Genomic DNA, 72089 nt, shown 5'->3' with positions numbered 1-72089 from the left:
GAAGTCAGAGCATGATTTATTTTTTGATTGTCTTCCTTATGAGTGGCGGTTGGGGACGAGCGATGGTCTTTTCCTACCAATCTATCCCCCTAGGAGCATGTGCGTAATACTTTTCTTTGATAACTTGTAGATTTTTCCAATAAGTATATGAGTTCTTTATGACTAATGTTGAGTCCATGGATTATACACACTTTTCTCACCCTTCCACCTTTGCTAGCCTCTCTAATACCGCGCACCTTTCGCCGGTATCATACACCCACCATATACCTTCCTCAAAACATCCACCATACCTACCTATTATGGCATTTCCATAGCCATTCCGAGATATATTGCCATGCAACTTTCCATCGTTCTGTTTATTATGACACACTCCATCATTGTCATATTGCTTAGCATGATTATGTAGTTGACATCGTATTGGTGGCAAAACCACCATTCATAATTCTTTCATACGTGTCACTCTTGATTCATTGCATATCCCAGTACACCGCCGGAGGCATTCATATAGAGTCATATTTTGTTCTAAGTATCAAGTTGTAATTGTTGAGTTGTAAGAAAAATAAAAGTGTGATGATCATCATTATTAGAGCATTGTCCCAGTGAGGAAAGGATGATGGAGACTATGATTCCCCCACAAGTCGGGATGAGACTCCGGACGAAAAAAAGAGGCCAAAAAAGCCCAAATAAAAAAATGAGAGAAAAAGAGAGAAGGAACAATTTACTATCATTTTACCACACTTGTGCTTCAAAGTAGCACCATGATATTCATGATAGAGAGTCTCCTATGTTATCACTTTCATATACTAGTGGGAATTTTTCATTATACAACTTGGCTTGTATATTCCAATGATGGGCTTCCTCAAATTTCCCTAGGTCTTCATGAGCAAGCAAGTTGGATGCACACCCACTTAGTTTCTTTTGTTGAGCTTTCATATACTTATAGCTCTAGTGCATCCGTTGCATGGCAATCCCTACTCACTCACATTGATATCTATTGATGGGCATCTCCATGGCCCGTTGATATGCCTAGTTGATGTGAGACTATCTTCTCCCTTTTTTTCTTCTCCACAACCACCATTCTATTCCACTTATAGTGCTATATTCATGGCTCACGCTCATGTATTGCGTGAAGATTGAAAAAGTTTGAGAGCACCAAAAGTATGAAACAATTGCTTGGCTTGTCATCGGGGTTGTGCATGATTTAAATATTTTGTGTGGTGAAGATGGAGCATAGCCAGACTATATGATTTTGTAGGGATAACTTCCTTTGGCCATGTTATTTTGAGAATACATAATTGCTTAGTTAGTATGCTTGAAGTATTATTATTTTTATGTCAATATTAAACTTTTGTCTTGAATCTTTTGGATCTGAATATTCATACCACAATTAAGAAGAATTACATTAAAATTATGCCAAGTAGCACTCCACATCAAAAATTCTATTTTTATCATTTACCTACTCGAGGACAAGCAGGAATTAAGCTTGGGGATGCTTGATACGTCTCCAACGTATCTATAATTTTTGATTGCTCCATGCTATATTATCTACTATTTTGGACATTATTGGGCTTTATTATCCACTTTTATATTATTTTTGGGACTAACCTATTAACCGGAGGCCCAGCCCAGAATTGCTGTTTTTTGCCTGTTTTAGGGTTTCGAAGAAAAGGAATATCAAACGGAGTCCAAAAGGAATGAAACCTTCAGGAACGTGATTTTCTCAACGAACAAGACCCAGGAGACTTGGACCCTACGTCAAGACACAAAATAGGAGGCCACGAGGTAGGGGGCGTGCCTACCCTCCCTAGGCGCGCCCTCCACCCTCGTGGGCCCCCTGTTGCTCCACCGACGTACTCCTTCCTCCTATATATACCTACATACCCCCAAACAATCAGATACGGAGCCAAAACCCTAATTCCACCGCCGTAACTTTCTGTATCCACGAGATCCCATCTTGGGGCCTGTTCCGGAGCTCCGCTGGAGGGGGCATCGATCACGGAGGGCTTCTACATCAACACCATAGCCCCTCCGATGAAGTGTGAGTAGTTCACCTCAGACCTACGGGTCCATAGTTAGTAGCTAGATGGCTTCTTCTCTCTTTTTGGATCTCAATACAATGTTCTCCCCCTCTCTTGTGGAGAACTATTCGATGTAATCTTGTTTTTGCGGTGTGTTTGTTGAGACCGATGAATTGTGGGTTTATGATCAAGTCTATATAGGAACAATATTTGAATCTTCTCTGAATTCTTTTATGTATGATTGGTTATCTTTGCAAGTCTCTTCGAATTATTAGTTTGGTTTGGCCTACTAGATTGATCTTTCTTGCAATGGAAGAAGTGCTTAGCTTTGGGTTCAATCTTGCGATGTCCTTTCCCAGTGACAGTAGGGGCAGCAAGGCACGTATTGTATTGTTGCCATCGAGGATAACAAGATGGGGTTTTCATCATATTGCATGAGTTTATCCCTCTACATCATGTCATCTTGCTTAAGGCGTTACTCTGTTTTCATTAACTTAATACTCTAGATGCATGCTGGATGGCGGGCGATGAGTGGAGTAATAGTAGTAGATGCATGCAGGAGTCGGTCTACTTGTCTCGGACGTGATGCCTATATACATGATCATACCTAGATATTCTCATAACTATGCTCAATTCTGTCAATTGCTCAACAGTAATTTGTTCACCCACCGTAGAATACTTATGCTCTCGAGAGAAGCCACTAGTGAAACCTATGGCCCCCGGGTCTATCTTCATCATATTAATCTCCCAATAATTTTTTACTTCCTTTGCTTTTATTTTACTTTGCATCTTTATCATAAAAATACCAAAAATATTATCTTATCATATCTATCAGATCTCACTCTTGTAAGTGGCCGTGTAGGGATTGACAACCCCTTGTCGCGTTGGTTGTGAGGATTTATTTGTTTTGTGCAGGTACGAGGGACTGGCGCGTAGCCTCCTACTGGATTGATACCTTGGTTCTCAAAAACTGAGGGAAATACTTACGCTACTTTGCTGCATCATCCCTTCCTCTTCGGGGAAAACCAACCCAGTGATCAAGAGGTAGCAGGGCCTGGTATGAGCCGTATAAGGGGCCGTAAACGGGCTAGAGTTGAAATCGTTCGTTCATGGGCCGACCATAACAGGTCATCATTAATCGGACGTATTTGATGACGCTATGAAAATGGCCCAATGTATTAATGAGCCACAAACGGGCCGACTGTAACCATGGGCTGAATTTGGCCCACAAGCAGAAAATGACAGTAACGGGCCAAAAGTAAACGAATGCTGGAAGTGAGCCCAAGAACAAATGGGCCCTGAGAAGGCTGAAAGATAACATGGGCTGGAAACGGCCCAACCGAATAACGGACCATTAATGGGTATAAAGCGACACGTTGTTCATTACGGGCCAGTTTTACCACGGGCCGTTGATGGGCCGAGGGTTACTAAGGGCCTCATATGGGCCGAAAGACGTCATGGGCCATACATGGGCCAGAAGTTAAAACGGGCTGGAATTATATTGGACGACCCAGATGACGCTACTGGGCCTAATTCGGATAGGCTGTAAATGGGCCCTGGGTTAGCGGGCTGTAAATGGGCTATATGCGAACATGCCGTTAACAGGCTTTCTATGGGCCGGGCCACCACCTTTTGACCAAGTCAAACGGGCCGGCCTTTTCACAGGAATGCGCCTTTGTTGGGCTGTGCCACGTGTCGACGTATCATAGGCGTTTTGGGTCCAATGAGTGGATGACATCTGTCCCAACGGTGAGCCGACACGTGTTCCCTCCAGCTAATGATGATTTTACACGTGGAAAATCCCCATTGGTCGGGGCTGTTAACGGGTTATCGGATCCAAAACCGGACCCGATAGCTTAACGGCGTTTCGTTACGGTGGATGCCACGTGTTGGTCACCCTTGACGAAAGCACCTCTGTGACGCGCGATTTATCGTCATGGAAGTGGACACTTCCGTGATGATAATTTTGGTAATGTCATGGAACACATCTATGACAGCACATGTATGACTATCTTGATTCTGTCATAAAATTGTCATGGATGTACATGCATGACAGAAAACGTGAACTACTATGACAAACACGTATCATCACGGAAGTGTATTTTTTTGTAGTGGGAGGGGAAAATGCGACGCAGGACTCGCCGACCGTGAGGGTTTTTATAGCAGGCCGGTAAGCATTGTGATTTTGGGGGATTTCACCGAGACGGGCGGGAAGCTTGCACGGAAACCTGCGAGGTTGCGTGGGAACAGGCTCACCGACGATTCATTGGCGCCACCGTTTGGCCAAAAGAACGCCCCCGCGTGCTGCGCAAGCTTGCGCTGTAAGCCGTCTACGGCAGCGGGGTGACAAGACGTGCGAGAGGAGGACGAGAGGACACGTACACATACAGTTAATAAAAAAACATTTGCGATTTAATTACCTACTACACCCCCGTCCTGGTTTATAAGTAGGATTTATTAACTAACAAAATACGAATGCATGTCGTCGTAGATTATATCGTTGGAGTCGTATTTGAACATAGTTTGTAGCTATACACCAGCAAGAGTTTGACCGCAATACACACGGCTTATTCCATCACAAACAGCTCTGATGGATCAACTGTCTGCCACGTATCGCACACGTAACTCTAATCTGATTCGTGCTTGATGTCTCCGACATCGCTCGATAGTTCATCTTACTTGCCATGTATCACTGTGACGTCCTATGCTCGCGTCCCTCGGCAAGCTTTGCTCGCTGTTAGGCGCCGCAGCGCGCGGTGCTCGCCGTTAGGCGGCGCGGCGTGCTCGGCCATGTCCGTCGGCACGCTCTGCTCGTGTCCATCGGCGCGCTCGGCTCGTGGACAACTTTTCCTTGAGGCGATCGTGGAGCGTTCTGCTCGCGTCCCTCCGCGCGCGCTCTGCCAGCGGTTGGGCGTGCGCACGATCACGTCGGGGGGCCCATATGCATGCGGTTGCGCCGCGCGCGTTGCCACACGATGTAGTTACGTGTGGCATGATGGAGTTACACGCTGCAAATTAGAACTGCCATCAGGGCCTGCCGATATTCCTCGCCGTCCGACTTCCCCTTTAATTCCCGCGGCCATTATAACCTTAGTCTCTTCAACCTTTTGATCGCGCCCACAACACAACAAGCACACCCACGGCGACACATAGAGAGGGGATGTCCGGCGGTGCTCCAATGGAGTTCGACGAGCATAGAGTGGAGACCCACGCGAGGGAGACGGATATCTCGGTGGTGTACACCATCGATCTGGCCATGGTGGACGACTACATCAACAGCATTGAACAGTTGCTTGCTGGAGACAAGTACAAGGTGGTCGACATCGACCTCCAGTATACCGCCGGTCATCCTGGCATAGATCAGAAGGTTGCCGTCGCCCAGTTGTGCGTGCGCCATCATGTCCTCATCTACCACTACTGCATGGCCACAGAGCCTCGCGACCGTTTCAACAGGTTTGTCAACAACATCGACTACAAGTTCGCCACGGTAGATACCAAAGACGATGTAAAAGTGCTCAGTGTTACGGGCTTGGCCTGCAAGAACCTTGTCGAAATCCGTGACCACTATAGGGTCTGGGGCAGCACGAAGCAGGACTCCCTGGTCGAAGTCGCTTCGGCCATCATCGACCCCTACTACGAAAAGATGAAGCAAGATGCCCAGAGAACAAGTCTCGTATCCTGGCACAAGGCCTGGATGCGGCAACTGGATGAACCTCACCTTAGGTTCACGGCCAAGAGCGTGTACACATGCTACGAGATGCATAGGCGGATCGTTGACATGAGGAAGTGCCTCGTTACCCAAATCGACGAGTCCGGATCGAGCCACAAGAAGAGCAAGCGTCACAAGAAGTAGATGATGATCAGATGATCGTTTATGCTAGTTAATCATGCATGTAATATATAGTTTGCTTTATTGGTGTGTGTGAAAATGTCATGTGTGTAGTAGCCACCTATATAATTATGCATGTAATAGTTTACTTTGGTGTGTGCAAATGCCATGGTTGTAGTAGCCACCTATGTAAGTGGATGTTTAATTTGGTTATGCAAGCATGTCCTTATAAGTGTGTGTGTGTGTGTGTGTATGTATGTATATAAAAGTGCATTATTAGCTATATATATGTTGTGTGTGTGTGTTGTTCTGTATGCAATCCCATCCCACAACACACATGTCTTATTAGCAACAACCGTCTGTGTTCTTATCGGTCTTCAGACACATTTTTGATTACGGACATGTTTACCGCGTATCACACACATCTTGTTAAGTTGAACCGTTTCTGTTCTCATGTCTCAATGCAAACAGTTTATCCGAGTGAACCGCATGCCGTATATCGCACACACCTTTGATCTGGCTCACCGTTTCTTTTGTGTTGCCTAATCACAAACAGTTCATCCAAGTGAACCGTATGTTGTGTATCGCACACGCCTCCATCTGGCTGCCCCTTTTTTGTTCCTCCTCATCGCAAACAGTTCATTGAACTGAACCATATGCCCTTCATCACACACGCAACTAAAATCTGAACCGTGTTTGATGCATCCGTCATCGCAGATGTTTTACACATTTTTGAAGGTTTTCATATAGCACCGTTTGCGATTATGGCATCACACACAGTTTCTCGAAGGGTCTCTAATCGTAGTGTCGCGTTAGCAGCATCCTGCAGTAGTGTTGGTTCCTACATATTCTACGAAGATCTTTATCGGTCAAACCGCATAACAACATACGTTGTTCCCTTTATCATCGGTATGTTACTTGCCCGAGATTCGATCGTCGGTATCTCAATACCTAGTTCAATCTCGTTACCGGCAAGTCTCTTTACTCGTTCCCGTAATGCTACATCCCGTAACTAACTCATTAGTTACATTGCTTGCAAGGCTTATAGTGATGTGCATTACCGAGAGGGCCTAAAGATTCCTCTCTGATACACGGAGTGACAAATCCTATTCTCGATCTATGCCAACTCAACAAACACCATCAGAGACACCTGTAGAGCATCTTTATAGTCACCCAGTTACGTTGTGATGTTTGACAACACACTAAGTGTTCCTCCGGTATTCGGGAGTTTCATAATCTCAGTGTCATAGGAACATGTATAAGTTATGGAGAAAGCAATAGCAACAAACTAAACGATCATCATGCTAAGCTAATGGATGGGTCAAGTCAATCACATCATTCTCTAATGGTGTGATCCCGTTTATCAAATGACAACTCTTTGTCCATGGCTAGGAAACTTAACCATCTTTGATGAACGAGCTAGTCAAGTAGAGGCATACTAGTGACACTTTGTTTGTCTATGTATTCACACATGTACCAAGTTTCCGGTTAATACAATTCTAGCATGAATAGTAAACATTTATCATGATATGAGGAAATATAAATAACAACTTTATTATTGCCTCTAGGGCATATTTCCTTCGGTTACCATTGTTGCTGTCACTACTATCAAAACTATCAAACTACTTTGCTACTTATCACTTTGCTGCAGATAATTAATCTCCAGGCATGGTTGAATTGACAACTCAGCTGCTAATACCTTCAAATATTCTTTGGCTCCCCTTGTGCCGAATCTATATATTTGGGTTGAATACTCTACCCTCGAAAACTGTTGCGATCCCCTGTACTTGTGGGTTATCACTTTGATACCAATTGAAAGTGCTAGTTATCGACAATAGTGGGGGTGAATAGGCGATTTTTATGGAAGTCTTCAAAACACGAGGTCTTTGAAGACAAACAGTAGAAATGAACCTATTGATATGCAGCGGAAGGTAGACTACACTAGACAAGCCATAGTCAAGTAATCAATGAAGTGAAAGCACGAAGACTATCAGCAGCTAGGTAGTATGGATCGGGATGAAAGACAGTATGAAGCCAACAGTAAATAGTATTCACTCAGTGAAGTCAATCAAATCAGACAAGCAGGCAATGACTTCACAAAGACAAACTGTAAAGTAAAGGGAAGTGAAAGATAGAACCAGTTGCTTGGTGAAGACAAGGATTTGATAGACCAGTTCCAGTTGCTGTGACAACTGTACGTCTGGTTAGGGAGGCTGAGATTTAACTCAGAAATCCACGTCTTCACCTTATTCCCCTTGAGCTAAGGACACACAGTCCTCACCCAATCACTCTGGTAAGTATTCAAGGTAGATTTCCAAACCTTCACAGACTTTGTTCATTGGCGATCCACAATAGCTCTTGGATGCTCAGAACGCGAAGCCTAACCGGCTGGAGGATTCACAGTCCTCAAGTGTAACACGTCTTCAGGTCATGTGGACAGAAAGACTTCAGTGACGCCTAACACTCTTTGGCTCTGGGTGTTTTGGGCTTTGTCCTCACAAGGATTTCTCTCTCAAATGCTTTGGAGGTGGGTTGCTCTCAAATGACAAAAGTCATGCACTAACTCTGAGTAGCCACCAATTTATGGTGTAGGGGGTGGGCTATTTATAGCCAGGAGGCAACCCGACCTAATTTGTCTGAAATGACCCTAGGTCACTGAGGAACCGACACGTGTCCAATGGTCGGATTTCAAACACACGCGACAACTTGACTTGGGCTACAAGTAAAGCTGACTCATCCAGCTCTGGATAAGATTTGCTCTTATTGTCTTCATTCGAAGACATAGGATTTTGGTTGAGCATCACATCAGTCACTCTGACTTTGTTCATTTGGACCCCACTTAATAGTACGGTGGTTCCTATGACTCAACAAAGAAGAAAAGGAAACTACGAAACAACTATGTCTTCGCACTCCATAGTCTTCACATGAATGTCTTCTCATGGCATAATCTTCACCGTGAATGTCTTCACGAACCACCATTGTCTTCAATGTCTTCACACATTTGTAGGGATCATCTCTGGTAGGTAAACCGAATCAATAAGGGACTACTACTTGTGTTATCCTGCAATTCTCACAAACACATTAGTCCCTCAACCAAGTTTGCCGTCAATACTCCAAAACCAACTAGGGGTGGCACTAGATGCACTTACAACCACTTTTGAATACACTTGACCAAATTTGAGAAGAAGCTCTCTTCATTCCCCCACACCAAATTGAACATTTCTTGATGAATTCCTGAGAGTGTTGAGAGAGGTTTCGACCAAGCATACATCCACTCATCTGATCTATATTGACCAAAGTAATTAGTGATTTGAGAAAATTCTAAGCTTTCCTCTTTGTTGTTGTTGCTCCTGGGGGTTGCAGACTCCTTGGTGGTAGGAGTTCTCGATGAGGAATCAAGTTTGTGATTTAACCTGTGAGTTTGTGAAGGTTTGGAGGCTGCCTCAAGGCCTATCACTAGTTGTTATCGTCTTCGTGGTGTTGGTGGAGCCTTTGTGGCTCCTCTCACCTCTCTAAGTTAGTTATCAGTTCAACTATAGACCGACACGTCATACCACTGAAAGAATAGCATTGGGGAGGCTAAAATAAATACTGGAATATGCGAGCACCTGCGTCAAGTATAGGATTTGAACATCGGTAGGCTGGTTCCACCACAAAAATCTAACCATCCAAACTATGCTTAGTTCAAAAATTAAAATTAGAATAATACCCCCTCCGCCCTATAATTTAAGAAGTTTTTTGACACTTCACTATGGGAAGGAGGGAGTATCTTCTTTTTTTGAGGAATAATGATAGTTGTTCTTTAAAAGAAATTTCAGAGACAATTCAAATCTAGCCACTACTAACTTTTTTTGATGTGTAATCCAGCCTACCAACTTTTTAAGGGGTATCCAGCCTACTAACCATAGAGCAGGAACAAAATCTTTATAAAGTGTATGTGGATGCATGCTTCATGGAAGATGGAAGCGGAGCCACAATGGCCGTTCTTGAAAATCACTGGGGTGAGGCTCTTACTCTGTCAACAACTATTTTTACGCATGCGGCTGATGCCGCTGCAGCAGAAGCTTTTGGCGTCGAAGAGTGGTACGGAGCTAGCGGACCAGTGGGGATGCTCACATGTGATCTTTGAATCTGATTGTCTTGAGATTATCCACGCATCCAAGGGGTAAGTTGATATTCTGCTACTCTGAACGAGTGTTTTCATTTAGTTCAAAGTATTGGTTAAGTCTTGCATTCTCATTGTCCAAGGAAAGGGAACAAGGTGGCACACAAGCTGCTAGAAGTTCCTATGATTTATTTTTACGCATGAGTTCGTATGATTCTAATTCTATAATTTTTTGGAATGGCGATCCTCCGCAGATTATCCTAGAACTTGGTAGTGATGTAAGATTATTTGATTTGATTTGATTGAATAAAGTGTGCCATAAGTTAAAAAAAACTATAGAGCAGGAAATGCCCTCATTTTTTAGGGGTAAAGCAAATTTTATTGCTCAAAAGCCACAGAGAGTGGGATACAAGACCGGTCATGGGGATCGCCAAGCCACACATGGCGCCCTGGACCCCTTCTAATGGAGTATTTTGCTAGACTGTGTGCTTCATAATTTACAGCACGACTCTCAAAGGAAAAAGAACAATGAAAAAAAGTAGACCTAAGATTGATTTCAGCCACAATGGCTCCATACTTTCCCCTGCTGCCTGAATTGATGTCAGCAACAACTTGCTTGCAATCGGAGGCAACTATGAAGTTGTTTATGAGTAAATCCTCTGCAAGACATATTGCTTCTCTACAGGCCACCGCTTCCAAAGACGTTGGGTCATCTACACCTTCCAGAACCAGAGCTGAGCTCCCGAGATAATTTCCACTCGAGTCACGACACACCGCAGCGGCTGAACCGCCCCTTCCAGGCCTGACTGCTCCATCAACATGTATTTTAGCAAAACCCACCGGCGGAGCCTTGGGTCGGCGGGGAACTGTCATGCTACTACGTGCTACCGGCTGTGCACTAGTGGGCCGAAGCAATTTCAGCTCCTCGCAGTACCTGGTGATAAAGTTCTGAACTGCTTGGGGACTCTGAAAGATTCCCTCATGTATCGCCTTACGCTCGCGTACCATATCGACCATAAAGTGATAGAGATTAGTGCAAACTGGTCACGAGTTAGTGTCTCAATCAGCGAGAATAGCCATTGCTTCGCTCGCGGTTCGGTCACCATCAGCAAATTCTGTGCAAGATCTTCGTCTACCAACACCCATATGCATCTGGACATTGTGCATTGCATCAAAGAGTGTCTCCATGAATCCGGCATTCCGCATAGCCCGCATCTGGAAGAGACCGACATGTGGCGATGGGCGCGCACATCCTCTGTGGGTAATGAGTGTTTTGACAGACGCCAAAGGAACATCCGAACCTTTGCTGGTACGTCAGTTTTCCAAAGCTTCTTCCACATCCCCTCCTCTGATTGTAGTGTTGAAGTTCCTGGAGCCCCCTCAAGCCAGGCCTCACGGCATTGCTTTGTTTCAGGCAACATTCTGTACGCGGACTTTACTGTAAAGACACCCTTGCTCTCAAATTCCAACACCAGAAATCATCTATATTGCGTGTGCACAGAGGGATACCCAGAATGACCACTGCGTCCATTGGCATAAAGACCTCATTCACCCTTTGCTTGTTCCAGCTAGCCGAAGATGGGTCTAATAATTCTGAAACAAATTGCGGTGGGTTACTAGATATGCATCCATAAGGTCGCAACATCTCGTTTCTCGGAAGCCAGTTGTCTCTCCATATATTGGTCGTTGCACCATTACCGATCTAGCGAATCAGGCCCTGTTTCAGCACATCGCGACCCTCAATTAAAGATCTCCATATCTGGCTCGGGTGTCCCCCTAGCGAAGCTTGGAGGATGTCACTTGTTGGATAGTAAATGCTCTTAAGCAAGCGGGCACTAAGAGAATTTGGCTCTTGAAGCAGACGCCAAGCTTGCTTTGCCAGCATGGCCAAATTAAACAGTTCGAAATCCTTAAAACCAAGACCACCCATTCCCTTTGGCTTTGTCATAGTCTCCCAGGAGACCCAGTGAGGTTTGCGTTTTCCTTCCTTAGAGCCCCACCAAAACTTCCGGATCATCCTGTTTAGGTGTTCACACAAACCCCTAGGAAGCTTAAAGCAAGCCATGGAGAAGACGGGAACAGACTGCGCAACTGCTTTAACTAGGACCTCCTTGCCTGCCGTGGACATGCAATTTTCTATCCAACCCTGCACCTTACTCCATAACCTATCTTTTAGGTACTTGAAAGCTCCCTTTCTTGAAGAGCCAATATCAGACGGCATGCCAAGGTATTTTTCATTAAGGGTCTCATTTGGCACATTAAGCACAATTTTTATTTCCAAATGTGTGCTATCTGGAACACCTTTGCTGAAAAAAATTGAAGACTTGTCATAGTTAATTCGCTGTCCTGAAGCCTGACAGTAACTTTCCAGAGCATGGTTCACCTCGGTAGCCCCCACACCATTTGCCTTAAAAAAACAGCAGGCTGTCATCTGCAAAAAGTAAATGGTTTACCGGTGGCACCGTGGGTGCTACCTGTAGACCATGCATGTTTGATGACTCATCTTTTGATTTTAAGAGGCACGAAAGGCCCTCTACTGCTATCAAGAACAAGTATGGAGATATCGGGTCCCCCTGTCTGATTCCTCGTGATGGCTTGAATCCCTCCAACCTTTTGCCATTGAACATAACCGAAAAAGAGACTGTGCTAACCAGGCCCATGACAATATCTACCCATCTTTCAGAGAAACCCAGCTTTAGCATTATGGCCCTCAGATAGGCCCATTCAACCCTGTCATATGCTTTCATCATATCCAACTTGAGCGTACAAGACTGATGTTTCTTTGCCTTATTTCTCTTCATGAAATGCAAACACTCATATGCAGCTATAATATTATCTGTGATCAATCTTCCAGGAACAAAAGCCGACTGCTCCTCAGAGATGATGTCAGGTAAAACTAACTTCAAACGGTTTGAGATCACCTTCGATGCTATTTTATACAAAACATTGCACAAACTTATAGGGCGGAATTGTGTTAGCAATGTTGGATTCTTTACCTTTGGGATTAAGACCAGGACAGTTTCATTTATGCTCTCCGCAGATTCTGTTCCCTCCACAATTTTGATGACCACATTTGTCACCTCACTTTCCGCATAGCTCCCAGTGACGTTGGAAAAAGTGTGCAGGGTAGCCGTCAGGGCCAGGGGCCTTGATAGGAAACATCTGAAAAAGAGCTCTTTTGACCTCTTCGGGACTGCACGGAGCATTGAGGGATTCATTCATGCTTTGCGTCACTTTTATCGGGACAGTATCAAGGACTCGGTCCATGTCATGTACACCTTCTGAGGTATAAAAGGTTCTTGTAAAAAGAAGTGGTCATGGCCTCCATTTCCCCAGTGTTAGCTATGATCTGGCCATCGGGGCGTTGTAGCTGTTTAATTTGATTCTTCCTTCTCCTCCTACTTGCTCGCAAGTGAAAAAAGTAAGTATTTTTGTCGCCGTGCATGAGCCAATCTAGTCTCGCCCTTTGTCACCATAGAATCTCCTCTCTGTGGTATAATTCAACCAGCCTATCACACATTTTTATTTCAGCATGCGTGGGGCCCGCTCTGCCTGGGGTCTGGCGAAGCTCCTGTAGCTGCATCTTTAGGCGGGAAATCTCCTGACGGATATTGCCAAAGTTCACGCGCTCCCAGGTGCTCAGGTCTACAGCCACTTGCTCGAGTTTGTCGTGCAATGATTGAGCAGAATCAGCTGGCCCTCTTTCCCAACCAGCACGCACTGCCGTCGCCAGGGATTCCTCCCGCTCCCAAGTCAACTCATATTTAAACGCGCGAGGGCCCCAGCTGCATGCATGCACGTCGCGTAGCTTCAGAAGTATGGGTACGTGATTAGACGCCGCCGCCAGCTTGTGCTCTAAAACAACAGATGGGAAGGCAATGCTCCAGGCCGGGTTCGCCACTGCCCGATCCAGCCGAACTCTCGTAAAAGTCCCTCCTGTCACCTTCTTCTCAAAGGTCCAGTTGGTGCCCGTGTAGCCAATATCTGATAAACCGCAGGTGTCTAGTGCATCCCGGAATCCATCCATCTGAGCCTGGCTCCGCATCCCCACTCCATCATGCTCGTGTCCGTGAAGCACTTCGTTGAAATCACCAAGTACCACCCACGGCAAATTTGAAGATCCCACAATACCTTTTAGTGTGTTCCAAGTATTGTGCCTTTCACTCACTTGAGCCTCTCCATAAACAAAAGTCACTCGGGTTTGAAAGTCAAAAATCTCGCTCACCACTGCATCAATGTGGTATTTCGAGTACCCCAAAACTTCAAGCTTTATTTCATCGTTCCAAAAGATTCCAAGGCCACCGCTTCTACCAGAACTACTAACCGCAAAACTTTTATTATAACCCAAGTTTACAGCCATATTCTCCACCGTGGAGCCCTCGATTTGAGTTTCAACAATACATAATATCGAGGGGGCAAGTTGCCTCGCTAGATCGCGAAGCTCACGAACTGTCGCGGGTTTGCCAGCCCCACGACAGTTCCAGCAGAGATAACTCATTGCGCTCGGCGCGACTCCTCAAGGGAGCCCGCCAAACGCGCATTAGGTGGGTTTTTGCTGCCTGTCAAACTCAGGTGTTCCTTCTCAAACATCATCACTGTTGCCTTTGTTCTCTTTGGTTCTTGCTTTGAATCAGGGCTAGGTGGAACTGTCGGTGCTGGTAGAACTAGAAGTTGTTTTCCGGTGTTATCAAGGATCGTTGCATTGTCTGGCAACACAGGGTCCCCCGCATGAGCTTGCCCCGATCCACGCTTGCGATTATTTTCAGCATCCCTCATCATCTCATCATCTGGTTGTGGGTTCAGCTCCTCTCGATCCATCCTTTCCGAGCCGTTTCGCTGGCCCCTCCCACGTCCTGCAACTCGTCCTCCACGGCCTCGACCTCTGCCTCCTCCTGATGAGTTTTCTGCACCCGGACCACGGCCCGGTCCCTTGAACCAGCTAGCCTGAAGATTTCTGAACACTAATGCCGACGGGGGGTGAATCCCATCGCCGCATTCTTTATACAAGTGCCCTAGCATACCACACACCGCACACCAATCAGGTAGCCTTTCATATTTCACCCTGAAGATCTCCCTCTTCCTTTTCACCACCAACGAGACCGCGTTCTTTAGTGGTTTAGTGACATCCACTCTGACTCTAACTCTGAAGAAATTACCTTCGAAATCCTGTGACTTGGGTTCGGCATATGTGAAATCTCCCACGGTGGCCGCCAGGGACTTTATCAACCCAAAGAAAAGCTCTGGAAGATCATGGATTTGAATCCACATCTCGATCTTGTTGAGTTCTATTGCTGATGGCCTAGTGGTTCCATCGTACGGCTCAATGATAACTGCCTTTCCCTTGAAAGTCCACAGTCCGTCCCCCATGACTCTTTCCCAGTCACCGAGGCAGGAGAATTGCAGGGTGTATAGATTTTCCTCGAGCGGCCGAAACTTTACCTCTTTTGCTAGATCCCAGGCAACACGCATATTGCGATAAAACCAGTATTGGCTGTACTGTTTATCCGTGTTTACTCGGGCTATCGCCATCCATCGAGCCGCCTCTTTTGGGATGTCACCATCTTGAACCACCACATCAATTAGATCATCCTCCTTCAAACCAAGCTCCTTCATCATCGCTTCCATCTCGCTCATCGCCGCATCAGACGCGGACGTCGAGCCCATCTTTTCAGATCTCTTACCCGGAGAAAAACGCAGGTTCCACGGGCGGGGAGGTTCCCTAAGCCAAACCCTTCCCGGCCACACTCGCCCGACGCAGGGCGCCGGCGATTGGTGGGGGAGAGGCGGAGGGGATCGCGATCTCCACGTCGGTGTCACAACGCCGCCGGGAGGAGAACAAAACCCTAACGAGAGGGGAGTTTTTTTTTCACGCTGACAACTGGGGCACCCTCACAACCGGGTTATAATATAGAGCAGGAAAAGGTACCAGGCCTGCCAAAGACTCAGGGCACCGCGAGCCCGTGACCCCTCGGCCCCAGTAGTCAGACCCAACGGGAAGGGTGCGCACCGCATAGGGAAGCGCGCGACCAGAAAACCCTCCCGACCATTACTCCTGGCTGCTGCTCGCGCGCCCCGACATCTCCCAAAACCCCACACCACTTCCTCCCCTGCCTCTCGGCCTCTGTCTCTCCGACTCGCGGGCCGGCGAGGCCGCAAAACCCTAGCTCCGCTCCGGCGCCGCGCCGTCGCGATGCAGCGGCTGCTGGCGAGCTCGGTCGTGGCCGCCGCGCCGCGGTGGCTCCCCGTTGCCGACTCGATCCTCCGGCGCCGCCGCCCGCGCCGTTCCCCGCTCCCCATCCTGTGAGCTTCCTCACTCCTTGCCGCGAATATTTTGTGGCATGTGGGGTTCTGTTGTATGGATATTGGTGGAGCATGGGGCACCGGCATTGGTGTGGCACCCGCGGGGGATAGGTTATTATTATTATTTATTTTTTAACTCCCTGGACATTTTAAACGCATGCTGTGTCTGGATAAACCTATTTGAAATCCGTCAAAACCAACTTCATCGACGTTTCTACCATATACTAGTGTTAACAAGATAATGTGGAAAGAGCATCTGTGTCCAGGCCAGGACCATCGGCTCAGGACTTGCATTTAAAAATTGGATTACAAAATTGCTCATACATGAGTTGATTAAGCTCTATTCCGAAGTTCCTATATAGGTAGCCTATTCTTATTAAGAACTCAAGTTCAAATGCTGAAATTTTAATAGCCAACAGAAGATCATTGGCAGAGGATGCTGCCATGATTTTTCACTAAATGCACACAGATATGCAACTGGCAGTGTTTGCTGCATCGCGCCACAAGCTTAGTTATTGGGGATGAAACCAGTGAGCACCTAGCGTTGGCGAGCGAAGTAATGCTGAATATATATGTCCTGGAAAATCCAGTCATGTTAAGATAAAACAATTCTGTGATATCACTCAGCAATACAAGTAATGTCACCGATATGAGCTGGCTCAATTTCAGCTGAGCAAACCTTGAAGGATACACGGAACGGCGTGATCAAAGAATTTGTTGCATATAAATTATTGCACTATGTACATGCACTTATTTTCGCTGAAGATTGAAGTGCTTTGATGTGCTTTTTGATCAAAGTTGATAATAATCTGGCGTATTTAGAGTTTTAGATTGCTTTCTTAATCTTGATGACTGTCTCTACTCCAGGTTATTCAACAGGTCTTGGTCCAAACCAAAGAAGGTTTCACGGAGCATTTCGATGGTGTCTAGTAAGGTGAACAAACAGGGGAATCTCTGCAACGAAGGCATGCTGTCTCATATTATGTGGTGGAAAGAGGTGCTTGCAAACATTTGGCTTCTCTGGTTCTGAGGTGTTTTTCACTTCCATGTGTCGACGCTGATGCCTCTGTTTTGTCACTCTCGTTTTCTTATTTATTGTTTCCAGAGAATGGAGAGCTGCAGGAAACCATCATCTGTCCAATTGACTCAGAGACTCGTGTATTCGAACATATTAGGGTTGGATCCAACTTTAAGGAATGGAAGGTGAATCAGATGCTTGACACATCCTGAACATAATTATGCAATGGTCATATCTCATATGGTCAAACAAATTGTTATTGTTTTTTTAAATACACCTTGTTTTAAGTGGTTAACATGATATTTATACTGCGTCCCAACTCCTGTGTGGATTGCTCCGTCCTTTTGGTTCTCTTATTTGTCTTACAGTTTGCATGTTTTTATCTTTACCTTGTTATCGTAGACATTTAACAGAAATCATGGTGGAATTTTTGTCTCAAAAAGACAAACCTATCTAGCCTGCCCTGAGAAGTTTGCTGTGATTTTGTATCATCTGTAGCTAGTAGTTAGTACCTTCCTTGCAGGGATGGCTTTCTCTTGCTTATATCAATTTTTTCCCAGTGAAATCAGATCCGTTTTCATGCTATTTGCTTTGTCATGTTGATAAGTTTCCATGATCCTTTGCAGCTTAAAGGATGGAACCCTGAACATGGAGATGTTACAATTCAAATCGAAGTTTCCTCGCGAGGTCCTACTTTGCAGAGTATGCTACTACTCTATCCTAATAAATCCGTATGCTCGATCATCTATTGGGACAAAATGAGAAATATGGAACTATGTTGGGCCACCTTTCCTCATCGGCTACTTTTTGGGTGAATTGGTTTGTGCATGAAATCAGTATGATATCCTGGTTGAAAGGTCCTGCGGTGTATACGTGGCTGCTACTGTTAAGAAAAATAATTGCGACCATTACAAGTCCCTGTCGTAGTCCTGGATGCCTGGTTCATAGACGTGTGGGAAGATGTTGAAGTATATTGAGTACCATTTTTCAATAGCTTAAGATTTTTGGTGGTCTGTTTAGTTTATGAAACTCAATACCTCTAACTCTAATCCATATAGTTACTCAGGAAGGGAAAACAAAGCTAAAAGTTATCAAAACCCTATGCTTATATCTTGATATCTCTCTTTTTTTACATCCTTATGTCTTAAGATCTATTTTTTTACATCCTTATATCTTGAGATCTCTATGACATTTACATGTGATGATGTGCTTTGTACATTTCTTATAAATCTTTGATATGTCACATGCCTGTAATGGATGCTTAGTTTGTAAGGAGTGATGCATAAAAGATAAAGATCCTAGTTGTTTCTCTAGTTTCATAATCCACACCGGACACTGATTTAACCGGGAATACGGGAATTGGTGCCTGTGCCAGCCTGGTTTTGTTCAAGAACTGTCACACATGTGTACCAACCTTAACTGGCCACAACATGGTCTAAATCTGGCTTCGCACAAAATTGCGTGCTAGTTGGACGAACACTCTTGCTTGGGCGAAAAATGTTCCGCATGCTCTTGGATTCTGAACCTAGAATTTCTTCAAGTTATCATGCTGACCACTGCACATGTGTGACTTTCCTCCTTTGGAGGTAAATTATGCCTACATAACCTAGACTTATTTCCATTATACCACAAGCTCAACTGTTTTATTATATTTTGCTAAACCATCAGTTGGGTCTTTGAACTTGCGCTTTGAGTTTGAAAACCACTGAGTCACTGGGTCGATCACTGGTCTGGTTTAAGACTAAGCAGGTTTCATTAAATGCCCCTATCTAGATTCCCACTTAGCCAATTGGATTCACTTTCACCATGTTATGAAAAATAATGCTCATATATTTTGTATTTTCTCTATTATATTCTGATTCTCCTCCCCAGACCAAGTTGGATACTCACCTAAGCCCGCCTCTTGTTCAGGTAGGAGATTTCTACGAAGCCATTGGATTTGATGCCTGCATTCTTGTAGAGCATGCGGGCTTAAATCCTTTTGGAGGCTTGCGTTCTGACAGTATTCCAAAAGCTGGATGTCCAATCATGGTATGCTGTTACATAAAATTGTTTGTGCTATTTACTTAGTACTATATGCTTAGATGACCATCACTACTGAGCTGCATAGAGAATCATCAAATTCTTGCATCAGTATCACAGTATGTAAACAAAGTATCATGAAGGAATCAGAGAATATGAAACATTGTATTTCTACAGTGAGCAGATGTTACATTTTACTTAGATTTATGAAGAGACAGCACATAGGTATTAATCTATTTGACATTTACTGGTGCTACTTTTGCGTGCATGATTTAAGTTTTAGCCTAATAATCAGCACCCCGTAGGATATCTTATTTCGCCTTTTTTTTCCAGCTAAATATGATGAACATAGACAACTTATTGTCTAAATCCTTCACTGGCATCTCATCGTTCTCAAAATTTTCATGCTCCTCAATATGTCTCATATCTCATCTAAGCAAACATGCTGTATCTATAGTTACCCCTCAAGCTAAGAGATATGAAGAAATTTGAATTTGATGTGGTTAAATATTCAATTCATAGGTTAATGTTTTCTTGAGTACGCATGTCACATGAGCAAGTAGCTTTGCAGAATTTGCGAGTATAGTTCTTATTTAATTCAGATGTTAATGTTCTCTTGCAAATAGTATGGCATGAGCAATTTCCTTTGCAGAATTTGCGGCAAACATTGGATGATTTGACTCGGTGTGGTTATTCTGTGGTATGGTTTCAACTCATTGCTTATTTGCTTGATACATTGTATTGATAGAAATAAGTTGTACTCCCTCCGTCCGAAAAAGCTTGTCCCTCAAATGGATGTATCTAGCACCAAGTTAGTGCTAGATACATCCATTTGAGGAACAAGCTTGGGACAAGTTTTTCCGGACGGAGGGAGTATGCTGTTATATAGAAATATGCATGTAACTCCGAGGTCTAAAACCAATGTTCAACATATTGGATAAGCCACAAGTTCAGTGAACCACAGGAAATGACATTTGGGAGCTGTATTGAGTAGTGGGTCTGGCTGAATCTCGTCGAACACTGGCATCAACCTTAAATGGTGTAAAAATTGAATGCCCATAATACAGATGAAGCTATTAGTTTTTACTGATCTTGCATCCCTGAACTGATCATCAGGCTGGACTGAAGTTTCTGGTCACATGAGCAACACGGGCTTTTTGTACTCCCTCTGATCTATATTACTTGTCGCTGACTTAGTACAACTTTACATGAATTGCTCACATGATACTGCATCAAGTAAGAATGTCTTTTCCTGGTCTTTCTATTTACCGCGGGGATTTGATCGATAATGTTGGTCAAGTGTGTGTAATGTAGCACTTACATTTTGCTCTTTTATGATCAAGACCATGCTTTGTGAACTATAGCAATAAGTTGAATATTTTCACCATTCATATACCTATCACTTTAGGCATGCGTGATGCATTTAACTACTCAATTTCCTGGCGCTAACCTTTTAGTGACGTTACACATTATTGTTGTCTTCTATTTTTGCCCTGCAGTGCATAGTTGAGGAAATTCAAGGCCCAACTCAAGCCCGTGCTCGGAAAGGTCGATTTATTTCTGGGTAATTGCATAATGATGTAATCGATTTGAGAACTTCCGCTTATAACTTGGTTCCTCCGTCTGGGTTTATTGGGTCTCCTCATATTTTATGTCAAACTTTGACCCTCTATACGACTAACAAAATATGATTTATATGCTACAAAAATTATATCATTGGGTTATTATCCGAAAGGGGATGCACACATATTTTTTTGGCATATAACTTGTATTTTGTCAGTTATTAAATTTATGGTCAAAATTTGACTCTAAATACAAGGAGGTCCAATAAACTTGGATGGAGGGGAGTATTTAATAGTGAACTGTTGATGTTTGTGAACTTTACTATTTTACTATGTTGATTGATTATTCTGTGCATTTATTAACGGCTCAACTTCAAAAGTCTTGCATTGTATTCCATGCATTTATTCATGGCTCATCATAATTACATTGTTCGTCATAACTTCTTTGACATTTGATGTTGCAAACATGTATGTGCTGTTTTCTAATTTAGTGATGTAGTAGTGTTTATCTCCCTTGAGTCTGTTTCTTGTTGCATCACCCATCGTTTTGTACAATATTGTTTCTACTTGAATAGGTTTCTTTTTGGGATTGTACTGCGGTTGGGATGGGGTCTAATAGCAGGAACTAGCATGTTACATTTGATGGCTTGCAATTAGTTCAGTTGATTATTTTAACTTCTATCTTTTGTTACAGCCATGCACATCCTGGTAGTCCTTATGTATTTGGGCTTGCTGAAGTAGACCATGATCTTGAGTTTCCTGACCCAATGCCGGTAGTTGGTACGTTATACTTCCATAACTCTAGATAACTATATTGTCATGCTTTTCTTTTCCGCTGTAAATAGACCGCTATTAAACTCGCGATATGTTTGTTTCCTAAAATTTCATGTGCAGCTCAGTGTGCTTTACGTTGAGAGTTTGATAGTAAATGAGATCTGCAGGGAGTTTCATTGGTGAACGGTCAAGTAAATTAGCTGATATGAATTTTGAACATTGTCTTAGTTATTACCCTTAAATCTTGAAATGATACTCTTCCAGTTGTATTATATATAAGGTTTTACGTTTGTATTAGACGAGAGCTCGGGTAGCAGTTATGATGTAGAAACCTGCAACATTCAAGGTGCTATGTGCTGTGAGCTATTACTCCATTTGCTCAGAAATGTAAAGGACAGACCCAATGCTAGAACCTCCCACACCAGGTGGGGTCTGGGGAAGGATTATCCGAGGCAAGCCTTACCCCTGCACAGTGCAATGCAGAGAGGCTGCGCCGAACCCAGGACCTCTTGTCACAAGTCCTTCATCTGCCCAGAAATATAAGACACATAATTATGCATGCACTCAACATTTTAAAACCAGTACGTGTATATGGATTGAGCATGCGACAATTATTGTGTCGTCTTGCAATTTTTTCATGTTAATAATTGCATTTTACTATTCTTAACTTTTGCATTTCCTGGCTATTAATTAATGAATTCCATAAGACACTCTGCTCTAGTTCCAGCATGGAAGTATTGCACATTCTGATGTTCTTATTTATCAGGGATTTCACGCTCCGCGAAAGGCTATTGCTTGATTTCTGTGCTAGAAACCATGAAAACTTATTCAGCTGAGGAGGGCCTAACAGAGGAAGCCATAGTCACTAAGCTGCGTATATGCCGTTATCATCATTTATACCTTCACAGTTCTCTGAGGAATAATTCTTCAGGTTTGTATGAATTGCTTCTACCATAACTTTATGTGTTTGATCCTGGCATGACTTCTCGGGAACCTGGAAACCAGAAAGTTCTATCTTATGTTGTTATCATTATCATCTGTTTATTTTATAATGTATCACAGCTAAGATTTTGACACTAACACTTTTTTCTCGAACACGCACCAAAATAATTTTGTATTAGAAATCGAAAAATCTAAACAAGCCTACAAAAGAAAGGCAAACAAAACAAACAAAAAGCTAAGGTGAGCTAAACTTTGCTGCGTTCAGATTTTTTTCTCGAGAAAACACAAAGAGACTTGCGTTTCTTTCCATTGAAAATATAGAGTTTATGTTACAATCCTCCTAGGAGGTACAGGGGTGGTGGTGAATGCAGGAAATTAATGTACATCCCAGGTCTGGGGCATGGTGTCTCGAAGGCCAGCGGCACCCGCCTTGGCCCAGAGCGGCCCCTCATCCTTGATCTTCGCAACAAGGTTACCCGCCGTGGGTTGGGCTCCCTCGAAGACACATTCATTGCGGTGTTTCCAGATCATCCATGGGGTCAGCAAGGCCATGGAGGCTGTTAGCCATGCTAAGCTCACGTCATAGGCTAGTGTAGTTTTCTTCCTAAAATAAACATTGCATGGCTGCTGATGTGACACTTCCATGCAGCATGCACGTAGTAGATGGGGACGTGCTGTACGCACGAGCTCCCTCCTGTTCTTTCTGTTATTGTTAACCCGGTCAGCGTGGCACGCTTGTGCATCTGGAGGTCGTGGGATGGTGCAGCCAATCCGGATCACAGCGAGCTGACCGGGGTGGTTAGTCGTTTCAGTTTTGTAACAGAAGAAGAGATAATCTCTCTCTCTCTCTCTCTCTCTCTCTCTCTCTGCCCCGAGGCCCTTGCGCATGGGCTGCGGGGTGCACTGTTCAGCAGCGTGCCACCATTCCATGATGGAAGATTCATTGTTTGGCGGCGCGCAAGGCATGCAAAGCCAGGCAATAATTTCAGGCCAAACCTGTCAGAGAGAATGTACAGCGGAGCAGCAGGTGGTTCATCTTCTCGGTGCTCTGGCATCAAAGCAGGCATCAGGTGTGGTGTTACAGTCCTCGGCGTGCCAGGCGGTCGGTGGTCCAACATCTGTCCTGATCGGCGAGCCAGTGCAAAGGAGGCATGAGGTGTGGTGTTGCAGTCCTCGGCGTGCCAGGCGGTCGGTGGTCCAACATCTGTCCTGATTGGCGAGCCAGTGAAAGAAACGTACCCGAGGGGGCGCCCAGTTCTTCCAAACAAATTTCTAAGACTCACTATGGATTGAACCCTGGAAGGTGGCCTTGTAGCAGGACTTTGCAGAGTAGGATCCGCCCGTAGTCCATTTCCAGAGGAGTCAATCAGGCTTCGTGGTCAGGGTAATGCGCTCGACAGCGTGCCAGAGCCGTATATACTGGCCGATCTCGTGGACGCCCAGCGTGCCCTCGATGTCACGAGCCCAAGCGTTAGCCTGGAGCCCATCAGAAACAGTCCGCATCTTCCTCCTGCGTTTGGAGATGCAGCTGCGGCACAATCTTGCTGATGGAGCTGCCGTCGATCATTGGTCATCCCAGAAAAGGGCCATACGGACGTCACCCAAGGCCATGGAGGTACAGGCGAAGAACAGGGCATGCTCATCCGTGGAGAACTGCAGGTCCAGGTTACTCCATGCCCTGTTTTGGTCGGTGTGGCTGAACCACAGCCATCGTAGGCGTAGCGCCAGCCCGGTGCGCTCCAGGTCGGGGATGCCGAGGTCTCCCAGTTCGATTGGATGGCAAGTCCGGCGCCAGTTGACATGGCAGTTGCCGCCATTGGCAGCCTCGCACCCAGCCCACAAGACCCCTCGTTCAATCTTCTCTAGCTGCTTGATTGTTTTCTTGGGTGGTGCGAAGATCAGCAGCTGGTGCATTGGGATCGCGCAGAGGACAGATTTTAGATCGATTTTTACCATTCAGATACTCCCTCCGTTTTTATTTACTCTGCATATTAGGTTTGACTGAAGTCAAACTTTGTAAAGTTTGACCAAGATTATAGAAAAAAATATAAACATTTAACATAAGAAATCTATATGATGTGAAAATACATTCAATAATGAATCTAATGGTATTGATTTGTTATTGTATATGTTAATATTTTTGTTTATAAGCTTTGTCAAAGTTTACAAAGCTTGACTTTGACCAAAGCTAATACGCGGACTAAATAAAAACGGAGGGAGTACATTGGTACTGCCAATGTCTTGGCAATTAACTATTTATGGAGAATGTTTAACAGTATCTCCATCTTCCTCCATTAGCTTGATCGTGGCTTGACCCTTCTGTTTGGGCATTTGCTCCTTTTCAACATTTATCAAAACATTGATGTTTGTTATAAATGTTGCAACCCAAGATGTCCCTACTGTGATTTTAACACAAGAAACTCTATGATAACATTAACAACAACATTGTTTGTGGAGGCATAGTTGTGTTATTAGGATGAGAGAATTGTGATGTTAATGTACCTTGAGTTTTCTAATCTACCTGTTCATGTAATATATTACATGTCATTTGCTCATGGTGTAGGGACATCACGCTGGGGAGAATTTGGCGAGGGAGGGCTCTTGTGGGGAGAGTGCAACGGAAAGTCTTTTGACTGGTTTGATGGCTCTCCTATTGACGAACTTTTATGCAAGGTCTATATCTTTTTGTTGATATGCATCGTTGAAAGAATGATCATCGTTCATTTTGTCTGCACAGTCCATATTTTGTTATCAATTGTTGTTATTGTGCCATAAGCTGTTCTATATTCTTCTCAATAAGGTTTGGATATTGTTTCATAATTCTTACAACTAAAAGCTTTCTTTTGTCAAGGTAAGGGAAATATATGGCCTGGATGAGAAAACTAGTTTTCGCAACGTCACTATCTCGTTGGAAGGGAGGCCTCAACCTTTATATCTTGGAACTGCTACTCAAATTGGTATGCAGAAGCGTATTCACTATTGTTTTGATCTTTCTAAAGACCTTTCGGAAGTGTGGGAATCTTATTTCTGAAATCCATGTGCTAACATAGGAGTGATACCAACTGAGGGGATCCCCAGTTTACCAAAAATGCTACTCCCTCCAAATTGTGCCGGGCTTCCATCAATGTAAGTGTTGTTATTTGTTAGATTAACATCGCAAAAATGCTTGTGGCACCCAGCTAAAATGATATGTTTTAGGCCTCGATCTTGTTATTTTGTATGTTTGTTGGGCCATCATTAGTTAATTAATTTTACTTATGCGACGATTTCTTCCCATGCTAGTCATCATGGTAACTCAGCAAACAGTTGAGTGACCTTTGTGACCTTGTATTCCTATATTGGTTCTGAAATTTCAGTGGTATATAATTTGCCTAAAATATGGGTTATGTGACAAAAGAATGATATCATCAACTCATATGTAAAAACATGCTCAAGTAATATCACTTTTGTGTCGTACAGCCAACAACTTTATTGGGTTTAATAGTTGGTCAACCTTAAGGGTCAGTTCTTTTGGGCAATTCTCCCAGAATTGACCCCCTCCTCAGCTTCTTCCAGAATTGCCACTTAATATTTTTTTACAATTCCTAGCTAATTAGACCTTAACTAGCTAGGAATTGTAAAAAAATATTAAGTGGCAATTCTGGGAGAAGCTGGGGAAGGGGTCAATTCTGGGAGAATTGCCCAAAAGAACTGGCCCTAAATCTTGCATGCATGGACGCCTTACATGAAGAAACATAAACAACAACAACAACAACAACAAAGCCTTTAGTCCCAAACAAGTTGGGGTAGGCTAGAGGTGAAACCCATAAGATCTCGTGACCAACTCATGGCTCTGGCACATGGATAGCAAGCTTCCACGCACCCCTGCCCATAGCTAGTTCTTTGGTGATACTCCAATCCTTCAGGTCTCTCTTAACGGACTCCTCCCATGTCAAATTCGGTCTACCCTGACCTCTCTTGACATTCTCCGCATGCTTTAGCCGTCCGCTATGCACATGAAGAAACATAGGGAGTACTATTTTCAAACGGAGTTAATAATTCGTTTTGTAATCCTAATTCCTACCACCAATATTACTTGTGAAAATTTTAAGCAGTGAGCTATTGAGTATGATAAGAGGCGTCATTTAGGAATTGCTGTATATCTTCCTTTGCAACTGCACTTACTCAAATTAAAAATGTATCACTTTTCGTAGGGATTGCTAAAACTGTATCACTATGCTATGCATTATGTTGTAGTACATGGGACTACATTTATACGAGATACCATCTTTGGGGCATGACCTTTGTAATCCATTCTTTGTGTTTGCTTTGCTTTTTGAGGTTGACTTCTTATTATTATGATATGTAGGTATATAAGAGATCTTCTTCTTAATCCTCCATCTTTTGATGTTGCCTCTGCAATTCAAGGTAAAAATCTGTTCAGAGTTGCAGTCATGATCCTTTCATGATGGATTCAGTTCTTGCACTACTTTACAGTTAAAACTTGAAACTTTGAGTTCACTGTGGAAGATAATATTTATTTGACGGAGCTTGCTTCAGCACTTCTCTTAAAGAAAACTTGGTGAACCTTGATGCAAAATTTTTTATACATAAGTAGGTTGATATGGCTAATGATGATCGATCAGGAGTTATATAGAGTTGATGAGCCGCTTTAAAATATTACAATGGTACTGTAAAATGAAACTAATTTACTTTGACATATATTAAACCTATAAGAATACTTTTGTCCTTTCACATTTTGTTGATCCATGAGCATATATCGAATGTTTCCCCTTCAAGAAATCTTATCGAACTCCGTGAATTAGCCTTCAGGAGGTAACATGGGATGCTGGTGTTCGCATTTGGCTTGCACCCCGGCAACGGTGCTATGACATTGCTGCGCAGCCATGAGAGCCAACTGAAAATAGTTAAACATATGTCTCTGGTCTTGTTGTGGTTGCTGGCCAACATTCAACCATGGAAGAAAAAAACTAGGTGACTGTATCGATGTGGCAGACCACGACAAGAACATTGATCTGTTTCTCAAAGTTTGGGTTTACATGCCCGATTTCATAGTTGAGGGTTGCTTTGGTTGCAGTTCTAAAAGTTGGCATCAGTATGCAATGCATGTTTTTTTTTTGTGTGTGGCAATTTTGTATTTTCCACTTGTCCCAGTTTATCTCTTAAAGGTTTATGATTTGTGATATTTACTACATGTGCTAGAATTTTTTACCAAACTCTGTAAATCTTACTCTTGCAGAGGCTTGCAGGCTTATGTGCAGCATAACTTGTTCGATTCCAGAATTTACTTGCATACCATCCGCGAAGGTTCCTTCTTAACATTTTAGAGTAAATATGGCAACAATTGAACCATCGGTTATCTAAAGTTATTTCTTTTTTATGCATGTTCATGCCAGACAAGTAAATTTGACGTTTCGTAAATCGGACGTCAGCAGTTATATACTACAGCATAACTCTCAGTATATTGGTCTCATTTCTCATCTGACTTGATACTTATGTACAATAGTCGATTGGCCAGATGTGTGTGTTAAGTACATGATTTAAGTTTTCATTGTTACTGTTAGTTTGAACAATTGGGTGTGGATTCTTTAGCTCCTTTGAACTGTAATGAATGCATAATTTATCAATTTATATGAGAAATGGAACAAAATTCAAAATAGATAATGGAAGATATTCTACGTTCATTCTTTATAGCCAGGTGCTTAAAAGTACAATTCAAGAATATTGACTCAAACAAAACTATCCACACCTTATCACTGTTATTAACAGACTACTCTGGCTCTTCAAGTGATAACTGGATTTCTAGGAGCTCTGCAAAATGGCCTTGGACCTGGTGTTTCCATTCATTATTGTTGTTGCACCTTTTCTTTTTTCCTTTTGATAATCTTTTTAGTTGGTATTCATCGATTTATATGTTATCTCATTATTCTAATCCATGACTTGCTTTGCAGCAGTTTTTCACTTTATCATGTTGTACTTCAGCTCGTTTGTTTGCCTTATATTTATCTAGCAAATTTGATTTTGCAGCTTGTGAAATTACTTGAGTCAAAAGAGGTTAATCACATCGAATTTTGTAGAATAAAAAATGTCCTTGACGAGATTATGTTAATGAATGGAAACACTGAGCTTTCAGCTATCCAGAACAAATTGCTCGAACCTGCTTCGGTGGTTACTGGGTTGAAAGTTGATGCTGATATACTAGTAAGTCTTGTTTGATATTCATGAGCCACAGATGTGCAATATTCATGCATATTAATATTTCTAGTCAATCATATTTCCTTCTACCTATCATCGATCTGGAATCTCTTTTTATTTTGTTGCAGATTAAAGAATGTAGATTTATTTCCAAACGTATAGGTGAAGTGATATCTTTAGCTGGCGAAAGTGATCAGGCAATAACTTCATCGGAATATATTCCCAAGGAGTTCTTTAATGATATGGAGTCATTTTGGAAGGGGCGTGTGAAAAGGGTCCATGCCGAAGAAGAGTTCACCAATGTTGATGTCGCTGCTCAGGCATTATCAACAGTGGTATGTTTGAAGCAATGCATTTATTTCTATAAATTGGGCGTTATGCAAAAACAAAAGAGAGTAAAAAAAAATTATTACCATTGTGGGCGTCTACATTTATTAAACTTACCCGCATGGAAATATTGTAGTTAGTTCATTTACGAGAAACATCAGCGCTATAATACATCTAGGTCACTGAGATTTATACAAACATCAACTATGGTCTTGAACATTTCTTTTCATCTCATCTTTGACTTGGTTTATACAAACACATATCAATCTTCTCAGGTCACTGAAGATTTTCTGCCAATTATTGTAAGAGTAAAAGCCGTGATGTCCTCGCATGGAAGTTCTAAAGGGGAAATCTCTTACGCAAAAGAACACGGGGCTGTTTGGTTTAAAGGGAGGCGACTCGCACCAACTGTGTGGGCCAACACACCTGGTGAAGAACAGATAAAACAACTAAAGCCTGCGATTGATTCAAAAGGTAGAAGAGTTGGGGAAGAATGGTTTACAACAACCAAAGTTGAGAATGCTTTAGCCAGGTACTGGCCGAATGGATGACAGCCACTTTCTGACTTTGTAGTGCCGCTTAATAAATGCTTCACTGCTCTGGCAGCCCCCTTGACCGCTTTCATAAACATTGTACAATTAGCTTACTATCAGAAGTTTCTGCATTACTGCAAAATGAAACCTCGCTGTGGTCACATATGTTAATGAAATATGTACATGACTATATTCTGAAAAGGTTGCATATGTCAATTAATCTACTGTTACATTGAACTGTACTGCTTTATTTGAACTCCTTAAGATAAGATAGTTTTAATCCTTTCTGAAAAATGGTCATTTTGGAATCTGTGCTAATCAAATATATTTTAGGTTTTACCACCACATCGAAAACTATACCAACATTTGCAACATTACATTGATATTACTAAATTTTTCATGAAATATATCATTAATGTTTATTTAGTTTTATTTGAAACAATATATCTTCATCAAAATAGATTCTCAGCGTATTTAGTACCTTCTAGAACAGGCAATTATAGCAGCACACTCCAGTCCCCGTAACATTTACTGAAACTATGCTAATATTGCTTTTCTCAGGTATCATGAAGCTTGTGATAATGCAAAAGGTAAAGTTCTAGAGCTATTGAGAGGTCTTTCAAGCGAATTACAGGACAAGATCAATATCCTTGTCTTCTGCTCAACGTTGCTCATCATAACAAAAGCACTTTTTGGTCATGTTAGGTGATTACTTTTGGCCTTCCTTCTAGAAGTATCATTTGAGTATTGAACTATTGTGTGCATTTTCTCTTTGCATAAGCCTATAACATGCATTTTGATAGAGTTCATCCATTCTTGCTATTCTGTCTGTTGGACTGGTTAGTCTGTATAAAACAACTGTTTGACATTAAACGGGTCAGTTATTTTGCATGAATTCCTGGCATTGTCTTCTGTGACTGGTAGTAGCCAAAATCCAGTTTCGTAGTTAACTTGTTATGCCAGGGCCACTGACATGAAACCTGGATATTGGGTGTGCATCTCTGTATGTTATGCAGTTTATATATCTGCTGGAAACTATTGACAGCTATGGACACTAGAATTAAATGGCCTAATATTCCACACCTTTGCACTCTTTACAAAGTCATTTTATTAGGCGTAATGTCATATTTATGCTCATATATTTCTGTCTTGGCGATCCACCTATGCACGTTGATCTGATGCCATGCATTTTCTCGGATCTTGATCAGTGAGGGTCTAAGAAGGGGCTGGGTGCTTCCTGCCATATATCCCTTATCTAAGGTACCTATTTTTATCACGTCTCTCTATTTTGAGTCTAGATAATGATCTCAAACAAAAGTAGGTGGATTAGGACTCTATGCCATTTTTCTTGCTTAGATTTAATTAACCTATATGTGTTGCTTCAGTTTGTTGGCCTGGTTGTGTTGCACGATGTTTTCTTCATTCCATGGAATGATTATGATTTAAGTAGTCATATTTCATTTTTCATGGATGCATATGCTAAGCCCAGTTGGAATACTCTTTTGACATGCACGTGGATCACTATTGTTCACTGGCCAGTCATGGCTACCTGAGACAGTTCAGAATGACTCTGATTAGTCCAGTTAGCATATATGACATAAATATAGCATATAAAATTGGAAAACGGATGAATGATGGCCCACAACCCCATTGAAGCCCAGGGCCGTTATCAGACGACGGGACAAATGTACCTTTTATCTATGGGACATCTGCATATAGGAGTCCATATCCATTCAAAGAAAGTTTAAAACAAGTATTTACCAGCGAATGTGCAGTTTCAATATAAGAAAAGTGTATGCATGATGAGAGCATCAAACATTTGCACTAGTTTGAGTTTAGAAGCCCTGACTGAGGTGGTCCAGTGCCCAGTGAGTTTCCCTTCTGTGTGTGATTTGAGGTATAAAATAATCCATCCACATGATTTGCAGTTTTGCAGTCAACCAATCAGCACCGGCATCAAAATCTTGAAATGGTTAGATGTGGAGTACCTGATCTGCTCTCATAATAACGCAGTCCTTTATTACTAGCTTCTTAAGCGAGGAATTACCCTATTGTTCTTTGCTACAATTAACATGGATACAGAAGACTAAGTAGAACCAGGGCATCATGCACCAGAAATTCATATAGTGCACACCGGGACCAAACCTTTAGCTCGTGGGTCTTGTTGATTCAGTGCAAAAACATATTCTTGAGCTGGATTTTTTGCCAATTTGAATTTGTGCTGTGGTCTTGCAGTATTGTTAAATGTCAGGTATACAATGATAGACTTAATCTTGATTTGATTTTTATCAAGAAGGGTTTAACATAGTTTTGTTGGACCAAGACTATCCTTTGCGTATATCCGTCCGTAAATATCCCATTTCAAATATTGAAACAATCAGGACTTTTTGGAGATTGGATGCCAATCGGGGTTATAACGGGTCCGGTATCAGCAACACCAGCCAATCGTGTTGGTACGGTGGGTTCCCCATACCCACTATTCGGAAAAAAAGCTTGCCATAGCAGATCTGTACCAAGCAACACAGCTGCCAGATGAAATGTTCCTTTCTGATGAACTGAAGTGTTCCGATCTCTTCTCTACCACTAACATCTTTACTAATTCTTACAATGTTGTAAACTTGCTTGAGTGTGGATTGTTTATGCAGGATTATAGTACGGAAGAAAGCTCAAGCGAAATGGATTTATTAAGACTCTTTCCTTACTGGCTTGATACTAATCAAGGGAATGCAATACTGAATGATGTCAACATGCGTTCTTTGTTTATTTTGACTGGTCCAAATGGTGGAGGTAAATCCAGTATGCTGCGATCAGTCTGCGCGGCTGCATTGCTTGGAGTATGTGGCCTGATGGTGCCAGCTGCTTCAGCTGTCATTCCACACTTTGATTCTATAATGCTGCATATGAAGGCCTATGACAGTCCAGCTGATGGGAAAAGTTCGTTTCAGGTGCCAATTTTGTAGCTTTGCTTATTTGTTTCTGTAAAATCTGTGTCCTGTATTCCCAAGAACACAGGTGCTACACTATCTTTATAATGTTCAGTTTTTCCGGATCATGGAGTCAAGCCTGATAAAAGTCGAGATGCTAGAAACTATATGTATGAATGTACAATATCTTGAAGAACAAAACAACTGTGCTGCATGTTCAAATCGCATGTAATGATAAATTGTCTGAACGGTCAAATCCCCACCAAGTTGGTGTTCTGCAGTTAGCTAAGCATGCTAATAAGTTCATGTTACATATGTTATGCTGAAGTTGGTCTAACTTGGTTTTGACATTTTCTTGCTCTAGTATGAATTTAGTTTACTAGTGTACTAGCACTTTGTCATTGGTTCTCTGTGCATGTGATACTATTGTTCATTTCTTAATTATATTTTCCTGTGGCATTATTTATACATAGAATAATCTTATTAACGTCCATGGAAAAATACTTTGTTTTGATAATATGTTCTTTTCAGATCGAAATGTCAGAGATACGATCTTTAGTTAGTCGAGCTACTGGTAGGAGTCTTGTTCTCATCGATGAAATTTGTAGAGGCACAGAAACTGCAAAAGGAACTTGTATAGCTGGTAGCATCATTGAAAGGCTGGATGACGTTGGCTGCCTGGGCATCGTATCAACCCATTTACATGGCATTTTTGACCTTCCTCTTTCACTCAACAATACTGATTTCAAGGCTATGGGAACAGAAGTGGTCAATGGGTGCATTCAGCCAACATGGAGACTTATGGATGGCATCTGTAGAGAAAGCCTTGCTTTTCAAACAGCCAGGAAGGAAGGTATGCCTGACTTGATAATTAAAAGAGCAGAGGAGCTATATTTGACCATGAGCAGAAGCAACAAACAGACATCATCAACAGCCCACCATGGGCCTTCCGTTGGCTACTCCAATGTAAATGACTTGGTTGATATGCCTGATGGTCTGGGAAATTTCTTCGAACCTCCGTCAGGTGCTACTGGACTGCTGCCAAAGGATGTCGAGAGCATTGTTACCACAATATGCAAAGATAAACTGTTGGATCTCTACAACAAGAGAAGCATCTCAGAACTGGTTGAGGTGGTCTGCGTTACTGTAGGTGCTAGGGAGCAACCGCCACCTTCAACTGTTGGGAGGTCCAGCATCTATATCATCATCAGACGTGACAACAAGCTCTATGTTGGACAGGTATTTCTGCACATTCATGTATTCTTTTGTTTCTTCGTCTAAGGGCATGAAATATTGACTCCATCCCTGCCTGCAGACGGATGATCTTGTGGGCCGTCTTGGTGCTCATAGATCGAAGGAAGGTATGCAGGATGCCACAATATTATACATCATTGTTCCTGGCAAGAGTGTTGCCTGCCAACTGGAGACTCTTCTCATAAATCAGCTACCCACGAAAGGTTTTAAGCTCACCAACAAGGCAGATGGCAAGCATCGGAACTTTGGTATGTCTGTAACCTCTGGAGAAGCCATGGCTGCACACTGAACTGACCCACTGAACATCCAGTTTTAACTCGTAGAGGCCAAAGGGGAGTGGAGCTTCATCTTTGATTTCCTTATCTGTTTTTTTGGCTTATAGGAGGCAGGAGCTAACTGATACCATGTTTTCCACCCCAATTTTGTCTGATTGGTCATATGGCCTAGCTATGTTCGTAGTAGGGGCAATTCTTCTATCATGTGTAAGGAATTACCAACGTAAATATTTTTGCAATCCTGTAAATGCTTATCTTTGTGCAACAGTGCAATTTGAGGCCCTACTGGCCCAAATAGTAGTTCCCTTTACTGGCTACAGGTTCCAAACATCAGGTTGGGTGAAAATAGCACTAGTAATCACCAGTGTTGTAAGCAATACCCCAAATGTAACCCCAGAAAAGGCTACGTGTAGAATATAGTAGTGCAGAGTGATGCAAATTCAAACTAAGACATCATTTTTGTAAGGATCATGTTTTCACATTATAGCATAATTCTACATTTTCTGAACAGAAATCACCCAGTTAGGAGAATTTTAAGATTTAATGAAATACCTATAATATTTTCAATATATGTAATGTGGGATTGCTTGTTTAAGCATGGGGAAGTTGTTGTACACGTAAAATTTTAAACAATGAACAGCTATTCAAGGTAAACAATATTTTGGTGGTAACCCGAACGCCTAGAGGGGCCGCAAGCCAGGAATGGGTCGACTCATTCCAGGTACATGCCCTAAGTAGTGGATCAAGCAGCAAGCCATGACACACGAGCACAACACGCACACGGCACAAGCATGCACGCACGCAGCGGCTCAAGCCAACGCACGGCCGCTGGCACAGTCCGAAGCGGCAGTACGCACGCAAGCACGCTAGTAGAGGCACACACACCCGCCGAGCTCGTCGGCGGTTGTAGCCGGTCGGCCGTGGCATCCAGCGAGCGAGGTGGCTGCCACGGAAGCCCACCTCGGGCGGAGGCCCTTGTCCACCTGTAGCGGGCCAGGACGTGGCGACTAGATCCTCGTCGGCTCGTCGCCACCTTCACCGGCGGCCACCACCTTCGGTGGCGAGTGGCGACAAGGGAGAGGGAGGGCCGGCAGCGAGCAAGGGTTTCGCCGCCCGAGTCGCACCCGCGAGACGCGATGCCGAGACCCAATTACTAGTATGGAGTAGGTAGTTATGTCAGTAGACGACATAGAGGAGAGTTGCAGGCCGAAGGAGCTAGTACCACGAATATAACGAAGGATCCTCTTGATTATGGCACGTTGACACGCCGGCCGATCATGCATATGTAAGCAGACTTGCTGCAAACATAAGCGATGTTGGCGCGGGTGATCGTGAGATAATGTTGACCTTCGCGAGGCTCCAACAGTAAAAGGGATCATCAGCATCGGCTTTTTATTCACAGTGTGGACAGGTTTATAGGCTCACCCACAGTATTAACTGGAGTATTAAGAAATGGTCTTCCATAAATAATAGAGATATTTTTTATTTTCAAGCATATCAAGTATGATATAATCATTATGTATCAATTGATTATATAATCTCAAGGGAACATTCTCTATTATACCCACCAGTATCTTCGTAGACTTGCTCTGTTCGGATCCCCTCCGCTCCCCAACTACAACTCCCGGAGTGGAGGGAGCGCCAGCACAATCAGGCGGAGCAGCTCGAACCCAGCTCCTCGCGCGGAGCGGAGTTGAGAGTTGGGAGAGCTTCCGAACAGGCTCTTATTGGCCATCTGTAAGGTTACGGAAGTATGGGTATAGTTCGCTATATCAAGTTTTACATAAAGCAAAAGTGACATTTCACTCACCCCGTTGCCCATACCGCATGAAGCATTAACAATACCGATTGCCCTGATTGAGCAAAGATATATTAGGAACTATATAGGGTCTCGAATCTTGGTTGTTATTTTTTCCTTCAGAAGAATAGTTAGCCAATATAATGGCCACCTCTTCATTGTCGATCTTCCACTTTTTTCTACTTAGAATAGCTCTTATGAATTTTTCATACATGGATCTTAATAGCAGCAAGGAACTACATATTGGGTAACATGGGAGTTATTGGCCAATACACCTATTTGACTGCATTAAGTTTCAATCACGTGAGAATGCTTATCAAGAATTTTAGCACATGACTCATGTCATGCAAATCCCCCCCCCCCCCCATATGACCAATCTTGTGGTCTTGACCTTGAAGATGCTTACTAAGCACCTTGTTTGAGTTTTATTGACGCCCCATAAAACTTCCAACGGCTCTTAGCAAGGTCAAATCCTCTCCACTACTTCCTAGGAGACGTGCTTGTCACTGGCTTTTGTCTTGTCTTTGAAATTATCCATTGCCTCTTGCCTAAAATAAATAAATTATCCATTATTTTTAGAGGTATCTCCTCAACATGCCATTATTCATAATCAATTGTGATAACATCAAATAAGTTTTCGGCCTTGCTCATGGTCTTGCTTATGAATGTTCCTCTTGGACTGCAATGAAGCATAATGTGCCATTTTTATGAATACCTTTATTGAATAAATTCACAAGAAAGGAATAATTTGCAACACAATGTTGAGGAAATTTTATCAAAAGTTTAGAGCCCCCCACACCCCAAAGAGACCGTGGCACATTTTCTCCTTTTTGTTGTTCAAAGTTCTACATTTTAAGACGATATTTCTTGGTTCTTGAATCCATCAAGAATTTTTGCTTGAACCAGAGAGAACATTCTGCCCAACTGAGATACAATGGTGTGGTTGATCAACAAGCCATTACTTTTCTTTAACTTTAAAAGCGACAACCTAAAAAGTTTTAGCATGGTTAATTCACATGCTAGTTTTTTTATCTTTAATTCACAGGTTCTCCTTTGCTTCTCTTGCAAAAGTTTGACTTTATACCATGTGGATTAATAAACATCGATAACAAAATCTTCAATGGTGATATCAGGGAGAATAATAGGTGATCTAATTTTTATCAAAGAAGGAGCACCATATCCCCCAATAGTTCTTTCCACTACCACCTTAGGCGCATGTTCCAAAGACATAATTGCAAAAAGAAGATTAAATCAACATTTTTGAAAGTTTTTTCTACCTTCTTGACAAACTCCCCACATATCTCTTGTGGGATTCTTCAAAGTATGGTGGTAAATAATTCTTTCTAGAGCAAGCAAATCTCGTGTGGTCTAGAAGTATCATCTAAGGAAGAAAATTCCTACAAGTAAGTCAAAGGAACTAACGCTAAGAGCTAGACTCTGACAATGGTGCCAGAAAACATGTTTGATATCCCGCACATGGTTAGTTGAAGCATGAATTTTAGAAGTATCATTCTAGCTTAATACTGGTCCCAAGAATCAAGGAGAGTGTTATTCTTGGTTTTTGGTCACACTTGCGTGTCACTTGTCTCAAATGCTTAACTAGTTCCTAATAGACTTGCGTAACAATGGTTGTAAACTACATGACTGGATTTAAAATGTAAAATTTGAGAGAAAAGTAAATAAGTAGAAAAGTAATGAAGTTTTCCCTACAATGTGATGATTAGGTGTATGAGATATGAGTTCATGGTAAATATTAGAGACACTTTTTGTCAAGCAGTAGTGCGATTTTACTCTTTATCTTGGATGCTTGGTAGGTGAGTCACCTGTAAATAATTGAACTCCCCATGCTAGGCTTCCTCAACATTATTGTGTTCCTTCTCCTTAAAAAACAATGTCCTCCTCCTCATGTTACCATTAATCGATGATTGATTCGGTAATTAGGATCAATGGATCGAACTGGTACCTTAAGGGTCATGTATTCCTGTGCTTCTTGGCACCTTTGCTCCTTATTGACACCAAAACTTGCCACATGAAGTTCGCATAATCACTAGACAAACACATGCTTACCCATGTAGGACTTTGGATCATGTTGCCTAGGTTCTCAAATTAGACAAAACACAATGGTTACACCATGGATAAACAACCACACCGACTAATCCTCAAAGAAATCACACAATTATCAAATAATATTAGGCAAATCCACATCTTATTAATCTTGTACATCTCCCAAGCCCGAGGTGAACTACTCATGCATGGGAGAGGGAACATAATGAAGCACATAGATCAAATAAATGGAAATCAACTCGATAATAACATAAATCATCATGATAAGATGGATGATTAATAGGTTCCTTATCTCTAGAATAAGGTTTGAATTGGAGATTACAAATCCCTAACTCCCGAATGTGTATATCTCTCTCACGATGTGGATCTCCAATAGTGGATCTTGTTTGAAGGATGAGAAATCTAACATGGATCTAAGTGAGGGTCCTCCCTTATGGATCTTCTCTTTCCTAGTCTTCTCTCTTGTTTCGGGGATATTCTGATCATTTGAATGTACCACCCTTCATTAAAGTTGTAAGTTTTGAAGTGTTAAAAGGTGGTGTTGAGTGGGATGACCGAGAGTGGTCGTACCATTGCTTAGCGAGGGTGTTGACTCCTTGCCTTTGTCTCCAAAGGAAAGCAGTTCAATTCCCCTTGTCTGCACAATCTTGGTGCTAGTTTCTATAAAAATCTAATAACCTACAAAATAGACAAGAGCCAGGGTTTCCCTAATAATGGCAATAAAATAACCACCCGAACTCGAATTCATGCAAAAATACAATGTGTGCAATGTGAAATCTCTAAGAAAGTATGATGCATTTTTTGGCATCATGAGACTACCCCACCAATTCACATCAACATCAAGACGGATGCAACTTCAAAAGCTCCAACCACGGCACCAGGTCAAGGTGCCAATTGTGCCTAAAGGAGGGTCACGATAGTCTTCACTACTGGAAAAGATATGATAGAAGCTTCATAGACACCGAGGAGCAATCTTCCAACAACATCATTATGTCATATGGCGTTTATACCAACTACTACACTAACACCAGTGTAACTGATCACATTAATTACCACCAAGCTGGACAAGCTTCAAGCACAAGATGGGTACAAAGCGAATGACCAGGTTCATGCAACAAACATCTCAGGAATGGAAATTGACATATTAGCCTTACAACATCTCATACCCTCCTCGAATATTATTATAAGACCATCTTCCGACCAAAGAAATCTACGTCTAGGGAATCCGTTAGTTGTCACAGTTTAGGATATTTTTAGGGGTAATAATCTTCCTTTCTCGGATAGTCTAGTCATGAATCTATCTGTTATGCCTGTCAAAAGGCTAAAAATCACCAATTTCCATAGCCTTGTCCATGTAGCCTATCTACTGCTCTTATTATTTTATGTATGGGCCCTACTCTAGTTTCACTATACAAGAGTACATATCATGTAAGTTGTATTGATGATTTCAGTTAGTTCACATGGATCTATTTGCTGAAAATTAAGTATGAGGTCTTTCCAAAATGCCATTTGTTTTAGCAACATGTTGAGCAACTATCTATCACAGAAATTATTGCAATGCAAACAAGTTGTGGAGGTGAATACAAGAAATTTAATCATTTTTTATAATGTATGTGATTTCCCATCGTGTTTCAGGCCCATCAGCTAATCAACAAAATGGCTTTGCGGAATGGAAACATCACCACATTGTTGAAGTTAGATCAGGTCTCCTTGCTCATGCCTCTATGTGTTTAAAATTTTGTGGCGAGGCTTTTATGACCAATGTTTATCTGATAGTTGCGTCCATAGCAATGAGATCGACTCACTATGTCTATGGAGCATATGTTTAAATCCAAATAAAAAGTTCCTTAGTATTTCTGGGAGCAGTGTGTCACATGTAACCTCTGTTGGAAAAGGAAGTGCCTAGGAGGCGCTTAGGCACGCTTAGGCGCTAGGCAATGGCCAAACGCCTCGCCTAGGGCATAAATGGAGGTCTAGGCAGGGCAAGCAAGGAATTTCCTACCCAAGCAAGAAATCATGCATCATATTGCACTGATATGTCAAACGCGTTATATTCCAATGCAGTAGATGGTAATTAACTTATTTATATGCCCTAAAATAATATCAACACCCATATAATAATCACAAATACACTATGAGTAAAACCAATATTACCGCCTAGGCCACGCCTAGGGTGCTTAGGCACCGCCTAGGCACTAGGCGAAGGCCAACCGCCTCGCTTATGCCTACCGCTTTTTCCAACCTTGAAGCTCAACCTTTTTCTCTTTAATACACAAAATTTGCATTTTTTCCACTTAAAACATTGTGTTTCCTTCAATATAGTGGTGTTCATAAGGATTACAGTGCCTTGATATATCTTCTCAACAAGTCTACACCCCACACGATGTGGTATTTGACAAAATAATTTCTCTTCTCTTGTGTGCACCCTACCGCCGGTGCTAAATTACACAAGTAGATACTCCTTGTATCACCTAATCTTCATAATTTCCACTACCCTAATCACGGGAATGAAATCGATTCTAAAAATACCGACGAAAATCATGAAAATTTTCCACAACAAAATATTAATTTTACTCAGAGAACATAGGGGTCCATGCGATGCAAAAAGTTTGGACGACACGATCTTTGGAGTCGATTCTCCAACCATGTCTGTGCTAGAGTAGGATAGGGCAGACAACTCTTCCATGTGATCAGTGTGTTTGCCAATTGGCCTCGTATCACGCTGGTCTCCCACCTACATTGACCTCGATCCGAATTGGTCTCTAGCACCCAATGTCCACCACATAATGGCTTTCCAGTGGAAGGCTTATACGTGGATGCCACCAAAGTGTCTCTTAAGGATCTTTGGTGATGGATCTAACCTATTGAACCAGTGCCAGTTGCTATTTTTTGCTTGTTTTTCACATCGCAGGAAATCAATATCAAACGGAGTCCAAACACCGCCAAACTTTTGTGGATTGTTTATGGACCAGAAGACATCCATTGGGCCAGAGCAGCACCTGGGGGGTGCCCTGAGGGGGGCCCCAAGGAAATATGCCCTAGAGGCAATAATAAAGTTGTTATTTAATATTCCCTTATATCATGATAAATGTTTATTATTCATGTTAGAATTGTATTAACCGGAAACTTGATACATGTGTAGATACATAGACAAAACACCGTGTTCCTACTTCCTAGTAAGCATCTACTAGACTAGCTCGTTAATCAAAGATGGTTAAGTTTCCTAACCATGGACATGTGCTATCATTTGATGAATGGGATCACATCATTAGGAGAATGATGTGATGGACAGGACCCATCCGTTAGCTTAGCATATTGATCGTTCAGTTTTATTGCTATTGCTTTCTTCATGTCATATACATATTCCTTCGACTATGAGATTATGCAACTCCCGTATACCGGAGGAATACCTTGTGTGCTATCAAATGTCACAATGTAACTGGGTGATTATGAAGATGTTCTACAGGTATCTCCGAAGGTATTTGTTGGGTTGGCATAGATCGAGATTAGGATTTGTCACTCCGAGTATCGGAGAGGTATCTCTCGGCCCTCTCGGTAATGCACATCATAAGAAGCCTTGCAAGCAATGTGACTGATGAGTTAACTGCGGGATGATGTATTATGGAATGAGTGAAGAGACTTGCTGGTAACGAGATTGAACTAGGTATGAATATACCGACGATCAAATCTTAGGCAAGTAACATACCGATGACAAAGGGAATAACGTATGTTGTCATTACGGTACGACTGATAAAGATCTTCGTAGAATATGTGGGAATCAATATGAGTATACAGGTTCCGCTATTGGTTATTGACCGGAGAGGTGTCTCGGTCCTGTCTACATAGTTCTCGAACCCGTAGGGTCCGCACGCTTAATGTTCGATGACGATTTTGTATTATATGAGTTATGTGATTTGGTGACCGAATGTTGTTCGGAGTCCCGGATGAGATCACGAACATGACGAGGAGTCTCTAAATGGTCGAGAGGTAAAGATTGATATATAGGACGATGGTATTCGGACATCGGAAGTGTTCCGGGGGTACCGGGTACATATCGGGTCGCCGGAAGGGGTTCCGGGCACCCCCCGGCAACTATATGGGCCTAATGGGCCAAGAGGGGGGCAGACCAGCCCCTAAGGGGCTGGTGCACCCCCATGTTGGCCGGAATAAGAGGAGAATGAAAGAGGGGAAGGCAGAAGGAAAGGGGAGGATTCGGCCTCCCCCTTCCTTCTCTCCTCCCTCCTCCTTCCTTCCCCCTCTGGATGAATATGGAAGGGGGGAGGCCGAATTGGGAGGCGCCCAAGTAGGATTCCTCCTACTTGGGGCACCCCCTTGGCTGCCTCTCCTCCCCTCCAACCTATATATATGAGGAGGGGGCACCGCTAGAACACACAACAACGATTGTTAGCCGTGTGCGGCGCCACCCTCCACAGTTTACGCCTCCGGTCATATTGTCATAGTGCTTAGGCGAAGCTCTGCGCGGATCACTTCACCATCACCGTCACCATGCCGTTGTGTTGACAAAACTCTCCCTTGACACTTTGCTAGATCAAGAGTTCGAGGGACGTCATCGAGCTGAACGTGTGCAGAACTCGGAGGTGTCGTACGTTTTGTGCTTGAGCGATCGGAACGAGAAGAAGTTCGACTACATCAACCGCATTGTCAAACGCTTCCGCTTTTAGTCTACGAGGGTACGTGGACACACTCTCCCTCTCTCGTTCCTATACATCTCCTAGATAGATCTTGCATGAGCGTAGGAATTTTTTTGAAATTGCATGCTATGTTTCCCAACAGGCACAACCCACAGGTGGGTTGTGCCCACCTCGGTGGCCTCCCGCACCCCTCTTCGCCCTATAAATGGCCAAATATTCCAAAACCCTCGGGGGTAACCCTTGATCATAAGTTCGGCCGCCGCAAGCCTCTGTAGCCACGAGAAACCAATCTAGACCACGTTCCGGCACCCTGCCGGAGGGGGGAATCATCACCGGTGGCCATCTTCATCATCCCGGCAGCCATCATGATGAGGAGGGAGTAGTCCACCCTCAGGGCTGAGGGTTTGTACTAGTAGCTATGTGTTTAATCTCTCTCTCTCTCTCTCGTGTTCTTGAGATGTCACGATCTTGATGTATCACGAGCTTTGTTAATATAGTCAGATCGTATGGTGTTTCCCCCTCTCTATCTTATTGTGATGAATTATGTTTTTCCCTTTGAGATTTCGTTGTTATCGGATTAAATACTTTGATGGATTTGAGAGCACTTGATATATGTTTTGCATATGAATACTCGTGGTGACAATGGGGTATCGTATTGATCCACTTGATATATGTTTTGACACTCAATTCGCGGATTCCCGAGGTGACATTGGGGTAATCTACGCATAGGGGTTGATGCACGTTCTTGTCTTTGTTTCTCCGGTAGAAATCTTGGGGCACTCTTTGAGGTTCTTTGTGTTGGATTGAGTATTATGAATCTGAAATTATTTGGTGTTATTTTAGTATGAACTCTTGGATAGATCGATCGGAAAGAATAGCTTCGAGGTGGTTTCGTACCCTACAAACGTTTTCTTCGTATGTTCTCTGCTAGATAGGAACTTTGGAGTGATTATTCGTTGCACATTGAGGGATGGTTATATGATCCAATTATATTAGCATTGTTGAGAGATTGCACTAGCGAAAGTACGGACCCTAGGCCTCATTTTCAAGCATTGCAATATCGTTTTGTGCATGTTTAATATTTGCTGCCTTGCTGTTTTTATTTATTTAGATTATAAAAATATATTTCTACCATCCATATTACACTTTTATCACCATCTCTTTGCCGAACTAGTGCACCTATACAAATTGCCATTGTATTGGGTGTGTTGGGGACACAAGAGATTTCTTGTATTTGATTGCAGAGTTGTTTGAGAGAGATCATCTTCATCCTACACCTCCCACGGATTGATAAACCTTAGGTTATCCACTTGAGAGAAAATTGCTACCGTCCTACAAAACTCTGCGCTTGGAGGCCCAACACGAGTCTACAAGAATAAAGTTGCGTAGCAGACATCAAGCTCTTTTCTGGCGCCGTTGTCGGGGAGGTGAGTGCTTTAAGGTATATCTTTAGATCTTGCAATCAAATCTTTTAGTTTCTTGTTTTATCACTAGTTTGGTTTATAAAAAGAAAACTACAAAAAATGGAATTGAGGTTGCATCATAATATTCATCTTTATAATGTCTTTCGTGAAAATGATGGAAAGAAAAATTGTGCTCAATTGTTAGAAGAAGAATGCTATAAAATGTTTGGGATAAAATCTTTGAATGATGAGCATGATCACAATGTTGTTAGTATGAATTCTTTGAATATCCATGATGCTAACGGTATACAAAGCCATAAGCTTGGGGATGCTATATTTCATGAAGATGATATTTTTAGTCCCCCAAGATTTGATGTGTAAATTTGTTATAATAATTGCATGCCTCCTATTTATGATGATTATAATGATAAAAGTGGATTTGGAGAGGTCATGACTTTATTTAATGATGAATCCACTACTTTGGAAGAGGTTTCAATTGACTATGACAACAAAGTTGCTATCTATGATGATTATGGTGATGACATGTATGCTATAAGGAATAATGATAACCATGAAACTTATCATCGTGATTTTAATTTTCAATCCCATGATAGTTATTTTGTTGAGTTTGCTCCCACTACTATTCATGAGAATAACTTTGCTTACGTGGAGAGTAATAAAATTTCTATGCTTGTGGATCATGAAAAGAATGATTTATGCGATAGTTATATTATTGAATTCATTCATGATGCTACTGAAAATTATTATGAGAGGGGAACATATGCTTTTACATATTGCAATAATATCAAGTTTCCTCTCTATGCATTGAAAATCTTGAAGTTATGCTTGTTTTGCCTTCCTATGCTAGTTGATTCTTGTTCCCATAAGCTGTTTGCTCACAAAATCCCTATGCATAGGAAGTGGGTCAGACTTAAATGTGCTAGTCATATGCTTCATGATTCTCTATTTGTGTTTCAATTCTTATCTTTTATGTGAGCATCATTGAAATAATCATGCCTACCTAAAAGGCATTAAAGAAAAGCGCTTGTTGGGAGACATCCCAGCACTTTTACCTACTGTTTTTGTATGTTCACATGATTAATCTACTGTAGTAATCAAGTTTTATGGCTTTCGCTTCAATAAAGTACCAAGTAAGACCTTTGGGATGGTCTATGGTGATAGTTGATTTGATCTTGCTGAAAAACAGAAACTTTTGCACCCAGTAAAATAATTTTCCTTTTTTACAGAAGTGTGATAAAATCCTGATTATTTTTGCACAATATTGCTATACAAATTTCCCAGGTTTTCCTAACTTTTTAGAATGTTTGGAGTAGCAGAAGTATGGTTGGAGTACAGATTACTACGGAATGTTCTGTTTTTGACAGATTCTATTTTCAGTGCATAGTTTGCTTGTTTTCTAGTTTCTATGACTTATATTGCTCAATATAAATTGTAGAAATGATGTGGTATAGTAATTTTGTCTGAAAAAAATTATGACCGTTGTCTTTGACAGTACCAAAGTGAATGATTTGTCTTTATCGTACTAACCTATCTCACGAAGTTCCGTTGAGTTTGGTGTGATTGAAGTTTTCACGTTTTGGGTGAGATATCGATATGAGGAGAACAAGGAGTGACAAGACCCTAAGATTGGGGATGCCCAAGGCACCCCAAGGTAATATTCAAGGAAGATCCAAGCAACTAAGCTTGGGGATGCCCCGGAAGGCATCCCCTCTTTCGTCTCCAACAATATCGGTAACCTCACTTAGAGCTATGTTTTCATTCATCACATGATATGAGTTTTACTTGTAGAACCATTTTATTTTGTTATAATTTGCTTTATGTTATTTATAATAATGTTTTTCATCTTTATTTTCAATAAAAATGTCAAGGATAACCTTCACCATGCTTATTTTGCAAGTATACATGTTGCTGTTCCAAAACAGAAAGTTTATCGCTGTTGCAAAAATTCTATAGAAAAGTCAGAATGTGATAAAATGTTGAAACGTTTTTTATCAATAATCTATGATAAATTTTCTACAGTGTGGTAAATTTTCATAATTTTTGGAGTTAAATAAGTATTGATACTCTTGCATTCTTTACACACTGTACAGTTTTGGCAGATTGCCGTTATGTTTGCATTGTTTGCATAGGTTTGCTTGTTTGATGATTCTATTTGAGGATAGGAGTATTAAATATGCAGAGGCATTTAGTATGCAATGTTGAATAATAATTTTGGTGATTTGCTACAGTAGAGAATGGTAAGGTTTTGCATTGATTTATACTAACTTATCTCACGAGTTCTTGTTGAGTTTTGTGTGGATGAAGCTTTTGAGATTTAGGAAAACCGTGATATGAGAGGTATTAAGGAGACCAAAAAGCTTAAGCTTGGGGATGACCAAGGCACACCAAGATAATATTTCAAGAAGTCTCAAGCATCTAAGCTTGGGGATGCCCTAGTAGGCATCCCACCTTTCTTCTTCACCAATTATCGGTTAGTATCGGTTGAGCCTAAGTTTTTGCTTCTTCGCATGATGTGTGCTATTCTTGGATTGTCATTTTATTTTGTTTTGCTTTTTTCTTGCTGATTTAATAAAACATTTATACCTCAAAGTTTTTAAATAAAAGAGAGTCCTCAAATAGCTACCCATTTACATAACTACTCGCTTGATCTTTGTCATTTACTCTTGTGCTTCACTTATATCCTATGAGTAAATTGTTGAATGAATTGAATATCATGAAGTTGAAATTATATCATGCCTAGTAGTTGAAGGAAATATGCCCTAGAGGCAATAATAAAGTTATTATTTATTTCCTTATATCATGATAAATGTTTATTATTCATGCTAGAATTGTATTAACCGGAAACATAATACATGTGTGAATACATAGACAAACAGAGTGTCACTAGTATGCCTCTACTTGACTAGCTCGTTGATCAAAGATGGTTATGTTTCCTAACCATAGACATGAGTTGTCATTTGATTAACGGGATCACATCATTAGGAGAATGATGTGATTGACTTGACCCATTCCGTTAGCATAGCACTTGATCGTTTAGTTTGTTGCTATTGCTTTCTTCATGACTTATACATGTTCCTATGACTATGAGATTATGCAACTCCCGTTTACCGGAGGAACACTTTGTGTGCTACCAAACGTCACAACGTAACTGGGTGATTATAAAGGTGCTCTACAGGTGTCTCCGAAGGTACTTGTTGGGTTGGCGTATTTCGAGATTAGGATTTGTCACTCCGATTGTCGGAGAGGTATCTCTGGGCCCACTCGGTAATGCACATCACTATAAGCCTTGCAAGCATTGCAACTAATGAGTTAGTTGCGGGATGATGTGTTACGGAACGAGTAAAGAGACTTGCCGGTAACGAGATTGAACTAGGTATTGAGATACCGAAGATCGAATCTCGGGCAAGTAACATACCGATGACAAAGGGAACAACGTATGTTGTTATGCGATCTGACCGATAAAGATCTTCGTAGAATATGTGGGAGCCAATATGAGCATCCAGGTTCCGCTATTGGTTATTGACCAGAGACGTGTCTCGGTCATGTCTACATTGTTCTCGAACCCGTAGGGTCCGCACGCTTAAGGTTTCGATGACAGTTATATTATGAGTTTATGAGTTTTGATGTACCGAAGGAGTTCGGAGTCCCGGATGAGATCGGGGACATGACGAGGAGTCTCGAAATGGTTGAGATGTAAAGATCGATATATTGGACGACTATATTCGGACATCGGAAAGGTTCCGAGTGATTCGGGTATTTTTCGGAGTACCGGAGAGTTACGGGAATACGTATTGGGCCTTATTGGGCCATACGGGAAAGAAGGAAAAGGGCCTCAAGGGTGGCCGCACCCCTCCCCTTGGTCTGGTCCGAATTGGACTAGGGAAGGGGGGCACCCCCTTCCTTCCTTCTCCTTTTCCCTTCCCTTTCCTTCCCTCCTACTCCTACTACTTGGAAGGGCTCCTAGTTCTACTAGGAAAGGGGGATTCCTACTCCTGGTGGGAGTAGGACTCCCCTAGGGCACGCCATAGAGAGGGCCGGCCCTCCCCCTCCTCCACTCCTTTATATACGGGGGCAGAGGGCACCCCAAAGACACACAAGTTGATCTTCGTGATCGTTCTCTTAGCCGTGTGCGGTGCCCCCCTCTACCATAATCCTCGATAATATTGTAGCGGTGCTTAGGCGAAGCCTTGCGACGGTAGAACATCAAGATCGTCACCACACCGTCGTGCTGACGGAACTCTTCCCTGACACTTTGCTGGATCGGAGTCCGGGGATCGTCATCGAGCTGAACGTGTGCTAGAACTCGGAGGTGCCGTAGTTTCGGTGCTTGATCGGTCGGGCCGTGAAGACGTACGACTACATCAACCGCGTTGTGCTAACACTTCCGCTTCCGGTCTACGAGGGTACGTAGACAACATTCTCCCCTCTCGTTGCTATGCATCACCATGATCTTGCGTGTGCGTAGGGAAATTTTTGAAATTACTACGTTACCCAACAGTGGCATCAGAGCCTAGGTTTTATGCGTTGATGTTATGCACGAGTAGAACACAAGTGAGTTGTGGGCGATATAAGTCATACTGCTTACCAGCATGTCATACTTTGGTTCGGCGATATTGTTGGATGAAGCGGCCCAGACCGACATTACGCGTACGCTTACGCGAGACTGGTTCTACCGACGTGCTTTGCACACATGTGGCTGGCGGGTGTCAGTTTCTCCAACTTTAGTTGAACCGAGTGTGGCTACGCCCGGTCCTTGCTAAGGTTAAAACAGCACCAACTTGACAAACTATCATTGTGGTTTTGATGCGTAGGTAAGAATGGTTCTTGCTAAGCCCGTAGCAGCCACGTAAAACTTGCAACAACAAAGTAGAGGACGTCTAACTTGTTTTTGCAGGGCATGTTGTGATGTGATATGGTCAAGACATGATGCTAAATTTTATTGTATGAGATGATCATGTTTTGTAACCGAGTTATCGGCAACTGGCAGGAGCCATATGGTTGTCGCTTTATTGTATGCAATGCAATTGCGCTGTAATGCTTTACTTTATCACTAAAGCAGTAGCGATAGTCGTGGAAGCATAAGATTGGCGAGATGACAATGATGCTACGATGGTGATCAAGGTGTCGCGCCGGTGACGATGGTGATCATGAAGGTGCTTCGGAGATGGAGATCACAAGCACAAGATGATGATGGCCATATCATATCACTTACATTGATTGCATGTGATGTTTATCTTTTGTGCATCTTATCTTGCTTTGATTGACGGTAGCATTATAAGATGATCCCTCACTAAATTATCAAAGTATAAGTGTTCTCCCTGAGTATGCACCGTTGCGAAAGTTCTTCGTGCTGAGACACCACGTGATGATCGGGTGTGATAGGCTCTACGTTCAAATACAACGGGTGCAAAACAGTTGCACACGTGGAATACTCAGGTTTAACTTGACGAGCCTAGCATATAACAGATATGGCCTCGGAACACGGAGACCGAAAGGTCGAGCGTGAATCATATAGTAGATGTGATCAACATATTGATGTTCACCATTGATACTACTCCATCTCACGTGATGATCGGACATGGTTTAGTTGATTTGGATCACGTGATCTCTTAGAGGATTAGAGGGATATCTTTCTAAGTGGGAGTTCTTAAGTAATATGATTAATTGAACTTTAATTTATCATGAACTTAGTCCTGGTAGTATTAGCATATCTATGTTGTAGATCTATAGCTCATGTTTAGCTCCCCTGTTTATTTTTGATATGTTCCTAGAGAAAACTAAGTTGAAAGATGTTAGTAGAAATGATGCAGATTGGATCCGCGATCTGAGGTTTATCCTCATTGCTGCACAGAAGAATTATGTCTTTGATGCACCGCTAGGTGACAAACCTATTGCAGGAGCAGATGCAGATGTTATGAACATTTGGCTAGCTCAATATGATGACTACTTGATAGTTTAGTGCACCATGCTTAACGGCTTCGAATCGGGATTTCAAAGACGTTTTAAACGTCATGGACCATATGAGATGTTCCAGGAGTTGAAGTTAATATTTCAAGCAAATACCCAAGTTGAGAGATATGAAGTCTCCAACACGTTCTATAGCTAAAAGATGGAGGAGAATAGGTCAAGCAGTGAGCATGTGCTCAAATTGTCTGGGTACTACAATCGCTTGAATCAAGTGGGAGTTAATCTTCCAGATAAAATAGTGATTGACCGAATTCTCTAGTCACCGTCACCAAGTTAGTAGAACTTCGTGATGAACTATAATATGCAAGGGATAACAGAAACGATTCCCAAGCTCTTCGTGATGTTGAAATCGATGGAGGTAGAAATCAAGAAAGAGCATCAAGTGTTGATGGTTAACAAGATCACTAGTTTCAAGAAAAAGGGCAAAGGGAAGAAGGGGAACTTCAAGAAGAATGGCAAGCAAGTTGCTGCTCAAGTGAAGAAGCCCAAGTCTGGACCTAAGCCTGAGACTAAGTGCTTCTACTGCAAAGGGACTGGTCACTGGAAGCAGAACTGCCCCAAGTATTTGGCGGATAAGAAGGATGGCAAAGTGAACAAAGGTATATTTGATATATAGATTATTGATGTGTATTTTACTAGTGTTCGTAGCAACCCCTCGGTATTTGATACTGGTTTAGTTGCTAAGAGTAGTAACTCGAAACGGGAGTTGCAGAATGAACATAGACTAGTTAAGGGTGAAGTGACGATGTGTGTTGGAAGTGGTTCCAAGATTGATATGATCATCATTGCATACTCCCTATACTTTTGGGATTAGTGTTGAACCTAAATAAGTGTTATTTGGTGTTTGCGTTGAGCATGAATATGATTTGATCATGTTTATTGCAATACGATTATTCATTTAAGTAAGAGAATAAATTGTTGTTCTGTTTACATGAATAAAACCTTATATGGTTACACACCCAATGAAAATGGTTCGTTGGATCTCGATCGTAATGATACACATATTCATAATATTGAAACCAAAAGATGCAAAGTTAATAATGATGGTGCAATTTATTTGTGGCACTGCTGTTTAGGTCATATTGGTGTAAAGCGCATGAAGAAAATCCATGCTGATGGGCTTTTGGAATCACTTGATTATGAATCAGTTGATGCTTGCGAACCATGCCTCATGGGCAAGATGACTAAGACTCCGTTCTCCGGGACAATGGAGCGAGCAACAGATTTGTTGGAAATCATACATACTGATGTATGTGGTCCGATGAATATTGAGGCTCGTGGCAGGTATCATTATTTTCTGATCTTCATAGATGATTTGAGCAGATATGAGTATATCTACTTGATGAAACACAAGTCTGAAACATTTGAAAAGTTCAAAGAATTTCAGAGTGAAGTGGAGAATCATCGTAACAAAAATAAAAGTTTCTACGATATGATCAAAGAAGTAAAATATTTGAGTTACGAGTTTGGACTTCAGTTAAAAACAATGTGAAATAGTTTCAGTACTCACGCCACTTGGAACACCACAACATAATGGTGTGTCCGAACGTCATAATCGTACTTTATTAGATATGGTGCGATCTATGATGTCTCTTACCGATCTACCACTATTGTTTTGGGGTTATGCATTAGAGACAGTTGCATTCACGTTAAATAGGGCACCATCTAAATCCGTTGAGATGACACCGTATGAACTATGGTTTGGCAAGAAACCTAAGCTGTTGTTTCTTAAAGTTTGAGGTTGCAATGCTTATGTGAAAAAGTTTCAACCTGATAAGCTCTAACCCAAATCGGAGAAGTGCGTCTTCATAGGATACCCAAAAGAAAATGTTGGGTACACCTTCTATCACAGATCCGAAGGCAATATATTCGTTGCTGAGAATGATCCTTTCTAGAGAAGGAGTTTCTCTCAAAAGAAGTGAGTGGGAGGAAAGTAGAACTTGATGAGGTAACTGTACCTACTCCCTTATTGGAAAGTAGTTCATCACAGAAATCTGTTCCTGTGACTACTACACCGATTAGTGAGGAAGCTAATGATGATGATCATGTAACTTCAGATCAAGTTACTACCGAACCTCGTAGGTAAACCAGAGTGAGATTCGCACCAGAGTGGTACGGTAATCCTGTTCTGGAGGTCATGTTACTTGACCATGACGATCCTACGAACTATGAGGAAGCGATGATGAGCCCAGATTCCGCGAAATGGCTTGAGGCCATGAAATCTGAGATGAGATCCATGTATGAGAACAAAGTATGGACTTTGATTGACTTGCCCATTGATCGGCGAGCCATTGAGATTAAATGGATCTTCAAGAGGAAGACGGACGCTGATAGTAGTGTTACTATCTACAAAGCTAGAATTGTCGCAAAAAGGTTTTCGACAAGTTCAAGGTGTTGACTATGATGAGAGTTTCTCACTTGTATCTATGCTTAAGTCTGTCCAAATCATGTTAGCAATTGCCGTATTTTATGAAATCTGGCAAATGGATAAACAAAACTGCATTCCTTAATGGATTTATTAAAGAAGAGTTGTATATGATGCAACCAGAAGGTTTTGTCAATCCTAAAGGTACTAACAAAATATGCAAGCTCCAGCGATCCATCTATGGACTGGTGCAAGCATCTCGGAGTTGGAATATACGCTTTGATAAGTTGATCAAAGGATATAGTTTTATACAGACTTGCGGTGAAGCCTGTATTTACAAGAAATTGAGTGGGAGCACTACAACATTTCTGATAAGTATATGTGTATGACATATTGTTGATCGGAAATAATGTAGAATTATTCTGCAAAGCATGAATGAGTGTTTGTAAGGAGTTTTTCAAAGAAAGACCTCGGTGAAGCTGCTTACATATTGAGCATCTAGATCTATAGAGATAGATCAAGACGCTTGATAAGTTTTCAATGAGTACATACCTTAACATGGTTTTGAAGTAGTTCAAAACGGAACAGTCAAAGAAAGAGTTCTTGCCTGTGTTACAAGGTGTGAAATTGAGTAAGACTCAAAGCCCGACCACAGCAGAAGATAGAGAGAGAATGAAAGTCATTCCCTATGCCTCAGCCATAGGTTCTATAAAGTATGCCATGCTGTGTACCAGACCTATTGTATACCCTGCCCTGAGTTTGGCAAGGGAGTACAATAGTGATCTAGGAGTAGATCACTGGACATTGGTCAAAATTATCCTTAGTGGAATAAGGATATGTTTCTCGATTATGGAGGTGACAAAAGGTTCGTCGTAAAGGGTTACGTCGATGCAAGTTTTGACACTGATCCAGATGACTCAAAATCTCAATCTAGATACATATTTAAAGTGGGAGCAATTAGCTAGAGTATCTCCGTGCAGAGCATTGTTGACATAGAAATTTGCAAAATACTTACGAATCTGAATGTGGCAGGCCCGTTGACTAAACTTCTCTCACAAGCAAAACAAGATCACACCTCAGTACTCTTTGGGTGTTAATCACATAGCGATGTGAACTAGATTATTGACTCTAGTAAACCCTTTGGGTGTTGGTCACATGTGATGTAAACTATGGGTGTTAATCACATGGTGATGTGAACTATTGATGTTAAATCACATGGCGATGTGAACTAGATTATTGACTCTAGTGCAAGTGGGAGACTGAAGGAAATATGCCCTAGAGGCAATAATAAAGTTATTATTTATTTCCTTATATCATGATAAATGTTTATTATTCATGTTAGAATTGTATTAACCGGAAACATAATACATGTGTGAATACATAGACAAACAGAGTGTCACTAGTATGCCTCTACTTGACTAGCTCGTTGATCAAAGATGGTTATGTTTCCTAACCATAGACATGAGTTGTCATTTGATTAACAGGATCACATCATTAGGAGAATGATGTGATTGACTTGACCCATTCCGTTAGCATAGCACTTGATCATTTAGTTTGTTGCTATTGCTTTCTTCATGACTTATACATGTTCCTATGACTATGAGATTATGCAACTCCCGTTTACTGGAGGAACACTTTGTGTGCTACCAAACGTCACAAAATAACTGGGTGATTATAAAGGTGCTCTACAGGTGTCTCCGAAGGTACTTGTTGGGTTGACGTATTTCGAGATTAGGATTTGTCACTCTGATTGTCGGAGAGGTATCTCTGAGCCCACTCGGTAATGCACATCACTATAAGCCTTGCAAGCATTGCAACTAATGAGTTAGTTGCGGGATGATGTGTTACGGAACGAGTAAAGATACTTGCCAGTAACGAGATTGAACTAGGTATTGAGATACCGACGATCGAATCTCGGGCAAGTAACATACCGATGACAAAGGGAACAAAGTATGTTGTTATGCGGTCTGACCGATAAAGATATTCGTAGAATATGTGGGAGCCAATATGAGCATCCAGGTTCCGCTATTGGTTATTGACCGGAGACGTGTCTCGGTCATGTCTACATTGTTCTCGAACCCGTAGGGTCCGCATGCTTAAGGTTTCGATGACAGTTATATTATGAGTTTATGAGTTTTGATGTACCGAAGGAGTTCGGAGTCCCGGATGAGATCGGGGACATGACGAGGAGTCTCGAAATGGTCGAGACGTAAAGATCGATATATTGGACAACTATATTCGGACATCTGAAAGGTTCCGAGTGATTCGGGTATTTTCCAGAGTACCGGAGAGTTACAGGAATACGTATTGGGCCTTATTGGGCCATATGGGAAAGAAGGAAAAGGGCCTCAAGGGTGGCCGCCCCCCTCCCCTTGGTCCGAATTGGACTAGGGAAGGGGGGCGCCCCCTTCCTTCCTTCTCCTTTTCCCTTCCCTTTCCTTCCCTCCTACTCCTACTACTTGGAAGGGCTCCTAGTTCTACTAGGAAAGGGGGAATCCTACTCCCGGTGGGATTAGGACTCCCCTAGGGCGCGCCATAGAGAGGGCCGGCCCTCCCCTCCTCCACTCCTTTATATATGGGGGTAGAGGGCACCCCAAAGACACACAAGTTGATATTCGTGATCGTTCTCTTAGCCGTGTGCGGTGCCCCCCTCCACCATAATCCTCGATAATATTGTAGCGGTGCTTAGGTGAAGCCCTGCGACGGTAGAACATCAAGATCGTCACCACGCCATCGTGCTGACGGAACTCTTCCCTGACACTTTGCTGGATCGGAGTCCGGGGATCATCATCGAGCTGAACGTGTGCTAGAACTCGGAGGTGCCGTAGTTTCGGTGCTTGATCGGTCGGGCCATGAAGACGTACGACTACATCAACCGCGTTGTGCTAACGCTTCCGCTACCAGTCTACGAGGGTACGTAGACAACACTCTCCACTCTCGTTGCTATGCATCACCATGATCTTGTGTGTGCGTAGGGAAATTTTTGAAATTACTACGTTACCCAACAGTAGTAGCTTCACATTAGGTTTAGAAAGTGAAATCTTTTGAAGCTTGACAATCACAATATTAGTCATACAAACAATTCCTGAATGATTACTATAATGAAGAGAACTTCACATGCAAATACACTATCTTGGAAATCTTTTGTGATTGTGAGCCCCCATCAAAATATTATATGCCAAAATTGTTGAGTTGGACATGGAAGACAATGTAATGGTTTATGTTTGTTCATATTCACATAGAAGTTATATTGTCATAGATCCTTCAACATGTGGTGCTTGCCCCCCATCTTTGCTAGCCAAAAATTCCGCACCAAGTAGATGTACTACTTGTGTATCCAAAAACCCTTAAACCCAAATCTTATTTTCAAGAGTCCACCATACCTACCTAAGGATTTAGCAAGATCCTTCAATTAAGTTGTCATCAGTGCAATAAGGCAATAAAATTGCTTCTAAAAGTGTTAGATCATTTAGTGTAAGAGAAGAATTGAGCATTGTACGAACTTGTGATGGCAAAGAATAAAAGTGACAAAATGCATAATAAAGGTTGCTATCATAAGGGGCAATATAACGTGACGATGTTTTGCACTAAGGGTTTAAGCATACAAACAAAAAGCGCATGCCAACCTCTGCTTCCCTCTGTGAAGGGCCTATCTTTTACTTTTATGTATTTACTTCCATGCAAGAGTCAAAGTTTCCCTCTCTATTCCTTTTTATTTTTCTCATTTGGCAAGCATCATGTGGTGAGGAAAGATCTAGGCACATATATCCAGTTGGATATGGGTAGCATGAGTTATTATTGTTGACATCACCCTTGAGGTGAATATGTTGGGAGGAGAAATTATAAGCCCCTATCTTTCTATGTGTCCGGTTGAAACGTTTTGCTCATGTGTATGCGGTGAGTGTTAGCAATCATAGAAGACTACATGATGGTTGAGTATGTGGAGCTGTTACTTAAACTCTGTCGAATAAGTTGAATTACAATTGCTTGGTGACTGAGAACATAGGTTGTTGAGTTTCAAGAGAATTCATTGTTTGAACCTTAATAGGTGAATTGGTTGCTACTTTAACATGACAAGTTTTATAAGAAAGAATTGCTATTATGATGCTAGGAAAAGTGATTAAAATTGTCATTGATCAAACTTGTGCACTTTGCTAGCATTCACACTTCATAAATTATTTCTTTTATCATTTACCTACTTGAGGACGGGTAGGAATTAAGCTTGGGGATGCTGATACGTCTCCAATGTATCTATAATTTATGAAGTATTCATGATTTTATATTATCATTCTTGGATGTTTTACAATCATTTTATAGCAATGCTATACCATTTTTTGGGACTAACCTATTAACCCAGTGCCTAGTGCCAGTTGCTATTTTTTCTTGTTTTTTATATCATAGGAAATCAATATCAAACGGTGTCCAAACACCGGGATTTTTTATGGACCAGAAGACATCCATTGGGCCAGAGCAGCACCTAGGGGGGGGGGTGCCCTGAGGGCGGCACAATCCACCAGGGCGCGCCCAGGTGGGTTGTGCCCACCTTAGTGGCCTCCCACACCCCCTCTTCACCCTATAAATTGCCAAATATTACAAAACCCTCGGGTGTAACCCTAGATCAGAAGTTCCGCCGCCGCAAGCCTCTGTAGCCACGAGAAACCAATCTAGACCCCGTTTCGGCATCCTGCCGGAGGGGGGAATCATCACCGGTTGTCACCTTCATCATCCCGGTGGCCACCATGATGAGGAGGGAGTAGTCCACCCTCGGGGCCGAGGGTTTATACCAGTAGCTATGTGTTTAATCTCTCTCTCTCTCTTTCTCTCTCTCATCTTCTTGAGATGTCACGATCTTGATGTACCGCATGCTTTGTTAATATAGTTGGATCATATGGTGTTTTCCCCTCTCTATCTTGTGATGAATTGAGTTTTTCCCTTTGAGATTTTGTTGTTATCAGATTGAATACTTTTATGGATTTGAGAGAACCTGATATATGTCTTGCATATGAATACTCGTGGTGACAATGGGGTATCGTATTGATCCACTTGATATATGTTTTGGCACTCAACTCGCGGATTCCCGATGTGACATTGGGGTAATCTACGCATAGGGGTTGATGCACGTTCTTGTCTTTGTTTCTCCAGTAGAAATCTTGGGGCACTCTTTGAGGTTCTTTGTGTTGGATCGAGTATTATGATTCTGAAATTATTTGGTGTTATTTTAGTGCGAACTCTTGGATAGATCGATCGGAAAGAATAGCTTCGAGGTGGTTTCGTACCCTACAAACGATTTCTTCGTATGTTCTCTGCTAGATAGGAACTTTGGAGTGATTCTTCATTGCACGTTGAGGGATGGTTATATGATCCAATTATATTAGCATTGTTGAGAGATTGCACTAGCGAAAGTACGGACCCTAGGCCTCATATTCAAGCATTGCAATACCGTTTTTGTGTCCGTTTACTATTTGCTAGCTACCTTGTTGTTTTTATTCATTCAGATTATAAAAATATATTTCTACCATCCATATTACACTTTTATCACCATCTCTTCCCCGAACTAGTGCACCTATACAAATTATCATTGTTTTGGGTGTGTTGGGGACGGAAGAGATTTCTTGTATTTGATTGCATGGTTGTTTGAGAGAGACCATCTTCATCCTACACCTCCCACGGATTGATAAACCTTAGGTCATCCACTTGAGGGAAAGTTGCTACTATCCTACAGAACTCTGCGCTTGGAGGCCCAACATGAGTCTACAATAATAAAGTTGCGTAGTAGACATCAGGGGTCCCAACCTATACGACCCACAGTCCATGGGCCGAACTTACGGCCCACTATCTACACTAGGATGGGCTCCAGAAGCTACAAACCGTGGCGTGGTCAAGATGGACACCACCGAAGACTTGGTGTATACTTCAAGGACAACTTTAACAGACGGCGTGTTTATTCCTAGTTGACAATCGACCATATGTAAACCTAGATATCCTTGGTGCCTATATAAGCCGAGGGGTATAGTCCGTAAAGGCACGTTCACAAGCCTTAGGGTTTAGAACACAACATACGATCTCAAGGTAGATCATCTTGTACTCGATACTCCATCAAATCAATATAATCAAAGCAGGACGTAAGTTTTACCTCTTCGAGAGGGCCCATACCTGGGTAAACATTATCTCCATTGTCTCCTCTTACCCATCGTTTCCCAGATCCATAGTTCAGAACCCCCTACTCGAGTTTAGTCGGTTTTAGCACCGACATTGGTGGCCCATGCAGGTCCTGTTGTGTGGTCAAAAAGTATCGATGGCTCGTCTTCACATTTATAGCAACATTTGCTATGGCGACATCTTTGTCACCGGTAAACTTTTCATGTTCGGCAGCATTGTGCTTCACGCTAACATGACCAACCATCTAGGCTGAGTCGAAAGTTTTGTCCCGAACCAAGTCATCACACTCGGGAGTTTGGGATACGCTGCTGACTCTCGCGACAATCTCGCCATGCATGGCTGGAGGCTAGATCGGCTTGAGAAATCCCCAGACACCACAGCCTCGGCCCCAGAACCAGCCTTCGATCTAGAAACTGGGTTAGATCGTGCATTCGACCCAACCTTAAGTGAGAATCTGACCACCATCCCATCGGATCTTGACTCCGAGTCAAACCCTACTTCGGAACCGGCTTCGAGCTCGGATCCGATCACTTTGCTTGTAGACCAGGAGTCAACCCTAGCCAACCAATGCTCTGAGGTTGAGTCAAGCGACTCGTTGAGCATACTGAAAGTTAGCTCGGTCTACAGTCATGTTATGAACCTGACAGATCTCTCACACTTAAAGGAGATACTAGACCAAATCCAAAATCTCGTGATTTCATCCTCGGTCTACGACCAAATTTGATGTAAAGTCGACGATAGGGAAATTTATGTTCCTCCCACCACCCACCTAGTTGTTACGGTTGAAGATTTAACCAGCGTACTGAACTATGCCTCTGACGAGGCAACATACATGGATGAAGATGTCGATGGCGCATCAGGAGCGGCTTCACCTGTGGCCATATCCCATACTAGCAACTGGGTCGCAACCTCTACCTACAAGGTCTATTATTCAGAAACCTTATATTGTCATTTAAGTATAATTATAAAACCCAATGTGGTGCCACATGATAGTAATTGCCCTTGTATAATTTTTCTAGGTTGGTTAAGGGCCCCACACAAGTAGTTATAACCGTATGGTTGGAAATTAGGAAGAGAAAACCTAAAGGGGCAAAGTAAGGAAAACAAAATTGATTCCCAAAAATATGATGGAATTACAAATAATTGAAGGTTGACAAAAAAGGTCAAATAAATAAAATTAAATAATAAATAAAACCCAAATTGGAAACAAGTCATATGGGAATATTAAAATAAGGCGTTTAAATAAAATGTTGATAATAAATAGTCAAATTGGTCAAGTTAAATGTCTAACAAACATAAATATTCCCAAGGGAATTTAGAGCTAATTTGGTTTTGGAAATGAATTCAAACTCAAAATAGATTTGAATTTAGAAGAAAAAAAGGAAAAAAACAAAAACAAAAGGAAGAGCACTTAGCGAGACCAACCTGACCCATCCAGTCCAATTAACCCATCCCACCTAAGCCGCCTAAAGTGAAGGGGTACGCGTCGTTATAATGTGGCCATCAGATGAAGATCCAATGGCCATCGCTTTCCCGAGCCCCCCTCTCTCTCACCGCCAAGTGGGATCCTGGTTTAATCTCAGCCGAAATGGTATCATACAATCAAAGAACGCCACATGTCCCCTATTTCATTGTAATTTGAATAAATGTATTAAATCGCTGCCATTTTTATTGAAAACTCCCTAGAACTTCAAACCATCATAACTTTTTACACATAAGTCCAAATTGAGCGAAACTTATTAAAAATGATACTTAGGATAAAACCTTTGATCTAGAACAATATATTTGACTTTTAAATAGTGCCAACTTCAAATAGAACCAATTCAAACTTAAATAGGGTCTAGAGGATAAATTATAAATCCAATTTAATTGATTCTTTTTGCGGAATAAAGCTAGTGAATTGTAGTTCAACTTAGCTCGGTATAATTCAAACTTGAATAATTTAAAATATGAATTTAGATATGGATCAACAGAGGCTTTAATTCAAATGAAATTCAAACTTAAGTGGGTTATGATAACCCACAAGTATAGGGGATCGTTTGTAGCCTTCTTTGATAAATAAGAGTGTCGAACCCCACGAGGAGCTAAAGGTAGAACAAATATTCCCTCAAGTTCTATTGACCACCGATACAACTCTACGCACACTTGACATTTGCTTTACCTAAAACAAGTATGAAACTATTTTGCGGGAATAAAACTACGAGTACTTTGCAAGAATAAAACTACGAATAAATTGCAAGGTAATAAAAGTGGATAGCTTTTGTCAACAAGAAAATCATTTGTCCCTATGTAATCGATAGCAAGTACCGGTACTCATTCTTGCAATTTTACATGAGGGAGAGGCATGAGCTAACATACTTTCTCTACTTGGATCAGATGCACTTATGATTGGAACTCTAGCAAGCATCCGCAACTACTAAATATCATTAAGATCGTGAAACCCAACTATAGCATTAAGTATCAAGTCCTCTTTACTCCCATACGCCATAACCCACTTATCCGCGTTTAGGCTGCTGTCACCCCCGCAACACCGACAATAAGAAAACCATGAACATATTGCAACACCCTACAACGGGGGCCCCTCACGTTTGCACGAGACGGAGGGCACCGTAGGATAGCACCATAAATAAAATATACAATCATACCAACCAAGATCACATTAACCCATAGGAAAAAATGGATCTACTCAAACATCATAGGATAACCATAGATCATTGGAAATAGTATATGGAGTTGACCACCATGTTTCAGTAGATATTACAATGGGGAGAAGAGGTGTTACACCACTGCATAGAGGGAGAGAGAGTTGGTGTTGGCGGTAGCAAGATCGTTGGTGTAGATCGCCGTCACGGTCTGTCGGTGTACTAGAGTAGGGGTACCCTAGTATCCCGAACTTGTGCACGGGCAGTCGCAGCGTCCCGCGGCAAGGCTTGCCGGGTGACCGCCAAGGTCCTCCGTGGTTCCTTTGGGGCCATTCAAGAACAAAGTATCCAAGCCAAGGAGACAAGACCCCGGCAAGAGGAGCTTGCCGGGAAGGCCAACCCAGGCATACAAGACCCCGGCAAGAGGAGCTTGCCGGGAAGGCCAACCAAGGCATCTCAAGGAACTTGCCACGACGCGCCACGCGCCCCGGCAAGGCCCGGTGAGCGACAAGCTCCCGGACGCGACAAGATAACGATCGCGGCAAGGCGCTTGCCACGGCAAGCCACCACTCTGTACCCGCGCTCCAGCACATCCACCAACGTGTCGCTCTGGGACCCTTCCAGGCGTACGTGGCGGGAGGCTGTGCAGCCAGCGGTGAGCGGTGGCAAGCGGCGCTGACAAGATTGCTTGCCATCATGGCGAGCGGTGGCGTCCCTGGCGGTCCCTTTTACACTATTAGGGAGACACAGACGGGCATTTAATGCCCTTGTCCCCTGCCATCAGGGTTAGGTATGATACACTATAGCAGGTAGTTGTACCAACCGCCACCTTTCCATTTTTACCCTTGTCTATGTTGCCACCTGTCGGTGACCCCTTTAGCATATAAAAGGAGGCCCATGCGCAACGTAGGGAGGGGAAGAAGGAGAGAACTTTCATGCTCGGTCTCGTTAGCTGCTGGTGTGTACTGTAGCACTCAGCGCTCCCGAGCAAGAACTCAATACAAATCACAAAGCAGGAGTAGGGTTTTACGCATCCATGCGGCCCAAACCTGGGTAAACTGCTCGTGTGCTTCGCCTCGATCCGCTCTTCGTGCGATCTCCGCCCCCCACAGAAAGGGGCTCGGTCCGCCGGCCCCATAGGTGTTCGTGGATTAGTCCTCCGACATCTTTGGCGCGCCAGGTAGGGGGTGCGTCGAGGTTGTGTGAACCTGATCCGGCGTTCACACGGGCTAAATCTTCATCGTCTTCATCGACATGCCGCCGAAGAAGAAGGCTTCGGAGGCGGCTGCTCCGTCCGCGCCTAACCCACCACCGCCGGAGCAAACGACTGGTGGGGTAGATGCCGGCGGAAGAACGGGCGTCAACGAGGGAGTTCACGGTGCTGCCAGGTCCAAGGACAAGGCTGCGCTGCCTATCGGCGGCGCAGTCGGCTCCCACAACGACCAGGCGCACTCCAAGACCTCGGCGTCCGTACATGCACCGCGCCCATCCCAGGAGGCGCGGGACCGGCAGCGTCATGGTACTCACAGTGCCATACGTTTGCTGGATCAAGATCGAACTGGTGGGTCTCGGAGTGCTCAGGACCAGCATGCACGCCAATATGCTGGCACGAGCGTGGCACGGTGGCCTGGACGAGATACTGCTCCTTCTAACATAGTTAGAAGTCCGAGCATATCCCGCTCCTTGCACCGTTCGCCGCTGCCACCTGTCACTTCAACAGAAGCTTTGGCACGAGCTCAACTGCTCCTAAACTACCCTCCAGCGGCAGACAAGATCGACGACTGGAGGGCCACCATTCAAAATATCATCGGCTTTGCCAATGGCGACACTCCACGGCAGCCGAGTACATCGTAGCCGCGGCAAGTCAGCCAGGCACGAGCCGGTGGCGACAAGTCCGGTGGGGGTGCAACCACCGTGCACTCTCCGCCCCGAAGGCCAAGATCGCCGACTCGCTGGATCCACCTCGACAGCGACTCCACCGCGTCATCAGATCCACGAGCTCGTCGCGATCAGCGCCAAGTTCTTCACGAACGACAGCAAGAAGACGCTCGTACTCGCATCGAGCGCCAAAGAGAAGCGCGGCGTCAATCATACCAGTGCGCTGGGCTTTCTATCGACATGCATGCGCCAGGGGAACCAGACGACTTGCCGTACACGGTAGGTTGCCCTGCGTTTACTCGTGAGCTGCGGCAGGTCCAGTGGCCCAGCACGAAAAATTTCAAGCCAGACGTACCAGAGAAGTACGACGGCAAGTCGCATCCGTCGGAGTTCCTCAGCATCTACACCATCGCGGTGCAAGCTGCTGGGGGGTGAGACGACAAGATCCTTGCCAACTACTTCCCGCTGGTGCTTAAGCCCAACGTCAGGTCCTGGCTCATGCATTTGCCGGAAAACTCCGCATCCTCCTGGGCAGACCTTTGCCATCAGTTTGTCGGCGCCTTTACAGGCGGCCACAAACCTCATGGCCAAGAGAGTGACCTTCACCTGCTCGCCCAGAAGGAAGGAGAGCCCCTGTGCAAGTACATTCAGAGATTCAGCCGTGTACAGCGCAGCATCCCGGATGTCCACCCTGCCGCGGTCATCAGCGCGTTCCATTAGAACGTGCGTAACCGCAGGATGCGGGAGGAGATGGCGATGAGCAAGATCAGAGACGTCAGTGAGCTGTATGCCCTGGCCGACAAGTGTGCACGTGCTGAGGAAGGGAGGAGACTCCCCGGAGAAAGTACAGAAGCAGGAGGATCTGACAGCGAGGATGCTGCCCCGACAAAGAAAAGCCGGTGGCGGAACAACAGGAAGAAGAAAGGCACAGATGTGCTAGTCGTTGAGCAGTCCGACAACGAAGGTGGTGCCAAGAAAGCCAAAGCTAGTAGCTCCGGCAAGGAGGTTGCCGCATGCACCAACTGCCAGGCTGTGGCGGTCGCCGACAAGCAGGACGACACCGACAAGCAGTACTGTAAGATCCACCGCACCAAGGGCCATGACCTCCAGAGCTGCAAGAAGGTCCCAAAGATCAACACCAAGAGTGCTGAGGAGCAGTCTGCTCCGGCAAGCCCAAGGGTTTGTTCCGTTGAAGCAGAGGCTCCCGACAAGTTTTGCTCCGGCAAGCTTGCCGGGGAACGTCCTGCTCCGGCTAGCCCTACGGTTTGTTCCGTTGAAGCAGAGGCTCCCGACAAGATTTGCTCCGGCAAGCTTGCCGGGGAACGTCAAGCTCCGGCTGAGCCGCAGGTTCTCGTCGTAGAAGCGGATGTTCCCGCAACAGCAGATATGCCTTTAGTCCTTGTTGTCGAGCCACAAGCTCCAACATGGGCACATCAGATTGTCCGTTTCCTTCAGACAGGAGAACTTCCCGAAGAGCAAGAAGAAGCGGAAAGAGTAGCCCGGCAGTCAAGTATGTACCAGTTTGTCGACAAGGCACTGTATAGAAGAAGACTCAACGGCGTGAAATTGAAGTGCATTCACCGGGAAGATGGACAAAAGCTGTTGGCAGAGATACATGGAGGCATATGTGGTCACCACATTGGCGCAAGAGCACTTGCCGGCAAAGCATTCCGGCAAGGTTTCTTTTGGCCGACAGCCCTCCAGGATGCAACTGCACAAGTAACCAAGTGTGAAGCGTGCCAGTTCCATTCCAAGCAGATACACCAGCCAGCTCAAGCTCTCTAGACGATCCCTTTATCCTGGCCATTTTCGGTCTGGGGGCTCGATATCCTCGGCCCCTTTCCCCGAGCAGTCGGGGGCTTTGAGTACTTGTACGTTGCAATTGACAAGTTCACAAAGTGGCCGGAAGTGGAAGCAGTGAGGAAGGTGACAGCACAGTCAGCAGTCAAGTTCTTCAGGTCGATTGTTTGCCGCTTCGGGATCCCTAACAGGTTGATCACCGACAACGGTACGCAATTCACGAGCCGCACCTTCATGTAGTACGTCTGAGATCTTGGCGCCAAGGTCTGCTTTGCTTCCGTTGCTCACCCGAGAAGCAACGGTCAAGCGGAGAGGGCAAATGCTGAAGTGCTGCGTGGGCTCAAGACCAGGACTTTCGACAGGATGCACATGTGCGGAAGAAGCTGGATTGAGGAGCTGCCGGTGGTTCTTTGGTCGATCAGGACGACGCCAAATCGAGCCACTGGCCAGACACCTTTCGCTCTAGTCTATGGAGCAGAGGCAGTTCTCCCCATGGAACTCGTATACGGGTCACCTCGAGTGCTCGCTTATGATGAGCTTGAGCAAGAGCAGCTGCGACAAGATGACGCGCTGCTCCTTGAGGAAGACCGTCTTCAGGCTGCTGTATGAGCTGCTCGCTACCAGCAAGCTTTGCGCCGCTACCATAGCCGCAAAGTTAACGCCAGAAGTCTCGAGGAAGGCGACCTTGTTCTTCGGCGTGTTCAGTCCACCAAGAATTCCAACAAGTTGACGCCAAAGTGGGAAGGCCCTTACCGGGTGAAACGAGTCACTAGGCCTGGCGCTGTCCCCCTTGAGACCGAAGATGGCGTTCCGGTGAGCAACTCCTGGAACATAGAGCATCTTCGTAAGTTTTACCCGTAAGGCGCGGTTGCCGGAACCCGTTCCGTAAACCACCTTTTGTACAAGTCTTGCCGCTGTTGCATGTAATCCTTTGTACAAAGCCGGGCGCATACCCCGTGCATAAAGCTCATGTGCTTCGCACATCTTGTCGATTTCATGCTTTCTATTATTTGCGTATGTTATCTGACACTTTGTGCAGCACCTACCCCCGGTAAGCAACAACGAGCCATAAGGCTCCATATTTTTATTTTCTCCTCTTTCTTTTTTCTCAAGGAAAGGAAGGTTCCCTCGCCCACAAGTTTGCCGGGGGGGGGATAGAGAAGATAATGGTATGGACCAGGCGTCGTTCAAGAAAGTTTCGCCTTGCCGGGAAGCAAACAACAGAAAAGATCAGTTGCCAAAGTTTGAGCAATCAGATTTTTAAAATTTTTAAGTTATCCTCCTTGAGCGACCATGCTTTGTATGGAAAACCTGTGCGCGGAGGAACCAACTCATAGCTAGTCGCGCCCTTACTTTGTTTTCGAGTTCGCTCAACAACTTAAGTGATCTGCAACTAGTTGCGCTAATTGCGCCCTTACTTTGTTTCGAGTCCGCTCAACAACTTAAGTGAGCTGCGACTAGTTGCGACAAGGTTTCTTGTCGGTAGCGGCACCACCAGCAGGCTGCTGACGTCCGCACTCAGCGCTCGCGGCTAAGGTGCCTGCGCCGGCAAGTTCCCTAAAAGCGTAGGGCAAAAACATACAAAGGAAGGAGTCAAGTAAAGGAGATAACATTGCAATCACTACCCGAAATAGAGTTATAATACAAGATAGCTTGTCGCAGCTCTAACAGATTGTTTTCATGACATGACCAGCAGCGACAAGAAAAGAAGAAAACAGGCGGCCTAGTCTACGCGGTCGCCTTCGATCCTCTTGATCCCGCTCACCTTGTCCACAATGGGTGCGACAAGGGTCTTGAGCGCCTCCAGATCAGCATCCGGCGGCAAGGTCTTGAGGACGTTGGTGAGGTTGAGGCCTGGGTTGCGGAAGGCCACCTTCACCAGCACCTTTTGAAGAGCTCCCGCGCAGATCTTGCGCGACTCGTCGGCCAGCTGCTTTGGGATCCTCTCCCGGAGTCGCTGGAGGGCCGTCGCCAAGCCTTTGAAGAACAAGGTGAGCTTGGCGCTGGGTTGGAGGTTCTCGTCGGAGGGATACCCGAGATCCGCCATCCCCAGCTGCGCCAGCTCCCTGTCAATATATGCGGCAACATTCATGAGACCCTCCGTCCAGTGCTCCACAGTCTCCTTAAAAGTATTCTGGGCGGCAGCAGCACTCTCCAGCAGCACCTTGCCGGCCTTGACCTCCTCCTTCAAGGCCGCCTCCTGCTCCCTGGCGCCGTCCAGCGTCTTGGTCAAAGCAGTCAGCTTCAACTCAAGATCTGCGTTGGATTCCTTGGCGGCGCTGAGCTCTTTGCCCTTCTCGGCGAGACAAGCCTGCAGCTCTGAGTGGCTGTGGGCGTCCTACTCCTGCTCACGCTTGAGCGCGGCAAGCTCTTCGCCGCTCGCCTTGAGATCGGCCTCCAGCTACGCCACCTTCGTCTCCAGCTCCTTCTTGGCGGCCTCGGCAGCTGCGACAGCATCCTTCGCTTGCTTGAGGGCTTCGCCGAATGTTTGCTCGCGCGCGGCAAGCTCCTCCTCATGGCTGTCGAGGTTGACTTTCCGCTGCGCCAACTCGCCCTCCTGCGCAAACAGCTTCTCAGCGGCAAGCCGCTGTTGCTCTTCAACTTCGGCCTTCTCGAGGAAGAAGGCCCTCTGCTCTTCGGCGAGTTGCTCCCGCTCCTTTGCCAGGGACCGAAGAGCTTCCTGGTGAAAACCCCCGAGCTCCTCCGCGCGCTTCTCGATGTCCACTCCCGCCTTCGCGACAAGCGCCTCGCGGGACTCCAGCTTGGCTTGCCGGGCGCGGTAGAGCGACAACAGCTTCCGCAGCAGCCGCTCCTCCTCAGGCTTGCTGCCACTGCTACTCGGCGCGTCAACCAGCGTTAGCCCAGCGGAGGCGAGCACCTCTCCGTCGAAGCTCTCTCCCTCGACCGGCGCCCTGGAGCTTGACGCCCAGGGGAGGTTGATGAAGACGCCATCGCCGGCCTTCAAGTAGATGCTTGGCTGGGGCTCTTCGGAGCCTGGCGCTGCGGCAGCGGTGGAAGGGTTGGTGGTCGGCGTAGCGCCTGGCGCTCCTGCAGCCTTAGGGCCGTCAGTACGATCGCCAGACCCCTCGCCAGCTGCTGTGGCGGCAGCTTTGGCGGCCTCGTCGTCGGCGGCAACCTCGATCTCCATGGCTCTGCAGCAGATGGGTCTGATGGCCGGAAAGGGGAGAAGAGTCAAGCAAATGTCCAAAAGAAAAGAAGATCAAATGAAGAAGACCCCAAGGAAAGTTTTGAAGCAAGAGGATTACCTGTGCCGGGTCCTGCAGTCGTGGTCTCCGCCACCGGCGGGCCGCTGGTGCTCTCCCTTGCCGGAGACTTCTCCCTTGCCGGAGAGCTCTCCCTTGCCGGAGACCTCTCCCTTGCCGGAGGACTCTCCCTTGGCGGCGTAGTCGAAGCAGATGGCATGCCGGGGGCGGTCTCCGGGCGCTCCTGGTGGGGGTGCAACCACCGTGCACTCTCCGCCCCGAAGGCCAAGATCGCCGACTCGCTGGATCCACCTCGACAGCGACTCCACCGCGTCATCAGATCCACGAGCTCGTCGCGATCAGCGCCAAGTTCTTCACGAACGACAGCAAGAAGACGCTCGTACTCGCATCGAGTGCCAAAGAGAAGCGCGGCGTCAATCATACCAGTGCGCTGGGCTTTCTATCGACATGCATGCGCCAGGGGAACCAGACGACTTGCCGTACGCGGTAGGTTGCCCTGCGTTTACCCGTGAGCTGCGGCAGGTCCAGTGGCCCAGCACGAAAAATTTCAAGCCAGACGTACCAGAGAAGTACGACGGCAAGTCGCATCCGTCGGAGTTCCTCAGCATCTACACCATCGCGGTGCAAGCTGCTGGGGGGTGAGACGACAAGATCCTTGCCAACTACTTCCCGCTGGTGCTTAAGCCCAACGTCAGGTCCTGGCTCATGCATTTGCCGGAAAACTCCGTATCCTCCTGGGCAGACCTTTGCCATCAGTTTGTCGGCGCCTTTACAGGCGGCCACAAACCTCATGGCCAAGAGAGTGACCTTCACCTGCTCGCCCAGAAGGAAGGAGAGCCCCTGTGCAAGTACATTCAGAGATTCAGCCGTGTACAGCGCAGCATCCCAGATGTCCACCCTGCCGCGGTCATCAGCGCGTTCCATTAGAACGTGCGTAACCGCAGGATGCGGGAGGAGATGGCGATGAGCAAGATCAGAGACGTCAGTGAGCTGTATGCCCTGGCCGACAAGTGTGCACGTGCTGAGGAAGGGAGGAGACTCCCCGGAGAAAGTACAGAAGCAGGAGGATCTGACAGCGAGGATGCTGCCCCGACAAAGAAAAGCCGGTGGCGGAACAACAGGAAGAAGAAAGGCACAGATGTGCTAGTCGTTGAGCAGTCCGACAACGAAGGTGGTGCCAAGAAAGCCAAAGCTAGTAGCTCCGGCAAGGAGGTTGCCGCATGCACCAACTGCCAGGCTGTGGCGGTCGCCGACAAGCAGGACGACACCGACAAGCAGTACTGTAAGATCCACCGCACCAAGGGCCATGACCTCCAGAGCTGCAAGAAGGTCCCAAAGATCAACACCAAGAGTGCTGAGGAGCAGTCTGCTCCGGCAAACCCAAGGGTTTGTTCCGTTGAAGCAGAGGCTCCCGACAAGTTTTGCTCCGCCAAGCTTGCCGGGGAACGTCCTGCTCCGGCTAGCCCTACGATTTGTTCCGTTGAAGCAGAGGCTCCCGACAAGATTTTCTCCGGCAAGCTTGCCGGGGAACGTCAAGCTCCGGCTGAGCCGCAGGTTCTCGCCGTAGAAGCGGATGTTCCCGCAACAGCAGATATGCCTTTAGTCCTTGTTGTCGAGCCACAAGCTCCAACATGGGCACATCAGATTGTCCGTTTCCTTCAGACAGGAGAACTTCCCGAAGAGCAAGAAGAAGCGGAAAGAGTAGCCCGGCAGTCAAGTATGTACCAGTTTGTCGACAAGGCACTGTACAGAAGAAGACTCAACGGCGTGAAATTGAAGTGCATTCACCGGGAAGATGGACAAAAGATGTTGGCAGAGATACATGGAGGCATATGTGGTCACCACATTGGCGCAAGAGCACTTGCCGACAAAGCATTCCGGCAAGGTTTCTTTTGGCCGACAGCCCTCTAGGATGCAACTGCACAAGTAACCAAGTGTGAAGCGTGCCAGTTCCATTCCAAGCAGATACACCAGCCAGCTCAAGCTCTCTAGACGATCCCTTTATCCTGGCCATTTTCGGTCTGGGGGCTCGATATCCTCGGCCCCTTTCCCCGAGCAGTCGGGGGCTTTGAGTACTTGTACGTTGCAATCGACAAGTTCACAAAGTGGCCGGAAGTGGAAGCAGTGAGGAAGGTGACAGCACAGTCAGCAGTCAAGTTCTTCAGGTCGATTGTTTGCCGCTTCGGGATCCCTAACAGGTTGATCACCGACAACGGTACACAATTCACGAGCCGCACCTTGCAGTACGTCTGAGATCTTGGCGCCAAGGTCTGCTTCGCTTACGTTGCTCACCCGAGAAGCAACGGTCAAGCGGAGAGGGCAAATGCTGAAGTGCTGCGTGGGCTCAAGACCAGGACTTTCGACAGGGTGCACAAGTGCGGAAGAAGCTGGATTGAGGAGCTGCCGGTGGTTCTTTGGTCGATCAGGACGACGTCAAATCGAGCCACTGGCCAGACACCTTTCGCTCTAGTCTATGGAGCAGAGGCAGTTCTCCCCATGGAACTCGTATACGGGTCACCTCGAGTGCTCGCTTATGATGAGCTTGAGCAAGAGCAGCTGCGACAAGATGACGCGCTGCTCCTTGAGGAAGACCATCTTCAGGCTGCTGTACGAGCTGCTCGCTACCAGCAAGCTTTGCGCCGCTACCATAGCCGCAAAGTTAACGCCAGAAGTCTCGAGGAAGGCGACCTTGTTCTTCGGCGTGTTCAGTCCGCCAAGAATTCCAACAAGTTGACGCCAAAGTGGGAAGGCCCTTACCGGGTGAAACGAGTCACTAGGCCTGGCGCTGTCCCCCTTGAGACCGAAGATGGCGTTCCGGTGAGCAACTCCTGGAACATAGAGCATCTTCGTAAGTTTTACCCGTAAGGCGCGGTTGCCGGAACCCGTTCCGTAAACCACCTTTTGTACAAGTCTTGCCGCTGTTGCATGTAATCCTTTGTACAAAGCCAGGCGCATACCCCGTGCATAAAGCTCATGTGCTTCGCACATCTTGTCAATTTCATGCTTTCTATTATTTGCGTATGTTATCTGACACTTTGTGCAGCACCTACCCCCGGTAAGCAACAACGAGCCATAGGGCTCCATATTTTTATTTTCTCCTCTTTCTTTTTTCTCAAGGAAAGGAAGGTTCCCTCGCCCACAAGTTTGCCGGGGGGGGGGGGAGGAGAAGATAATGGTATGGACCAGGCGTCGTTCAAGAAAGTTTCGCCTTGCCGGGAAGCAAACAACAGAAAAGATAAGTTGCCAAAGTTTGAGCAATCAGATTTTTAAAATTTTTAAGTTATCCTCCTTGAACGACCATGCTTTGTATGGAAAAACCTGTGCGCGGAGGAACCAACTCATAGCTAGTCGCGCCCTTACTTTGTTTTCGAGTTCGCTCAAAAACTTAAGTGAGCTGCAACTAGTTGCGCTAATTGCGCCCTTACTTTGTTTCGAGTCTGCTCAACAACTTAAGTGAGCTGCGACTAGTTGCGACAAGGTTTCTTGTCGGTAGCGGCACCGCCAGCAGGCTGCTGACGTCCCGCACTCAGCGCTCGCGGCTAAGGTGCCTGCGCCGGCAAGTTCCCTAAAAGCGTAGGGCAAAAACATACAAAGGAAGGAGTCAAGTAAAGGAGATAACATTGCAATCACTACCCGAAATAGAGTTATAATACAAGATAGCTTGTCGCAGCTCTAACAGATTGTTTTCATGACATGACCAGCAGCGACAAGAAAAGAAGAAAACAGGCGGCCTAGTCTACGCGGTCGCCTTCGATCCTCTTGATCCCGCTCACCTTGTCCACAATGGGTGCGACAAGGGTCTTGAGCGCCTCCAGATCAGCATCCGGCGGCAAGGTCTTGAGGACGTTGGTGAGGTTGAGGCCCGGGTTGCGGAAGGCCACCTTCACCAGCACCTTTTGAAGAGCTCCCGCGCAGATCTTGCGCGACTCGTCGGCCAGCTGCTTTGGGATCCTCTCCCGGAGTCGCTGGAGGGCCGTCGCCAAGCCTTTGAAGAACAAGGTGAGCTTGGCACTGGGTTGGAGGTTCTCGTCGGAGGGA

The 72089-nt window shown here is 44.2% G+C and overlaps 1 protein-coding gene across 3 annotated transcripts; it reads left to right on the top strand.

Annotated features, from left to right (window-relative positions):
• The first annotated feature begins 15948 nt into the window (after nucleotides 1–15948).
• Nucleotides 15949–34543, top strand: LOC123189726 (DNA mismatch repair protein MSH1, mitochondrial). Of its 3 annotated transcripts, XM_044602198.1 has the most exons (22): nucleotides 15949–16252; nucleotides 17120–17249; nucleotides 17358–17455; nucleotides 17897–17972; nucleotides 19182–19301; nucleotides 19945–19992; nucleotides 20792–20856; nucleotides 21549–21634; nucleotides 22395–22559; nucleotides 25134–25243; nucleotides 25422–25527; nucleotides 25621–25696; nucleotides 26919–26977; nucleotides 27810–27877; nucleotides 28598–28771; nucleotides 28894–29100; nucleotides 29368–29624; nucleotides 30187–30330; nucleotides 30834–30885; nucleotides 32271–32570; nucleotides 33081–33788; nucleotides 33865–34543. In XM_044602198.1, the coding sequence occupies exons 1-22, from the start codon at nucleotides 16143–16145 to the stop codon at nucleotides 34090–34092; spliced, it is 3387 nt and encodes a 1128-aa protein (XP_044458133.1). In that variant the 5' UTR covers nucleotides 15949–16142; the 3' UTR covers nucleotides 34093–34543. The 3 variants fall into 3 exon arrangements, with proteins under 3 accessions (XP_044458133.1, XP_044458134.1, XP_044458135.1); XM_044602199.1 differs by lacking the exons at nucleotides 15949–16252; nucleotides 17120–17249; nucleotides 17358–17455; ... (1 more) ...; nucleotides 19182–19301; nucleotides 19945–19992 and adding an exon at nucleotides 20136–20528; XM_044602200.1 differs by lacking the exons at nucleotides 15949–16252; nucleotides 17120–17249; nucleotides 17358–17455; ... (1 more) ...; nucleotides 19182–19301; nucleotides 19945–19992 and having other exon boundaries at nucleotides 20792–20840.
• Nucleotides 34544–72089: the final 37546 nt, after the last annotated feature.

The sequence above is a fragment of the Triticum aestivum genome, chromosome 2A (genome assembly GCF_018294505.1).
Source record: "Triticum aestivum cultivar Chinese Spring chromosome 2A, IWGSC CS RefSeq v2.1, whole genome shotgun sequence".
Lineage (NCBI taxonomy): Eukaryota > Viridiplantae > Streptophyta > Magnoliopsida > Poales > Poaceae > Triticum > Triticum aestivum.
The sequence above is the reverse complement of the archived record's forward strand: the minus strand, read 5'-3'. Positions and strand labels throughout refer to the sequence as shown.

Bases quoted from the DNA above. Each gene is read 5' to 3' on its own strand.
- LOC123189726 (XM_044602198.1), top strand. From the start codon at position 16,143: ATGCAGCGGCTGCTGGCGAGCTCGGTCGTGGCCGCCGCGCCGCGGTGG. The intron at 17,250-17,357 runs GTGCTTGCAAAC...TATTGTTTCCAG, and splicing joins ATATTATGTGGTGGAAAGAG to AGAATGGAGAGCTGCAGGAA. The intron at 17,456-17,896 runs GTGAATCAGATG...GATCCTTTGCAG, and splicing joins CCAACTTTAAGGAATGGAAG to CTTAAAGGATGGAACCCTGA.